At 39.0% G+C, this 71472-nt stretch overlaps 5 protein-coding genes across 8 annotated transcripts; 4 read left to right on the plus strand and 1 right to left on the minus strand.

Moving 5' to 3' along the window:
• The first annotated feature begins 8841 nt into the window (after positions 1-8841).
• On the plus strand, positions 8842-19458 carry LOC134816350 (tectonic-like complex member MKS1). The gene is made up of 9 exons (XM_063825158.1): positions 8842-8990; positions 9156-9309; positions 9596-9740; positions 9940-10038; positions 12339-12801; positions 13224-13360; positions 18310-18526; positions 18706-18842; positions 18970-19458. The coding sequence occupies exons 1-9, from the start codon at positions 8855-8857 to the stop codon at positions 19156-19158; spliced, it is 1677 nt and encodes a 558-aa protein (XP_063681228.1). The 5' UTR covers positions 8842-8854; the 3' UTR covers positions 19159-19458.
• Positions 19459-19573: 115 nt separating this feature from the next.
• Positions 19574-26789, plus strand: LOC134821211 (WD repeat-containing protein 54-like). 2 transcript variants are annotated; one of them, XM_063831916.1, is made up of 9 exons: positions 19574-19736; positions 19850-19920; positions 20155-20284; positions 23731-23859; positions 24167-24299; positions 24992-25151; positions 25309-25359; positions 25486-25548; positions 26440-26789. In XM_063831916.1, exons 1-9 carry the CDS (start codon positions 19592-19594, stop codon positions 26521-26523), a joined length of 966 nt encoding a protein of 321 aa, XP_063687986.1. In that variant the 5' UTR covers positions 19574-19591; the 3' UTR covers positions 26524-26789. The 2 variants fall into 2 exon arrangements, with proteins under 2 accessions (XP_063687986.1, XP_063687980.1); XM_063831910.1 differs by having other exon boundaries at positions 24155-24299; positions 26440-26674.
• A 6216-nt stretch (positions 26790-33005) lies between these two features.
• On the plus strand, positions 33006-36877 carry LOC134820628 (E-selectin-like). The gene is made up of 7 exons (XM_063831133.1): positions 33006-33235; positions 33495-33635; positions 33891-33991; positions 34500-34790; positions 35044-35114; positions 35353-35503; positions 36371-36877. The coding sequence occupies exons 2-7, from the start codon at positions 33516-33518 to the stop codon at positions 36486-36488; spliced, it is 852 nt and encodes a 283-aa protein (XP_063687203.1). The 5' UTR covers positions 33006-33235; positions 33495-33515; the 3' UTR covers positions 36489-36877.
• A 2513-nt stretch (positions 36878-39390) lies between these two features.
• LOC134815452 (uncharacterized) lies at positions 39391-43952 on the plus strand. The gene is made up of 7 exons (XM_063823988.1): positions 39391-39489; positions 39608-39719; positions 39982-41016; positions 41188-41346; positions 41503-41647; positions 41752-41805; positions 41953-43952. Exons 1-7 carry the CDS (start codon positions 39420-39422, stop codon positions 43723-43725), a joined length of 3348 nt encoding a protein of 1115 aa, XP_063680058.1. The 5' UTR covers positions 39391-39419; the 3' UTR covers positions 43726-43952.
• A 4244-nt stretch (positions 43953-48196) lies between these two features.
• Positions 48197-56039, minus strand: LOC134821166 (uncharacterized). 3 transcript variants are annotated; one of them, XM_063831840.1, is made up of 10 exons: positions 55956-56039; positions 54213-54700; positions 53924-54092; positions 53574-53759; positions 52206-52511; positions 51630-52082; positions 51007-51483; positions 49891-50029; positions 49631-49770; positions 48197-49445 (listed from the first exon to the last, which is right to left on the minus strand). In XM_063831840.1, exons 1-10 carry the CDS (start codon positions 55990-55992, stop codon positions 49057-49059), a joined length of 2784 nt encoding a protein of 927 aa, XP_063687910.1. In that variant the 5' UTR covers positions 55993-56039; the 3' UTR covers positions 48197-49056. The 3 variants fall into 3 exon arrangements, with proteins under 3 accessions (XP_063687910.1, XP_063687917.1, XP_063687926.1); XM_063831847.1 differs by having other exon boundaries at positions 48198-49442; XM_063831856.1 differs by lacking the exon at positions 49891-50029 and having other exon boundaries at positions 48228-49445.
• Positions 56040-71472: the final 15433 nt, after the last annotated feature.

Raw genomic sequence — 71472 nt, forward strand, 5'->3', positions numbered from 1 at the left:
ATTATATTTTTTTACCGGAATTACATCCAATTTGATACGTATTATATATATTATATTGTATATAAAATATATTTACAACTTGTAATTGCTTAATTCTGCACTTAACGGGTGATACTTGTAAAATATTTGTTCCAATTATTAGGACCGAGTCCAACTCGGTGCGTGTCTTGGTAGGTTGTAAACTTGTAGCGCGATGCGTTACTGTGCCGCGCCGCGCACTCAATGAGGCTTCTCACAGCGATCTCTAGATCGGCGAGATGCGCTACTGTGCCGCGCCGAGCTGAGATGAATTGACATCGTCAATTAAGTTGTATTAAGCCAATCAGAGTACTGGAATCTGCAAAGTTAAAGTTGCAAACTTTTGAACGGCCAAAATTGACACTTTTCTGGAGATTTGTAGATAACTCCAAATTTACGTTGTTTTAAATGTTCCCCCTGGGGGGGGGGGGGGGGGGGGGGGGGGGGGGGGGGGGGGGGGAAACGTTACTTTTACAAGACGAACATGTTGCAAAAAACCGGAAATCTCTAACTCTTTTACTTTCAAAGTTAGGCCTCATCCAGTAAGGTTTTTTGGGTGCAGCTGAGCGACGCCGAGTAGGGTATTTTGGCCGTTCTAACTTAAGACTTTTAAGAATTAAAGCAGCTGTATTGATCCTCCAAACTTACAACTTTTAAGAACTAGAATTGGTCGTATTTTGCCGTTAAAATACAGCTTATACTGTTTTATTTCATGATTGGGTCGTAATTCAAAAGCCAATTTGACAAGAAGTGGGGCTCCACGGCTCACTTAACATCACTTATCGCTCAGTTGAAGCGACCTTGTCTAGCGACCATGGACAGCAGGTATATGTAAGTAGTGCGCCATCGACAGTGAGCCGCGCGTGCCGACTGTAGGATGGTTTTTTAGCGCTAATTTCGGCCAGCACAATTTTCTTCAAACAAATAAATAGTAAGTATCCTTCCCGACCTCCGATTGCAACAAAAATTGGTAAACTTACTCATAGACTTACGTACAAGGAAGGTGTCCGAAAAGTTTAAAGCATATCCAACCATCAGACATTATGTTACAGCTAAAAGCAGTGTATTTTGCCCCATTTTGATTACTATATCAACTCCGATATCCACCAAATTTTTCGGACAGTTGTAAAAGCCCTATTGGAAGTTCGTCGCCAATTTTCAGAATGATATCATTCAAGGAACTGAAGATATATCTAAATAGTACGACAAAAATCAACGAATTTGGTCAAATTAGGTCAAATTAGGCGACTTTTACAGCTAATTTTGCTCCAAAAGCCGCGCACCATCAAATATGGCACTTGAGCGAAACTCACTGATCTTTCCAAAAAGGTATAACAAATTTGGTATTGTGAAAATTCTCACAGTCTTTATAGAAAACAATGGTACAAAAATTTTTTAAATCCGAGCAAGTTTATTTTATGGTGCACCCCCTAGTATATGATCCGAAATACGAAGTATCCTTGTGTTTGGCATGTAGTAGCCCTAATTGGGTACTTCGTCATCAGCTATGATACCCAGCAAAAGTTACTGGCTGGTGGTGGTACTAGAGGTGGTTTAATTTAAACAGACGGCTAGACCTCGCGCGCGACATTAAGCATGATTTGCACGCGTGGCGCATTCCAATCTTCAAGTAGCCAGCACGTGACACAATTCAGCCAATCAGAGTACTGGAATCTGCAAAGTTAAAGTTGCAAACTTTTGAACGGCCAAAATTGACACTTTTCTGGAGATTTGTAGATAACTCCAAATTTACGTTGTTTTAAATGTTACCCCTGGGGGGGGGGGGGGGGGGGGGGGAAACGTTACTTTTACAAGACGAACATGTTGCAAAAAACCGGAAATCTCTAACTCTTTTACTTTCAAAGTTAGGCCTCATCCAGTAAGGTTTTCTGGGCGTACTGTCCGAAATTGAATGGGGAAATTAAATGGTATGGCATAAGAATGATCGTTTAAGATCAGTTTTGAGATTGCTCTAAACAAAGCCCTTTTATTTCGCTTGCGGTAGCGTGCGACCGCCGAAACAATTACGCGTCACGCGCGCAGTACGCGTAGACGCATGGCTAGGACTATGTAGAGTTTTGAGACACATTGACAAATAAAAAGCTACTACGCGCGCTATTAAATTACACTTTTGATGGAGAAATGAGAAAATTGTGTTTTGAGCCTGTTATTCTCTTTCAAAAGTATTCCGAATGATTTGTTTAACTAGTGTTAAGTCATAAACCTACATAAGGAATATTGAATTGGCTGTGTATAAGATAGGATGATGATTAATAACTATACACTCGACTGTCACGTGACTTTTCCAACCCGTTCTCCAGCTGGCCCTGAACGACTATTCAAAAATCTATTCACCATTTAATCTGATCCAAACCCTAACCAATCTTAACAAAAGCATATACTGAAACCCTAACTCTAACTAAAAATTATACCAACTTTCGTATATACGGTCATATCACGTGATCGAGATATTTTTTCGCCAATATCTTGCCAGCTAGTGGAACATTTTTACCCTTTGTCATGGTGGTGAATTGGAATCAGCGTTCAAAAATAAATCAAGTTGCTTTGAAAAAGTTGCTTAGAAAAATCTCGAAGATCGAGTATTAAGTTAAAAGTAATGTAGCACACTCGTATCAGATACACATGTCGAAAATGCGCTTCTATGTTTCATTATAAAAACTGTATACAAAATACAGTGACAGCATACTATGCGATTGTTTTTAAATACGATTGAGATCGTTCGTTATCAGTAAGGCGCACGTTATACTTATATCTCCGCCAAAAGCACATCCAATTTGATACGTATGACATATGTTATAACTTCATTGGTTGTGCGCTAAGTTGGCGTTTCTAGACCAAAATTGAACGGGGAATCGCTTAAGATCACTTTCGAGGTACCTTGACAAAAGCTTCTCACGCTATTGTGCTTTTTATGGAGAAATACGTCAGTTGCGTTTTTGAGCTTGTTATTCTCTTACAAAAGTATTCCAAGTGATTTGTATAAGTGCATATATTGACTCTGAATACATTACAAAATGATTTTCCTCGATTCATGAAGTTTAAAAGAAGTTACAGCAATGCGTGCAATTTGGGGAGTGTGCTTTTGGCGGAGATATAAACTGCGCCTATCAGTAATAATTCCAAACTTTTACAGTTACTTTGTTTTTTAATGTTTACCAATTTCAACGATATCGGGTAAATGAAATGAGACAGTTACTGCATCTGAAACATATTCTTGACCCTTTAGCGTCACCACACAGCTGAAGTTACATACTGTCATTGAACTTTATATATTATTTACTTTGCATGATTCAATATCGAGTTTATAATTGATTTCTTAATGATTCAACGAATTGGAATTGATTCTTATTACTAATTTCAATTTAAATTGAGTTGATCAGTTTAAATTGAATTGAAAGCATCCATCTGTTAATAATTAAATAATTTGGAAGTGTTCTAACAAGTACTGTAATTCTGTTCAATGCTTCAATAGATTACTTACATGTAGCTACCATCTATCACTTCCTTGCCAAGTCCTAGTTCGAACAAGGATTCTTTGCCTTTGCCTTTCTTACACTTGCCTCTAATACCATTCTCTATTTTACAAATCTGTACATTCAATGAAACTAATAAATCAATGAAACTAATAAATCAATGTTTTAGCTCATTTTACAAAGTCAAATATTTAAAACAATTAAAATTGTATAGTGCTCAATTTGTAAATGACTAGTTGATCTTTGCTATTGGAAGGTTGTCAAGGACTGGCAGCTAGCGGGGCAAGGAATGCACGGGCTTAGGGGCTTTTGTGCACACCAGAACACTAGCTCGGTAGATTTTTGGAAACTAGAAGGACTGAAAACTAAAATTGTTTTTGATGGAGGCTGAGGCATGTTTTTGAGAGGGACGGTATAATAGCTTGTGGTAACAACTGGCCTTTACTTTAATAGGATGAAGTTTTAGTTTTAGGACAGGAAGAAGGCATTAAGAAGATTTGCTCTTTGTTTACAAGGCAGAATATAAGCAATGTTGGTTATAATATGTATCAATATCTAGATCTTCGTTTATCAATTTTCACTAAATGGGTTTAAAATTTTAATAGGGAGGGAAATTCATCAACTTTATTAAGTACCTATCAAAAATAAATCTTATATCAATGTAATATATTAAAAATCATAATCCTAAGTCTAATAATAAATCTGTTAAAAACACTTTCTCACTACACTGCGCTCACACACGTTAGTAAGACAAAGGAAAATGCACACCCAGCTAATTTTCAATTTCAAGATAATCATTTTGGATGTGTGGACCCTAGGGTAGACTTAATGTCAAAATTTAGATTAGAGCATTCGAAATCTTTGTTTGTCCAATCAAGATCAGCATGGTTATGCTGGTTGACGAGCAGTGATTGCTTCATCCTAGACTCCAGGCAGGCCACACTTAGACAGTAGTCACGTATACCAAGCTTAGGCACAATTACGTTCCAAATACGAGTCGTTCTGCTATTGAAGTTGTCAGGGGGGTCTGCTTGGCTTAGTATAAGGGTGGGTTTCCTACTTGAGCAGGTGAAATTTTCATGGAGGGAAATCGGAGCACGGAATTTCATGATTTTATAGAGCTCAAGGAAACAATGGTAAGTGTACAGGTTTTGGACGGCAAGTATTCCGTGTTCCTTGAACAAAGGTTTCGTGTGCTCTTTCAAGAAAAATTTTTTGTTCAGATTTTGGTTGCCAAACGGTCGAGCACGAGCACAGGTCTTAAATTTATCTAGGTATGCCTCCCTGTCGCCAAACAGTACCCTGAGACAATATTTTTGTGCTTTGAATACAGAACTTATACGAGTTTTGGCTGCCCCACCCCAAACCGTGATACAATAGGAGAGGTGTGATTCAAATAGAGTGTAATACAACTGGCGGTGTAAGAAATCTGGGAGGGAGCAGCGTAGGCGGCAGAGAGTTGATGTTGCATGGCTGAGAGAACGCCTAAGTGATTTTATATGTTCTTCCCAGGTTAGCTTTTCATCGATGACGACTCCCAGAAACTTAGCAGATGCAACTTGTTTTATTGGAAAGTTATCAATGGTTAGAGTATATTCAGAATTATTGTCAGTCTGGGAGGACGATGCTGGTTTAAAGTGAATGAAACAGCATTTAGACAAGTTGACATGGAGTTTGTTTGCTCGCATGTAGGAATATAAACTAGCTAAAAGAGAATTACCACGCATATATGCCTCCTTTTTAGATTTCCCAGTCACAAATATATTGGTGTCATCAGCGAAGGTGACAAATGATCCCAAACTGGAGCTGTTGGCGATATCATTAATATATAGGAGAAATAAGAGAGGTCCAAGAATCGAACCCTGAGGGACTCCAAACTGTATTTTCAAGGCGTCAGATTTCTCACCAACAACTTCAGTATATTGTGATCTATTTGTTAAGTAACTTTTTATAAGATCATTTGCCACCCCACGTATCCCATAGCCCTGTAATTTGACAAGTAATGTACCATGATCTATTGTATCAAAAGCTTTGCTAAGGTCTATGAATATGCCTAAGACATGATGCTTAAGTTTTAGAGATTCAGTTATAAGGTTTACTGAGTGATTAACTGCATGTGAAGTAGAGTGTGACTGCCTGAAGCCAAATTGTGTTTTAGATATTATACCCTGTGAGCTAGCAAACGAATATATTCTTGAGTAAATGATCTTTTCAAAGATTTTACCAAATATAGAGAGAGTAGAGATTGGGCGGTAGTTTTCTATCTCTTCAGGGTTTCCCTTCTTAAATACAGGAGTTATTCTACCAGTCTTTAGAACGTCGGGGAACGTGCCATTAGACATTAAGATGTTGATGTATCGACTAAGGATCGGTGTAATTACGTGAGATGATCTTTTGATTACACTAACAGGAATATCACTTGCTTTTCCATTTTCAAATCCTTTTATTATTTCCGTTATCTCATAAGGTGTACAGTCTTCTAACATAATCGATTTTTCATTAGTCTTTCCAAGGAAATCATAGAATGTTTTTATAGGGAGAATTGGTAAACCAGAGGCCTCACTGCTACTAAGTGTTTCATTGAGCTTAGGGGCAATAGAAACAAAGTAAGAGTTGAATCCATTGGCTATGACTCTACGATTCATGATTCGTTCGTTGTTTATGATAAAGGGAGGCTTAGTTTGCTTCTTTTTCTTGCCCCTGAGCTCATTGATTATCTGCCACATTTTTTTGCTGTTTTCTATATTTTTATGGATTTCATTGCAGTAGTACGATCGTTTGGCGACCTTGATAATACTTTTAAGCATTCTTCGGTAGTCACTGAAGACTTTATAGAGCAGTACATTACCCTCAGGGTTTCTATTTGTTACAGGGTTTCTATTTGTTACAGTGCAGTTTCTATTTGTTACAGTTCTTTTTGGTAACCTTCTGCAAGATTTATTGATATCAATATAACAAAGGGGGTGAACTGTTAATAGGATGAAAGTATAGAATTAGTACAACATAGTACATAGTATACAAGCATTCTTAGTTCTTACCGAGTCATCTGTAGTTTTGACTTTGAAATAAATTGTGCATCCTTTTTGGCCTTTCTTGCAAGTAGGACTGACTTCGACTCTGGGAATCACTGGTGTTTCAGCTTCTCCTTTAGTATCACTGATCGAAACTCTGGAAATAGCTGGTGTTTCAACTTCTCCTTTAGTATCAGTGAGCGAAACTCTGGAAATAGCTGGTATTTCAACTTCTCCTTTAGTATCAGTGAGCGAAACTCTGGAAATAGCTGGTGTTTCAACTTCTACTTTAAAGTCTGCAAAATCTGTTTTGCCATTCTTTCCAGCTTGACAGGAATAAGTTCCAGCATCAGATGCATCCGCATCAAGCAATTTTAACACCAACCTGAATAAATAATTGAATGATGTTTGAGCCATGTACTTTTCATAACATAAATAAAATGTCAAAATTGTAAACCGTTATTTATTTCTGGCTGTTCTAACCTGTCCTCTGAAATTCTTGTCCTCATAAATCCCTCTAGAGTTACTGGAACCCCATCTTTTGACCATGTAATATCCTTTTTCAAGAATCCACTCATATCAATTTCACATGCTAAAGTTATAGTTTCTCCTTTTTCAACTGTCACATCAGAATTTGCTGCCTGTTGTTATGTTATTATTGTAACAATAATGTGAGTAATGTTATATAATTGATTTGTAAATCCATTATTTCAATTAATTGATTTACTTGTTTGGGGTTAAATGAGGAAGCAATTCTGGGTCCAAAGATTGAAATTTGGGCAGTTTACTTTGTAGATAAGTTTACAGTTTGAACAAGTAACTATGTTTTTAACCTTGTTTTCAAGTTTGGCAGTCTACCCTTTTCTCAATCTCCAACTTTAAAATTATACGAATTCCCTTGTTGTGCAAGAACATTTTGAAATGCTTGCACTAATTGACCCATTTGTAATGCACTAAAGCAGATGAAGTTTCTCCTAATCGTAGCTTCTCGAAATCGTGCATATATTTATTATTTAAAAATACTTTAAATGTAAAACGATTTAAGAAGATATGTAATTAAAAAGAAGTACTTACACCAAATGTATGTCCTGTTTCTTCAGATTGGCACTCTAAACCTGTAAGAGTTTTCCTTTATTAATTTCTGTGTCTGATGCCCACTTTTATCTAAAATCATAACACATTTTCACTGCTGTCTAGAAGTTAGACTCATTTAATCTGTTTAAATTGACCTTGTCAAAAGGTAAAGTTGCTCATAAAATGTCTACAAAATAAAACACATACCTGTGCCAACTACGCCCCACCATATGTTTGCAGTCCCTCCTTTAGGAGCATCCCAGTAGACAGCTCCCTCTTCAGGATAATACCACATATTAAACTTCCTGTGGTCAGGGAAGTTGACCCAGCCTGTTTGTGGGTACACACTCTCGTTTATCTGTCCGTACGCACTAGGACGGTTATAAGGGGTTGCCAGTCCACCGTTAGTTGCCCGTTGCCCCCCTTGATGATGTTCACCCAGCTTATAGGTTTGAAGGCTTTATCAATTGGTGTTGGGGTATTCAGCCCTGAGATAAGATTGGAATGTTTGACTTGTGATATAGATTGTAAGGACATCAATATTCATCAATTTAAATGTTGAATTGTTTAAGTAGAAAGGATAGTTATTTTTGGGTTTTTCCTCATGTTGATTTAAGGTTAGTGTCTACCTGCTCCATAAAATAACAAAGCGATTAATGCCAATTGCACTGACAATACCAGGATCGTACTGATTAAAATACATAGCGTCTGTGAAGAATCAATAACGACAAAGACCTTCAGCTCGTGGGAAAATAGCTAATCGTGTGGGCTTTTGAATTAGTTTCAAATTCTGCAAGCTTCGATGCATATGGAATGAGATCGGCAATAAACATTGAAACTACAATTTTCTGTTTGTCAGAGCGGCTCTCTCTACCAGATATGAAGTGAATATTAATAACAATACAGTGTAATATGATAGACTATTATAAATGACAATATATAATTGCTTAACTAACATAATCAATGTAATCAAAGAAGAGAGTTAACGTAGCAACTGAAGACATGTATTCTAGATCATTATTCATCAGCAGATTGCAATCAAGTCACTTTAGCTCTGTTGTTGTAACAATGAATATTATATTAATTTATACATGGCCATGGATCATGTATAATACTTCATTTTTGTGTCTATCCTGAGTATCCACTGTACATTATTGTTCCATAATCACTCAACCTAAACCCAAGGACCCCTATTATCATCCCAACAATCCTTAAGAAATCCCCAACCAAAAAATGATTATAACAAACTCTTTTAGGATGGCAATGGTAACGTCACGTCACATTTCCCATGACCCAGTCAGCAATTTGAGGGTAAAAGTACGATTAAAACGAATAACATCGACATCTGTGCTGGGGAACATAGCAGAGACATTTGCTAATCCTGCATCTACCGGTAAATCTGTTACCAAATAAAAGATATCAGTTTTCCTCTACCCAAATTTGTTTGGGCATCTTTACCAATGAAATTTGTACCTCCAAAATGTAATACAGTGTGATTATATGGTGCAAGGTACCTATTGTTTGCACCATAACCCTAATACTACTGTTACTACCTCAGGTCAGGATATAGAACTAATGCCTCGTAACGAAGAAGCAGGTGCCACTGAAGAAGCGACCGTATCCTGGCAGGAGAAGATCTTGAGTCAGAGAGAGATAGAGCTTTATGGAGATGCTATCAACTGTAATACTGTTAGAGAGAGGCACTACCATGAGTACGTAGTTTTGTCACCTTTTAATAAGTTAAAATGTATAATTAGTCCAAGAGTAACAATTCTAACTTTCGCGTGCTGAGCTGAGCTGGGTAAATATCATCGATTGCATTATAATCGCTGATATTGTTTAAAGAATTTTGAAGCTCTCAAATAAACAGATTTTCATAGTAAGCAACCTGGTAAAAACTAACTGCATTCACCTAAAACTTACTTTTAAATCCAAGGTGATGGTTAATAAATAGGTAAAATTGCACTGACAAAATATACTAAATGTGTATTACTTCAGGGTGATTGAAGGGATGAGGGAACGTAACGAGTTCCACCACCGCCGTATCTACACCTGCGTAGAAGAGGACCCGGCTGTTAGTGATAAGGAAAACATACCTCTTACTTCCAGAACCTCCCAGGCTTTATCTTATCTTGAGCACAAGGTCTTTATTGATATTTTCTTTGGTTACTTAATACTAGGTTAAATCTCTATTTACTTAACCTTGATTATTCGGGTATTCAACTTAACAGGCATAATATTTATCCCTCAATTACTGATTTTACTTTGAAAAAACTGTAAATTATGCCTTCATTCGCATATATAATATATATAATAATATGTGAATTTCCGTTTAATACCAGATGAGACAAGCGAGACCAGCGGGTCGGAAACAAAACTACACACCCTTACAGCACCCAGTTCAAGTTCCTTCCAGTGATGTCAACAGGAAATCTAATCATGTAAGTTTAACTACTCAACTTGCTCTTTTAATTTTACTTTAGAAATTAAGTTGCAAGGTTCCTTAAAGTTAACACCAGCAATCTAGTCCCCTTTCTCGTATTATCTAATATGATATAATAGTTATCATCACAGATTATACGTGTAACTTAGTTATCGTATTTTGATAGTTTTCTACTATCGTTCACAAAAATGATAACTCGACTTGACTTAAAAACATTCAAAAATTAAAATAATCCGTATTATAATTCTATTCGATAAAAATTGGAACCCCTTTTCTTTTCTGAAGAATATTTCTTTGGAATGTTATTGTTCACAACGAATATTATATCTAGGATTGTCTACGCAAATTTATCGTCCTCAGAGAAAGGACCGATTCCCCAAACTTGAATCTCACTCACATGCACAAAATCGTTCCGTTCTTGATGCAGCGTCACTGTTTTAGCGTACGTAGGATCATTGTCTGCAACTTTGAAGTCATAAATATTCTCAGCACCTGCAACAACTCCAATCACTTTATCGTCAGCATAGATTTTTACTCCGATGAGACGTTGCAACTGGCCGTGCCTTGCATTCCATATTGTTATGCGGAAGATCCTAAACAGAGCACCGAGATTAATCCAAATCTTTTGGTTATGTCCATTGCTAGTATGGGCAAAGCTTCGAACATGACTGTTGGGTGACCATAAGTTAGATACCAACTGACCATCAACAGCCAGGGCGCTACCATGACCACCCTTACCATGTACAACGAGTTTATTCATTACGTGTGATCAGGTGATTGGTTTACCTAATCACGTGATAAGGTGACCCCGTTAACTACCCGTTAAACATTATGGGAATTGTTTAGGGTACCCAATTAAGTTGGTGTGTCACGCTGTCACATAATCACCCAGTCAATTTTGTTAACGAGATACAGAAAATGCTTGATAACTTTGTCATTTCTAATCTGTTTTGCCTCATGTTTTCAGATCATATGCAACATTTGATAATCTACCGTCTCTGACAAAATTAGGCGTTCAGCATGTTCAGAGAAAACAATATAGGTGTTTTAATATTGAATGGGCGTGGTCTAAAATATTCGAATTTTCAAATTTTGACAACAGACTCCTCGAACCAGTAAGTACAGTATGCCATCTGCAAAGCAACAGCTCTCAAATATAAAACACGGCGGAGCTATTAAGGCCAACGTATGGGTACTGACTTTTGGCCCACCCTGTACATCAACTGAGGTCTGATCTGACATCTTATGGAGTGATATCAGTCTAACTTCGGTCATCATAAGTTCTTGACGAGTCTTGATATTCTCAGTTAACACTCCGTTCGCTTCTACTTTAGTTTGGATACCAGCAATCAAATCCTTGTTCGATTCTATCTTTACTTTGATAGCCTCGATTTCGTCAAGTCGAGCTGTTACGTTGTCTTTGAGATCTTGCCCCAACCATTCTATTTTTCCTTGCAGATCTTCTTTCAGTTCAGCTGATGCGTTCCCAAGAGCTTGCAACCAGACTTGTTCCAGACCTTCTTGCGGTTTGCTAAACTTTACCTTGATTTCGTCAAGTCGAGCTGTGATGTTGTCAAGGGAGATGTTCATCGCCTCAAGACGACTGTTAGTAGAGAAACCTTGGTGCTTCAGTAATGCCAGAGATTCTTTTATGCTAGTTTCCCACTCCATCCTCACATTAAACGCTGCTTCTCTGATTTCCAAAGCCTCTTCTTTTATCACCAAAGCTTCGTGTATCAGATCATAGGCTTGGCCCTTCAACTTTTGTGCTTCCTCCTGCATCTCTATCGTTTTCTCTCGAAGTACGAGCGATTGCATCAATTTGTTTCCAAGTGAACTCAAGCCAGTATCATCCGATAACTGATTTAGTGAAAATATTTCGGTTTCATCTTGAGCTACGATACACTTTACAACTATGAAAATAATTGTTATATACAACATCTTGAATGATGAGTATTAAAACAAAAACGGGTGTATACAACTGAACAGGGCCTGTTTAACATGAAGATTAGTAAAATAATGCTGTTATCGCACCAATATATTAATTACGGTTTAAGGCTTATGAATTTTACAGATGTTTCCCTGAACAATTATTTCGAGGGATTGAATAACAAAATTGCAATTCCACTAGACCTCTCTTGAACGTTCTAGAATACATACCATCACATTGTCACCTGATTATGTTACCGATGATTATTATAACATAATAATCAAAAATACATAATATATTATCTTATTGTTCTAATTATATAATAGAATACAGATTGTCGGGTGGTAACACCAATATCATGTTATCAGGTTCAATTGGTTGCTGCCCAGCGGATGTACATAATGGCAGATATTGGCAGACCCCGAGGTCTGCCCAGAGTGGAGGATGAAGCAGTCCTCTGCGCCGTTACCATGGACACCAACCACGTGCTGAGTGTAACACCGCCCTTGAATAGCGGTGACGCGCACTCAATAGAGAACAGTGACGGAGACGTTTGGGAGTACACAGTGGAGCAGGTGGTTCAGGAGTTTAGTGATAAGGATAAGGTCCGCGAGCACGAGGTGCTGGAGGAGCTGTTCTCCCGCCACGCCTCAATGTTACACAACATGGTGGGAACCAGCTTCACTGACCCGCCTCAAGAGGGCGCAGAGCGCGTGCATGTGTTCGGGGAGATTGCACGTGCAGTAGGGTTTGATGCTGATAATCTGTTTGTTAATTACAGTTTCGATCTGCCGCTTGGTTGGTGTGTGGAGGAGGATGTCGAGATGAGAGGTTACTTATTTTCTACTTTTATATTGTTATTTTAACTTTTTTGGGTTAACAAGTAACACTGTGTACAGTCGATCATAAAGTAGAGAAAATTTATCAAATTCTGGTATTCTTTCTGAGAAAATGGTTTATCAATATCATGCTTTTGGACACGAAGGAAAACACACAACGTAATGCTTGAAATCTTTGTAAAACTACATCATTAGAGCCTGTAAAAACATTTAACTTTAATATAAGCACTCTATCAAGTAAAATTCATATATATAATAATCATCATAATTTATTAACTCAGACGTAAAAATTTTAACAAAGGCAAAATCTATTCAGTCAAATTTCGTAGCATTTAAGCAATTATTTATTATTTATTATTTATATTTATCACTATCATCACAAATATACAATTAATGTAACTTAATAACTCGCAGGGCTAACTCAACGTAGTATCATCAGAGAAACAAAGTCGGGACAGATTGCACACTTCAACCACCCTTTTGAACTGACACTTTTCAATAGCACAAGTAAAGACGAAGAAATGGGCGGGCGACCTAGACTTTTTGTTGAGGTTTGTTCACACTTACACTTTGTTCACAATTTGTTCACACTTTGTTCACACATTGTTCACACTTTGTTCACACGGTTCAAAATATATAAGACTTTTTTTTAGATCGTTAGAGTTTTAAATCGTTTCTGGATAGTGTCACTTTGAACAATCAGCGGTCTTATCTGCCTTGGTAGAGTATCTAGCGGGGGAAACAGGAACTTTAATGTACTGTTCCTCTTTCCAGGAACTAACAATCAGGTACACCCAGTCGTCGTTGTCTTGCACGTGCAGTCGTCCGTTATTCTGCACGTGTTGCTGCGCGGTGCTTTTCACTTGTTCACCCCCTCCCTGCACTTTGATGTAAGCGTACTTTACATTCACAGCCTCGCTGCTCTGCCTGAAATACATAAAGTCGATCAATTTTATGGATTATGGAATGTTGAAATGTACCTGAGAATTATATTATTATACTATTATTATATATATTATATTACTGACAAAGTGGTTTGTTCGAAAATTACTAGCAAGCCTGGATGAAGGTATGAAGGTCGTAAGTCGTATGTAACCTCCCCTTTCTCTTATACGATTCCATTATTACGTTGACTTAGATCTTACTTTAACTTACCCTGGAGCCCTGTGCTCTGCATAAACCAGTTTATCAGTACCAGCCGGGAAGCTACGACGAGGTACAGGTTTCATTTCAGTCTTCATCTGACAAGCCGTTTTAAAACCCAAAACAGTGGCAAACAAAATTGAGAAAAGAAGATTACGACGCTCCTAAGAACCAAAAACTTCTTGATGACGTTACCTTATTAAACTGGGCAGCAAAAAAGAATTGAGAAAATTCAGAGCGTAAAACGGGTTTTAATGTAAACTTTTACTGAAGAAACGTCACTGATTAACAGATGGTTTTGATGTCAATAAGCTGAGTTCTCAACAACCGGGGTACTTCACTGGTTTAGGTTTTCCCCCAGCCCATCTCTGGTTGCAGTATTATACAGTCACGTGATATTTGCAGATATTTCAGAGGACGTCTTGTCTATCTGAAGTTACTTAAACCTTATCGTATAACAACCGAGATAAGCACATCGATCAACTTTAAAACAGACCTAATTAAATTACTGGCTAAAGTAACTGGTACCGAGGTGGTTCCTGAAAAAGAAGAGTAATGTTCCAAATCACTCAAATGTGCACCCTAGCAGTAGCCAGTAACGGTACCCTTAGCGGTCCCTGACCTAGGGTGCCGTTAGGATTGCACAAGGGTACCGCAGTGTCGTATCGTTGCCTGTTGGCGCCGGACCTAATTTACCGATTGTTTAAATTCGGCATCTAGCGTCATCTAGCGTCATCTAGCGTCATCTAGCGTCATCTAGCGTCATCTAGCGTCATCTAGCGTCATCTAGCGTCATCTAGCGTCATCTAGATGACGCTAGATGACGCTAAATGACGTTATATGACGCTATCTAGCGTCATTTAACGCTAGTTACGCGACAATGTCGCCAGGCGACAGCTAGCGCTATTTGCATAGAATTTCTGGCCTTTTTGTAGGCGACATCTAGCGCTATATTTCGTCACGACATCAGACAACATCTGACGACATCTGACGTGGCGACATTTAGCGCTAGATAGCGCTAAATGTCGGTTTGCGACAGTTCACGCTAAATGTCTCGGCGCTGGCTTTTAATAATTTGACATTGGTTTTCATGGTATTGGTGTTTGCAGCCGAACAAAACGGTTTTACAAAACCCCTAATATTAACCCTAACCCTAACAGTAGCAGTAACATTAATCCCGAAACTATCCAATCCATATTATGCCCTTACCCTTACTCTAACTCTCTAACAAGCTACTTGTTTATGTTACTGAAGGAAGTTGGGACAAACTCTAAAGAGGAACTGTGAACCCTGATGCGGGACAGGGATATATGGAGGGCGTTATCTGGCGTAGATCGGACTTAGTTCCGACATAGTAGTAGTAATAGTAGTAACTCTCTAACCCTATTATACCTGAAAAGTTTCAAGAAAATCGTACGGTAGGATCCGCCATAAACTATTGCTAGCGCTATCTAGCGCTATATGTCGCGAGGTATAATAGGGTTAGAGAGTTACTATTAGAGTTTGATTGGGCGACATCTGTCCGACAGCGACATCTGTCGGACTCAGAAAATAGGTTATTCGGATAATAGTTTATGTCGGATCCTACCTTACGATTTTCTTGAAACTTTCTATAAAGTATGGTGGTTATAGGACGGATAATCTGTGTAAGTTTGAGCGAATTTCTATGTGCCAAATTTGAGATATCACCTTAAACACACAAATATCTCCAATTCGGTGCTTTGCAGTGGTTCCAAGGCATATATCTGGAGATCCAACGATACGATTTTCTTGAAACTTTCTAGATCTTGGGTGAATTTCTATGTGCCAAATTTGAGATATCACTTCAAACACAAGAAAATAGTGCTGTCGGACAGATGTCGCTGTCGGACAGATGTCGTGTTACCGTCGCCCACAAAAAGGCCAGAAATTCTGTGCAAATAGCGCTAGCAGTAGCTGTCATAACTAGCGTTAAACTAGCGTCATATAGCGTCATCTAGCGTCATCTAGCGTCATCTAGCGTCATCTAGCGATATCTAGTGCTAGATGGCTACATTGGGAAGGTGCCACGCAATTAGCGATGACGCTAGATGACGCTAGATGACGCTAGATGACGCTAGATGACGATCTAGATGACGCTAGATGACGCTAGATGTCGAATTTCAACTATCGGTAAAGGTCCTTGGCGCCTCCCCCCCCCTGCTGAAAAAGTGCCCCCCTGTTGGCGCCCCCTCCCCTTTTCGCCCCTCCCTAAAATTGAACAAATTAGATGATTTAGAGGATACGCCGGTAAAATCTCTAAAAAAGTGTGTTTCTAGAGCAAAACGCACAGTTTTGCTAGCACCGTAGTTAAGTTTTTCGAAATTGTCCCACATTCAAACGACGATTTGGTGCGCCCCTAAAGCCCTAAGATTTGACGCGCTCCTAAGACTCTAAAATTGCAATTTTTACAAGACTGAGGTACTCACCGTGTGGGTCTGACTGAAAGAAAAAAGTGTTGCGACGTGTCTAACCATTGCAGTCAAAACAAGAGAGATGAATACTGGAGCTGGAAGTAGACCGTGGAACTCTGGTAGTGCAGTTCCCTGTTGCAAAACTCTACTGTTAAGCAATGATGCTCGAGATAAGACAGCTGCGAAGGACATGATCTACTCACTGAGAAAATTAAATCGCTTAAAAGATTACATCATTTGTCTCTGGAATAATGATTAAATACGAATATTAAGAAGATATGCAAAATCCGGATTGGAATATTGTTTATGAATCGCATAGTTTCGAAATGTTTTCTTAGGTAAATTTCTATTGATCCCGTTTGATGCGACAAGGAAAAGGCTCTTATCAGGAAAGGAATTATTCAACGTTTCCATGTGACAACATCGTATTCATGATCTAAAAATATTTCTATCAAAAATTCAAAACATAAAAATCATAAATTTGAGGCAAAATTAGTGCACAATTATTTTTAATTCAATAAACTTTTATTTATCCAAAAATGCGATACAAAAAGTCATAAAAAAATTATTTGATACGACGACAAACTTTTATAGCAATAACGTACACTCCTAGAAATACTACAAGACTAAATATACTACACATGATTACAAAAGCGTAGAATGCTACAACGGTGAACAAGGTAGATGATGTGAAGTGTGTAGGTATGTATCTAGTGTGACGCGAAATGGCGGGAATGGCATTGACCAATGAGAAGTGCGAAACGTGGGAGCCAAATATGGTTTGATTGAGGAGTAGAGGTAGTGTGTTAAATGCGAGGCGGAAGTGTGCGTGTTTGAGAGGTGGCCCCAGTACTGAATAAAGTAATCAAACCTATAAATGTCACTGAATATCACTACATGTGTAGACGCTCCCCTGTCTGCAAAGTATAAATTATGTTGCACCCAGTTATTATATACTTTTAACTAAAAAACTTTTAATGGTTTCTAACTCATCCCTCTTGTTAATGCTGGGTTTGAGCTTCAAATCAGCATTGCCTCTGCAATCTTTCTTCTAGCTGTGTGCTTTCCGTTTTCAAGATCTCAAATTCTCAATTGGATTCTGACCCCTAGAATCCATTTGGCGAGAAAGTGGGCGTTCCTAACTATGACAGTCTACACTCACTAGTATTAAACGATCGGGAATTGTGTCCTGATATCAAGAACAGAAAAGGAGAGAAGTGTGTCTCTACAATTTGGTTCTATCAGAAGTGTGTCTGATAAATAGGCTGCCGAAGTGCGTGACTCATTCTGTATTCACGCGTGACTACAGAAAATTCTTGCCATCCGCACACTTACACGCACTGCAGCTGTAAGATAAGTGTTGTAAAGATAAGTGCAACTAAAATTTAAATGAATGTAACCTGCGTCCTGCACTAAAAGGGCTCTAAAAGATGCTGCAATACAAAAGCTACGAAATTACTTTAACCTTACGGACTACTAAGAATTAACTATTTAACTTATGATAAACTGTAATAAAAACCTAACTTAACACTAGACCCTAATAAATAGACCCTAGTCCTACTTGACTACAATTGTAATGAATCGCAAAAGCTTGACTAATATTGGAAGGAGTAAGAGAAAATTTAGCATATCTTAGGTGCTCTCATGAGACGGTCTAAAATATTGAATAAATGTTCTCTTTCCTGAGGTCCTGAAGAGATCTGTCCGCTTTTCTGTAGAGGTTTATCACGGTGTTAGTCTTCACAGATTCCGGATGGCAGGAGATCTTGTGAAGTGTGATGTCCTTCTGCTATGGCTTACCGATCTCATCCTCAACAACCTGTGAATATACTGTCACTGAGAGGGTAATGTTGCTAACCCCAGCATTGATCCCATCAAACTGTAACGATACTAATCTAGTATAAACTAAGACAGGACCCCGGCAGGTACGCAGCGTGGACAGCTGGGACCGGGTCAGACTGGAAGGGTACGGGTACCTGACCCTGCCCAACACCACCGGGTGCCACACCCACACTCTCAACACCTGGAGACCGGAGGGACCAGACAACACCACAAAACTCCGGAGGTTCTTTGTTGGAGGCACTCCGGAGCTGAGTGATGTGAGATACACTCACGTTCCTAGCAACTACAACTCTCATCCCGGTCAGTTGCAGAGGTAGTCACGTGGCTTTCACGTGGTCATATCTCCAGAGCCTTGGTATTTGGTTCAGTCTTTGTTATACCTTGCCATGGCTGTTTTTATCGTTTGTGTTTTAATTCATAATTATAATTATAATTATCTGTTACAGGAAAGTTACTTTAAAACACCAATCATTTCTCAGATCAGAGTACATTGCTGGGAAAGTTTGGATTTAAGACGGTCAGTAGTGGCACTGTGGAAGTAAGGGTGAACATCGTCAAACAAACCATGCCTTCCTTCACTGAGGACAATCAGAAATACAAACGTGTCGCGCTCAAGGTTTGTTTAAAATACATTTTACATACTTGTCAGCTTCATTGAACTCAACCTGTTACTTACAAAAGATTGGAGGATTGACGTCATAATGATTTCTTTTTGGTAATTTTAAACTTCAAACAATACCCAGGATAAATACGGTCGACCAGGGGTTCAAATGGCTCTACTGGATGCTATTGAGACATTCTCTAAAGCCAGAAAGCGTCTAGAGTCGATGAGAACGACGCTGGAACCCTCACTGTCTCGATTAGCTAGCAATATATCCACTGAACAGAGCATCATCAAGCGATGGAGTAAACTAACCTTCAGTAAAGAATGATGTTCAGTGCAGTGGATTTACAGACTGTTTATATTTTGGAGCTATGACTAAAGCTTTAAATTCATATTTTGCGCGAGAGCATGAGTGTATTGACTCGGGAATGTTTTAATCTGATATCAGAGGTTACTTTAAATATTTTGACAGAATTTGACTGGGTATTTGACCACAAAGTGAGAATTGTAACCGATCGGCAATCTGTAAATAGCTAATATTGATCTGTGTACATATTGTACTATACATATTGTACTATCATAAGGTATCTCACCATCATGTCGTAGAAATAAAATATTTTATTTACCAAGTTCAGTCGTTTTATTGAAATAAGTACTTACTTTACCCGACTTTAAACATACTTGCTTAAATCTTAGTAATTAGTCTTGTAAAACAACGATAACAATATAATCCAAACAGCCTGACAATTACAGCCTTAGCCATGGAGGAGGAGCCCTACATACCAGATGTACCCATAACAATGAAGGAAAGTACATCCCTGTTCCCCAACAATCTCTCAGCGTGGGGTCACAGTGGTACCATGCACTATGTTGTAACTTCTAGAGGCCTCGTCAACATTATCGTGGGTAAGTACTTAGTAGTTGTTCCTCTATTTGCACGTCATGTTTTTATTTTTTCAACAGCCTAAGTTACTGAAGTTTTGGTTTTGTATTTTTTCCATTTTATTTCATAATTGCAGCTAAATCTGGTGGGACGATGCAGAAACAGATGCAGGGAAAGGAATGCTCCCACGCCAAACCTATTATACAGGTCTTAATTTAAACACTTTTATCAGCTATCTTGTAATGATTCAGTCAACAGAAATAGTTATCTTTTAGGAACAAATTGATTCATTCTACATACTTAAAAAATATCATAACAGTATAGAACTTATAATCTTGAAAAATCATCACGTTTCATTAGTACATCTTCTCTATAAAATCCAATCTCACAGCTCTAAACCCTAACCACTAAATTCTAACCACTACTTCCCCAAACGCACAGGCAAAGTTTGTGGCTCTGTCTGGTAACCTGTACCTCATACTCTGCACATTCCACGGTATACAAATACACAACGCTACTGATCAGAGGCTGCTTCTGTTCCACCCTCTTCCCGCTGACCCTTCAAAACCAGGTCAGCTTAGTAAATCAGTTATTTTAATAAAATGCTATTATTATAGCAGTGTTTTGTAAATAAGTGTCATTATAATCTGAAGAAGTTTCATTATTGCAATGAGAGCTACCTTAGTCAATAATGTAAGAGCTATAGACATTAGACAACGACAACAAATCCATAAAATCATCTGTGATGATGATCATACTTTTACATGCATGTATAGCATAATTTCTCAGCTCTGAAAATTACATTTTACGTACAGCTGTTCAAGCACACGGTTAATATAGATTAATGTTGGTATAGGTGGATTATGGAAGCTGGAGTATTTTAGTTTCTTGAGAATGCTCCCTTTTTAGTTTGTTGCTCTGCTCTTGTTCTGTCTGTTTTACTACATCCACCAAGATCCTTCTTCAATCGCTCCCAAAATCGAACCTGTAGCGTAATAAGTTAAAAGCACGTCCCGATAACCACAAAATGTATTAAAATACCTAATATTATCCAAATAAAAGTGGAAAATACTATTTACCATTCGAGGGGGGTCGAGCCAGTGTATGACAGTCCAGTGGGGAGTAATCCCTTCCCCTGACTGATTACAGAACTCTTGCCAGATGGGGTAGACCCCCGTAAGGGGGGTTATCTGAACCCCCAGCTGCCCCACAACCTCCCCCATATACACATCCTCTGCACTAGTTAGATCCACGTGCGAAGAGTACGTTAGAACACGTGGTACCAGGTCTATTCCTAGGATGTATCCCGCTCCCGGGGTGAACTCTCTGTATTCCTGGTGTGGGTGTATTGGTTTTACTTAAATAAACCAAATAACATGTAAGTTTTAAAGAAATTGAATCGGACTAGGGTATCAAGTGGTATAAGCTCAATACATTTCCAGTGCACCACACCACACCTATAGACAAACTAACCTCACTGTTACCCTCATGATACTGTGCTACCCACTCCTTCTCCTTATCACTTCCTGGTCGTCTGTGTTTGTAGATCCTACCTCCGAAAATATCACGTGACTTACCTTCAAGCTGCTTTATTACCTGACGTTTATTAATATAAAATATTTTAGTTGAATCTAAATGCCAGCTTAATCTGATTTTTGTTCATTTCCCAACAGTATGCCTCAAACTTGTTTCCTTACCTCATCCACATTAATGATCGAGTCATCATCTGTCTTGAGGATGTAATCGTACGTGAACTGAGAGTGCACCCAGTCCAATGCTGTGAGAGTCAGTATTGGTAACTGAGAATACTTGTCTTGGTCTGAAAAGATAACAATGTCTCCATACTGCTCCGCCTCTAACCTCAGATCATCCTTCACACGGTTCGTCTTCGGAGTGAAACATATAAAGAAATGTATTGCTCTGGCTTGATCAAAATCTCGGTTTAAATTCCAAGACTTGAGACGAGTGAGCCATGATGAGCGAACAGCACTGCGCCGCTTGTAGTACGCTGCTGCAGACAGGGACACTACAACCAGCTTATAGTGAGGTTTGTTGGGTAGTGGAGGTTGGTAAACCACATCTGAAGTGAAGTTAGAGAGCTTGACGAAGTCTCGCGGCTCTTCTGAGAAGCTGGTTTTAGGATGGTTTTTAGTGAGGAGGAGAGTGCGGTACTCCAACCACAAACAGAGAGTTGTTAGACACAGGAACAGGAGAGTGGCTAACAGATACAGTCTGTACTGAAACTTCATCTCATCAGTTAGTAGGTTCCACGTGGTTCTTTAACAGGAAACGGAACTTAAGTATAAGAACTAAGCTAAACTATTAGTCATAACACAAGTATGTTCTAGGTAAACTGTTATGTCAGGCATGTACAAAGTGTGCAACACGGTGATGTATAACAAGACAAAACAATCAATGTATGTGTGCTTCACAAACACATGACATAGTGTATAATATGACGGCCTATATCCTGGTCAAGGTTTAAATCAACTGTTGCTCTTAATACCGGACAATTAATTAGAATCGAGTTTATAGTTACTGCTCGTAGCAGCTTTAGTTCCTTCAGTTAAAGAAATACAAATAATTTGTTATTGTTTAAACCATTATCTTTATATTACATTATTTGAATCATAGTAGTAGTATAAAGTAAACCGAAAAAAGGAAGAAATATTGTTTTATCTAAAACACTGCGACTCCCACTGTTTGTCTTATAATTACACAAGCTCTTTTCGCACATGTATCTCTCGCATGGTTTCATGAACGGTTCACACAGGTGCAATCGCCCGCTTGTAGTGTTCCAAGTGCAGCCTTTATCCACCAAATACCGTTCACTAAGATCCTCTCTGTTACTGACGTGGTGATAGGTTCTACTGAAACACACCTGCGAAGTAGAACGAGTGTTTTTATACTTTCCAAAATCTTATAAAATGTTGATGCAAATTTACAAATCTGTAGAAAAATCCAGAACATCTCACGAACCTGGCCTGAAAGACATCTCAATTTAATCTGGCACTCCGACTCATATTCTGCAGTATCACAAGAGTAACATTCCACCGTCTCATTTGAAGGATCGTAGTCGATTTTATCACAGATCAAATATTGGGGAAAGAGCAGGAATAAAACGTAACCGATCATCTCAAACAATAAATTAAAAGATTATTTTAGTCAAATCACGGAAGATGGCGCAAAGAATTACAGCTGCGGGTTGTGGAAATACCATTGCTTCCGGGGATTGCTGTTGTAGTTGTGGCTTAGATTTACCGGTGTTAATTGTTTTTGGAAATCTGCAATTTTGGGCTAAGAATAATATTATTAAACTGGGAACGGATGAAAACTTTAAGTAGTCGAAATTTATCCTCGAATGTATAATCACAAATTAGATGATCACTACATATTTACATAGTAATATTCTACGATTTGGATTCTCAACGTTAACCGGAGCACAGTTAGATATTATTTTTCCTCAAATTTTTAAACATTGGAGGTTGGAACTCAGACTGCAATAGTTGGTTCTTTTATCAACCGACGGGCTACTTTCAATTGCCACGCTTTGTCACAACCCTAAATAACATTGTAGGAACGCGCGAATTGTTTATTATAACTAAAAAGCATTTTTCTGCAGCCAGTATAAAATTGCGCGGCTTTATTTACCCAATCTTTGTGGCACGCAATGCCGTTTCGCTGGCTGTATGGTCTCGTCCTAGCTTCCGGATAATCTTGTTGAGATGAATCATGATCAATATTAATATGAATCATCTATTATTGAAGTTCAGATGTCATATAGTCGAACAAATTATTTCCTTGAAGTTAGAGCATGGCACCCGCCACTATGAGTACGAGTACGAATACGAGTACGCTGTACGAGTCCCTCCATTTTTCATCCATTCTGAACACATGAAAATAACTTGGGCACATTTTGGGCTCAAAAATCCCTTCGGGTAGATTCGGTGCAAGCACATTTCTGATAAAGTTAACTGTCATGTTACCCCAACAACTAATAACAATGTACACCCACAGGTGAAGAAGTGTTTGCCCAAGGTGCCAGCTCTATCGGTAACGACATGGTCGCAGTCGGGGCTTCTTCTGGCAGGATACTTATCTTCAAAAAAGACTCCGGGACTTTCTCCTGGGCAGATACACTCCAAGGTAATTGTGAAACTTTGCCTTTTTTCGGTATCAAGTCAGAATAGAGGTCATCAACATCGTAATCAGTGAAATCATCGTAATCATCGGCTTTCAGGTATCATACAGCTGATAAAGTATTTTTGAAATTACTAAAGTTGATACTTTGATATCTTTTTAATCTCATACTTTTGTTTTTATACTTGAAATTAAAGAAGCAATGCACCCATACCAACCAACTTTTATGAACCCAGGTTGATTGTTGAATTTGGTATTTGTCATTGCTGAGAAAGTAAGCTATAAAATAGTTTTAGTTTAGCCACTTTTTCAGGGCACAGCAACCCTATTTGTGACATACAGTACAACGGTAAACGTCTCTTCACAAGTGACGATAACGGCTGTGTTCTTGTCTGGTCTCAAAACGGCGACTCTTGGGACTTACTAAAGACATTCGAGGGGGCAGGGTGAGTACAGTGTACACATATAACTCCACTTTTGACCTCTTAGACTGCCACTTATTATTTTCATAATTGCACCGGTTTTTTCCAGGGAGTGCGATTACAAAACTAATTGCACTGTTTTGAGAGAAACTGAAAACATATTCGGTGCGATTACAAAACTAATCGCACTGATTTTCTGATAGATACTGTGATATATTAATAGCTTTCAGAGGTGATTTAACGGGTGATACTTGGGTGGTCTGAAAATCCACAGCAGGCAAGCAAATCGTTCAAACAATCATCACAACTGCAGATAATAGAGTAATAGGGATCCTGGGCCGATTCTTGGTCCATCCCATCCTAGCGGCCAATAGCAATCAATAGAGCAACTAACAACACAGTCCGTGCGATTATAAACTAATCGCACCGATTATATAACACCAGAAGCGTGGAGTTATACGCGAATCTAACTGCGAATCTAACTGCACCAGTTATTGCACTCGGCTGCGCCTCGTGAAATAACTGCAATAATCGAACTCGGATTCGCCTCGTGCAATTAATAGTGTAATCGCATTATACGCAGTTAGATTAGCGTATATAATAATACAACACAACTTTATAAGGACTCTCACTACTAATCCCATTCTGACAGCCTATTCTTTATGAAGGATACTAAACGAGTAGCTAATACTAAGTGTTAACTCTAAATCTCGCAGATCACCCTGTTCTACAATGTGTGTCTACAAGGACTATATTGTCGGGGGTTACGGGTCAGGTCACATAAGAATATTTAACCACCAAGAAGGGTCACTGGTAGCGGAGATAACCGCACACGCACGCTGGATCAATGCCCTGGACGTTAATCCTAGTGGATTGGTAAGAACTTAAGAAAATATCCTTTTTATGATTTTAGACCAAACATAATGTTCCTGGTCATTTACTATTAACCTAGCGGGAACATGGACCCAGGTTCAATAACGTTTTACTGTTGTGAATTGATGCCGATTTCAAATAAAGACCATCATCATTTCAGATGGCATCGGTTTCAGAAGACACTGTTGTAAATCTTTGGGACTTGAATGAGGTAAGAATATTCGCCATTTTATTTAAAACAAAGTATGAACTGTTTTTTATTTTGATACTCAATCAATAATTACTGGTATACTAATTTTTAACGATCCGTAATTAAAATAATTAAAATTTTGCTCAGATATGTCTACAGCACACTTTCTCCATTCCCAACGTCCAGCTGTGCGGTGTCCAATTCCTGCAGGTATTTAACACTTAATAGTTAATACATTTTCTCAAGATGCAAATTTTTGAAATTGTTTGACACGATTGCTACCTGAAGGAATTTATGATATAACACATATTCGTGAAACATCGGATATAATGATCTTATGTCAATGCTTGAAAGGGGAAATAATACAAATATATTATAATAACATCTATAAACAAAAGAGCACCTAAAGAGGCTCAGCAAAGTGCTGGCCTATTTACGCTTACGAAGACTCATTCGTTCAATATGTCTCAAAGTAAATAAACTCCTCCATCCTACTCTATCTCTTGCTAAGTTCACTACGTTGGTAAAATCATCTTCATTTTTCAAATAAATTTGTCTCTTAAATAGGTCCTTTTTCACAATAATATCATACAAATTAGTCCTGTGTCTACCCACTCGTCCCTTTAGCGTTTGACATCCTAGTGTAGCAAATAACAGAGACTGGTAGGCAGGCGTGTCGTTGTCACTGCGTAGAACATGACGTAGCATTGTCCACCGTGCCTTTTCCACTCTCTCGGAAAGAGGCCTGGTCTGGGTACGAGCGTAGAGGGCCTTGTTAGATATTGAGCTAGGCCAATAGATGTGTAGGATGCGCTTGAGGTGCTTCCTCTGAACAACATCTACAGACTCTAGAACATGCTGAGGTACGGCCCAGCAGCAGCAGTTGTACAGGAGCACTGATACTACTAGTGAGTCGTAGAGTTTGATCTTTCTCTTCTCAGTTATCTGACTCCTCTCTGATCCCTGGCACCACAGCTTGTCAAATGAATGGAAAATTAATGAGTGAAATTTTCATAATTCTGTTTACATCTTGTTTCCATAAATAATGAGATGATTTTTCCGATCGATGGATCAATTGTAATTGAAATTGAATTGTTTCAGGGCTCGAATGACTTTGCTGTGACTGGTTACGACATGAAGGACATTCTTATCTTTAAGGAAAATGCCAATTTCAAAAAACTTTGAACTCTTGGATAATTGTCACCCGCCTTTTGATAATAATAATTGATATGGGGTATATCGTGATTGTAAATAAATAATATAAGTTTTTGCTGCTCATATTGCTTTTAAGCTTTTAGAGATAAAGTGCGCATTCGGGAAATGCAACTGAAAACTATTCATTTTTTGTTGGTTAACAGTCGTATTAATGACTTTGTCTGCTCATTGATATATTTATTTAATTCGTTGCTGTGTTCGAACATTGTTATTTCTGCTTTACTCAGATTCCAAAAGTGCGTATCGTTATTGTGTTAAGAAAAGGATTTAATGAAGGCTAATTTAAGTACTCCGCATAATTGATACTAAAATTAAGTTGGCATCAAACACAACTCTCTTCGATAACGACAATCGTTCGACGACTCAAATTGTGAATTGAAAACATATTTTCATCGAGTAATGGCATGCAAACTAATCACTACATAATATAATCCCGCTAACAGTTATTTCAAATTTTCAACCGTCAGATGCAGACGACAGTTGAATTAGTGGATCCTCTTGCTATGTGGTGCTCACGTAGGTAACTATGAGTTACCGTGAGCTACTTTTGGTTTCCTTGAGGACCCGAACAAATCAGAATGCTACTCATCACTTCAGCTACATGTCTCCAGGTACCTATATACCTATATACCTATGGATATCTTTATACATATCATTCAATTAGCTGTCCAATTCATCACACGATTTTTGTTGATATCACAGTGAGATGCGAATCTACACCTCACATAATATTATACAAATAGGTTATAATGTTATTGTGGGGTGTCAAACTCCTCAGCCCGACATACCAACAGACCGACAAAGGAAGTAGTAGCTTTGTAACAGGATCTTTTTTCCTCAGAAATGAGAAATATTAATATAGAAATGAGAAATATTGTGACTCCAAATTATGTCAAACGTTTGACAATAAAACTTCATCCGTCCGGCATAATATGATGATACAGGACGACAATGTTAGTAATTTCGGTCCACATGGCAGAACTAACATACAAACTGATCTCTGACTAATGTCAGAGGGTTAGCTCCTCCCCTATTTGTGGCAGAATCTAAACTTCACGAACTTAGTACCGTAACAGTTTCCTAATGATCTTGATCAGATATCGTGCATATGAATACAGTTAGTATAGTAGGCAATAGAACGACAAGTATTTGAAGTTTATGTCCACGAACGTAATTTTGATCTATATAGGTAGATTGTAGATTGTAGAATGTAGATGTTAATTTTGGTTACAACCCAAAAAACGTTTAAAAAATCACTCCTAAAAAACAATCGTAAGATTGGGTTAGTTTTTAGTTTGTTTATATTTGGTTTGCATCCCCGCCGTTATCTGCTAATTCTAATTGCTATTTGTTATTATTATTATTTATTTCTTTAAAGATGCAACCTGCCATGCAGCTCATGAAGCTCTGGTTATGATAGGAGTCCCGTATTTGCCACTTGCTTTCTTGTAGAAGGCCAGCGGTCGCCACTTATTGAGGTGACAACCTTACGTTGTGTGTTTCCCTTCGTGTCCAAAAGCATTATATTGTAATTATAATTACTCTTTACACAATTAATTCAATATTTGTTGTTTAATTAATATTGCCTGCAGTCGGCCAGCGGTGAGGTTGCAGAAAACACTGTTGCAGGATTAGCACTCCGCCGCAGAAGTATTGAGAGGCCATGATCTGATCACATACGAACTTTTGATTAAATTAAAAAGCTAAATACAAGAATACAGTTATTGAGGACGTTACAGAAGGAATTAATTTAATGTAGTTTAAGGAGTCCTATAATTATGAACTCTCATCACATCCGAAAATGGTGTTTCTCTTGTCGCGAATATGATACTCTTAAGGGGAGATACACCAAAAACGTTTTTGCTCCGAACATCGATTTTATTTTATATTATGGTTAAATAGACAAAAAGAATAAGATTGCCCACCTTCAATATTTTCTAAAAATATTCCCTCATCGAGAAAAAAAATATTTTTCTTTTTCGAAAATTTTTAAAATTTGGAGAAGTCTGTCACTGTAATACCGATAGTTCGGCCATTTTAAAAGTGTTTTGGCTGTTTTTTTACTGAACATTACTTACACTCCGTACAAGACAACCCTATAAAAGGATTATATAATTGAACAATAAATGACCAAGTTACAGACCGAACAAGGTGGAAAAAGAAAAATTGGGATTTTTGCCTACCACCAAAGTTGTACATTTTACCACTCGCCCAGGTCATCAGATATCGCTTCAAAAATTCTTGTGAGTGTAGTTGATGATCATGGAAAGCTTTTTGGAACAGGATTTCTCTCAATTTTGAGTTTTAAGCTATAAAATGTGGCCTAAACGACTTAGTAAAATTCATCGTAAAAAAGGGCCAAACATGGCAGATTTAAGGCTTAAAATGCTTATTACTCAAAAAGTATCAGTTTTTTTGAAATAATTTTTACAGAATCGTAATCAGCTTGGTAAGACGAATCTTTTAGTACCAAATTTATAATAGTTAAAGACACAAAATTTGTAAAAAAATGTGTACAATTTGTACAAAATTTATACAAGGGGGGACCCTTGTGTTCGAGCTAGAAAATTATTTAAGACAATTTGTCTTCTAAAATCACCTATTTGGTACTAAAAGATTCGTCTGATCAAGCTGATTACGATTCTGTAAAAATTATTTCAAAAAAACTGATACTTTTTGAGTAATAAGCATTTTAAGCCTTAAATCTGCCATGTTTGGCCCTTTTTTACGATGAATTTTACTAAGTCGTTTAGGCCACATTTCATAGCTTAAAACTCAAAATTGAGAGAAATCCTGTTCCAAAAGCTTTCCATGATCATCAACTACACTCACAAGAATTTTTGAAGCGATATCTGATGACCTGGGCGAGTGGTAAAATGTACAACTTTGGTGGTAGGCAAAAATCCCAATTTTTCTTTTTCCACCTTGTTCGGTCTGTAACTTGGTCATTTATTGTTCAATTATATAATCCTTTTATAGGGTTGTCTTGTACGGAGTGTAAGTAATGTTCAGTAAAAAAAACAGCCAAAACACTTTTAAAATGGCCGAACTATCGGTATTACAGTGACAGACTTCTCCAAATTTTAAAAATTTTCGAAAAAGAAAAATATTTTTTTTTCTCGATGAGGGAATATTTTTAGAAAATATTGAAGGTGGGCAATTTTATTCTTTTTGTCTATTTAACCATAATATAAAATAAAATCGATGTTCTGAATAAAAACGTTTTTGGTGTATCTCCCCTTAAGTCCTCCCTGATCGGAATGCGGATATGTTGCAACTTTGCTTTCTGTAGGTAATATTAATGAACTAATTAATTGCCGGCACGGCTCTTCATTATCTTATTACAGGTCGTCGAGATTAACGGAATATTACGCACTGCCACGTATCTGCTCACAGTCACCATCAAACCAAATGTTATCAAATAACAATATGACTATGAGTCCACAGCCTTCTACGATGTTCACAAGTTATTTGATTAATAGGGAAGGTGGTAAAAAGTGGCCTCAAGACACGTGGAAAAGTTAGGAAAAGTTGGTCAGGCACAAAGAACACCTAGTGGGACTCAAAAATGTCAAAAATCCTTTGAATAAGCTCGTTGTTCCGGTAGTTTGATTTTTAGACGGATATGTCTACATACTATTGCTTTAAGTTATACTTGTAGACCCGGGTTCTTATTCCAATTGCTATTTTTGTATTACATCGAGAGACCTAAGCTAATTTCGCGGTGGACAGCTCCCTCTTCACGGCACCACGTGGCACGTGAGTAGCAGTGGCCCCGCACTCTGTTATGACAGGCCTCTCATAGTAGACTAAGACAACATAATTCTACAATCTGCATAATTCATGTAGTACGAGAGAATTCGCCTTTCAACGTACGTAAGCATGGACCATTGAAGTTTAGTTCAAATCAAATTTCAGAATAATTTAAACTTTCGAAACAATCGCGGGCTATTTAATAGCTCGCATATAAGTGATGGAAGCTGCGACGTGCTAAATTCCAAAAGTCGCACGAATGTTAAAATGAAGAGTCTAGTATCAATAGTTTTCAGTCTCAAGTATCTTAATATCACTGATTCTCTTATAAAAATGAACTAAAGTGAATGTTAAGCACGTGAATAACGTGATGTAGATTGGAGTAGATATATACTGAAACTTGAATTTGTATATGCGCCATAAAAGTTAGCAGCACTTTGTTATAATGTGGACAGTCCCTCACTTTGTTAATGTTGGACAGTTGCTGTGATACGAGCAGCAGTTGCTCGTTAAATCATGTTCCTTCATTTTGTTATAGTACGTGATTTGTGGTCACTGTTTAGCCCCTTGCACAATGCATGAACGAAATACTTGCACTTTACTGTGTATCTCGCTTCACTTCTGTGTTCCGTACGTTGTAAACTTGTAACTGTACTACGTTTTAAGATCGAAATGCGATTCTACGTTGATTCTGAAAATTTCACGAAAATTATTGAAAGTACCCTATGGGCGATTTTGTTAATTTTTTACAATTATTTGAATACAGAATCCACAGTTAGGTAGATATTGAGCTGATAATCATAGAGAATGTGTAGTTTAGGCTTACCTGTTATATAAAGTTGGTTTCAATATTCAAAAATATTGATATTTGACCAATTTATGGGCCAAAATCGATCGAATTTGGTGATTATGCCCAAATATGGACATATAGTTTTTAACTCATAACTCAGTCATTTTTTTCCCAATCTTAATGAAGATTCATATACGAGTTTAGGGGATCACTATCTACAAGTATAGCACTTAAAACCTGGGGTTTAGGCATGTTCAGGATATTCGGCTAAATTGGGCCTAATTTGGACCAAATATGGGCGTGGCTGCCCCGCAGACACCGGCCACCGTTTGGTGGTTGGGGTCCGGGACTCCCTCAAAAGTTCGGTCACCGGTCCTAGTTTGTTGGTCAACTGCTATCTCGAAATTAAGTTTTAACAAAAAATCAGGGTGATTTTTGTGTTTGTAACTACGAATTATAGTGATGCAGGCGACACACCTGGGACTGGTTGAAAATCTAATTATTATAGGCCACAATGGTTATCACAAGCATTGAATAAACCAGGAAACTCAGGTTCCAATGTATTGCATCAGGTGTGATTATCAGGTATTTGATTGTCAATTACGATGTCATCGGTAATTGGCAGAGTCAATTATAACATTATATCAGCTTTCGTGCTGCTATAATTGTCTTGGCACTGTGCTCGAATCATTTCACCAGAAATAGAAAGCCGATTTGTCAATTTCCTATCTAGGAGATTCCAGTGCACGATTTGAACTCTTATTAGAGCAATTATTTGAATTAATGAATACCACGTGCTAATTTGTTGCTTGTAATTATATTATTAGTAATAAACATATACGACTGGTCTCCTTGTTCATGGACACTCATTATATTACGTGCATCAATTTATGTTCGATTATAGTCATACTACTATCATGATATACGGTAACTGTATGTCAATATAACATACATACATGCCACATGAAGAGGTCTCCTCCTAGTCGTTGGAGTGGCCTGCATCACACACATCTCTTCTACGGAGTAATATGGTCCTCCATTCCACTCGTTTTAGAGCTAACTGTTTTACTGCGTCTCTGCTGATGTTATCGACATCTGTAAAGTCAGCCGCCTCCTCGAGTACACAGGCCATCCAGCCTTTGCGGGGTCGTCCTCTCAGTCTCTTTCCATAGTTTGGTTTCCAATCCTGTAAAAAATTGGGAAACCGTGTCTCTGGCATTCTGACAACGTGTCTGTTTAACCACCTTAGTCTAGCCGAACCGATGAAAGTTTCAATAGACTTAATCCCAGCACACCTGAAAACTTTTTCAATGGTAACATTCAATAATAATAAAATATTACATTGTATTATAGCTTTTGATCCATAATAAGATTGCAGTTGAAACTGCATGAAAAATTTGGAGAAAGTACTCTTGCCACATTTGAAGTTTTGCGAATCTCACATGGCATCTAGAGGGTTGCAAAAACTAGATGTGGTCATGAAACGGATTAACCTCTAATTATCTCCAAGTGTGACATATTTCGAGCTCATGTTGCAGGCCCCGGACCGCGCTATTTCTTGATTTCTTGTGTAATTTTGTTCTGTAATTTTTAAAATATCTCATTTGTTTGGCACTCCTGAGCATACATACAATAAAAATCTTGCATAGCTGTTCGGCAAATTCCTTTAAAATTAAATTCTTTAACAGCTCGCACTTTCGAATCGGTTTATTGAAGCGCAGAAATATGTTTCTCGTTAATCAATCTATACTTATAGTATTATTATAAATCTTGACGAAAATATGTATTTTATTTTTTCTACCCAAGCACTCACAATGACGTATATCATATCAGCATTTCTAGGTTTATAGATATAATCATCACGATTAACGCTTTGATTTTTCTTCCTTTACTTTGCTGTCCCACCCACCGAACTGTTTAGTTTTGTTGTTACTGTGATAGGCGCAGCTGCACATTCCTTTAACCTGATTTACTCCATTTCATAACCCCCTTCACATCTGTTAGCAGTCTGCTTCCTGGTTCCCGTTTACACTGCTGTAATTAACGAGAAATCAACAAGCCGTTATACTGTCATGCTTCACCACATCTTTCCCTCTGAACCTCGGCAGAAGCAGGCTTGATTCTGAGCTGCAGTCACAGGTTAGCTATTTATTTGTATTAATTGGTAAATATTTTTACTGTCAAATGTTAGTTATTAAGAAGAAGCCAGAGTCGTAGAGTTTGGCGTGTTGTGAGTTAAAATTCGATAGGTTTTCTTTGATCGGCTAAGATCGGTTGACCACGCACAATTTTACAAAAACTATACATAATTTGATTCTGCTTGCAAACCTATTTTAGTGATCACGTCACACATCAAAATACCAAATTATTTTTCTTCTGTAAGTATGTTAACTTCCAGAGTACCGAAAGTTTTATTTGAATGAGTACTCTTCTTCTTGTCACCCTTGGCTTCATCTTTCTCCTCTTACCTGGAGACTTGTTAGCCCAGTTCAGTTTCACAGAGAACGTACCAGTCTACCATCTAGGTTATCACCAGCAGGTTTGACATCTTCCTTTATAATTCAGTTTCATATTTGGGTTTCTATATCGCGTGACATGAATGGAACTTTATCATCGAGTTTGTCTGGTATTGAAATACCAATTTGTCCCTATTAACAATGAAACATCGTCTCGAAATATTTGATTGGATAAGTAAGAAAATCCACTTTGTTTGAGTTTCAAACCTGACATCGATTCAAACTTTCCTACAAACTAACCTAATAACAGTACAACCAGTAATTTGCAAATGTTTCAGCCAAGTTTCAACTACCAGTACCACTCTTGTAGCTTCGCGACTAGTGGCTGGTCGGAGTGGATGCCGAAAAGTTGCAACAGATGTGGACAATCTCGACACCGGTGTCTTAATATTTCTTTATATGCCACTTTAATTTGTTATATAAATAATTATATATTATGTTATTTTACATTACCTTGTTTATTACATGTTCACTGGCTCCGTGCATATTTTACCGCCAAATTTCTTATAAAATGCCACATATGGAACACATTAAACATCGCCATTACCGCGTCGCAACTGTAACTTCTAATTTGTGTCCGAGTTAATTCAGTTGAAATGACAGATTAATTTCACATTTATTCAGTCTTGGAGTAATTATTGAATTCTATTTTCGACTGATAATATTTTAATTTAGGCGCTGGGCCAATGGCCATCAATGTCTATATTAATAAATTATATTAACCCGTTGAGGCTGGAGCTTTTCAATTCTGCGGGCAAATTATAATATAAATATTCATTATAAATAAATTCTTAATTACATTCTATTAATCAGCTCAATTAACAGCCAATTCGTAAATTATCGCTCAATTAACAGCTATAATATCCACATTACCTACCCTCCCTCAGATATTGTCTAGGTGCTTACAACGGTTGCGGTGAGTGGTACTGTATTGGTAACAAATTGGATTACTGCCAGATTCCCTGCCCCAGACTCCGAACAACGGACCCACGTGTTAAAGTAGACCCCCCGCGTCATAGCAAGGCGTGTGGAGCACGTGTAACATTTTTGTGTCCGGAATGTTACTCTCCATCAGGAGGGAGTGTGTCGAGTGAATGTCTACCGAACAGCACGTGGTCACATTCAGACCCTACTTGTTCTCCTGTGTCCTGCTCCAAACCTTTCCAGATTAATAACGGGTAGGTAAAAGATCTATCAGTTTCATCTGATGACAGATACAGTAAAACACTAATTTACCATGCGAACCCAAATTTGCTGCGGCTTTCCAAAAACGGGGTTTACTGTATTTATAAATCGTACGAGAATCTACATTCTACATTCTTTTTCTGTACCGACCACCGACGGGCAGGGGCATATTCTTGATTCTGACCTTTTTCTATTTTAAAAAGAAGCACCGGCCGACTTTTAATTCCCTTACAATCTCTTTTACAGGTATGTTAGGTGGGGAGCAAACTGTGGAGATACCGCAGTTTATAAATGTTATTACGGCTACGAACTTATAGGTAAGGAAATCGCTTAACTAATTGGAAGATTGGAGAAGAGTTAATTACAACGAATTGTATCTCTTCGTTTTAAACACTATTATCAACCTGGAGGGGATTATTTAAAACATATAAGTGATTCGAAAATTATTATCAACTGTGGTACTTTGATGAGGTTTGGCCATGGTTATCCCACATCAATTAGACCGCCCTACTTATACTGTAGATTCCAATGTAATAATATCCAACACTCCGTCAGGGGTAGCAGAGTTAAGGTGTAGTGATAGAGGATATTGGGACCCCCCAGATGCACCTATGTGTATCCCAGTGAAGTGTCCTCACCTCACCAGACCTGAGAATGGGATTATAATCATGCTGATCCGATCTTTCAGAGCTAGAGCTTACTTCAGGTACCTGCCTTATACGAGTTATCTGTCAAGTTAACTGAGCGATTTCCTCTAAAAACTTCCTTTTTTGTTTATAGTTTGGTCAATTATGGAGAATATGAGCCAATCACCTGCATTTCATAGTAGAGGCTGCACATTTTTTGGGGACTCTAAAAGTTATATAGATATTATAGAACTGAATAAAATTCGGAGCCCAATATAATAATTCAGACTAGGAAAATAAAATTGGCCAAGCCCTTTTGTGTGATGTTCTTAATATAAAACTTTTATTTCAGCCTCAAATTTTTGTGAAACTTGATTCTGGCATAGCAGTGCAGCAGCGCCCATATTTGAGCCCGATTTGGCCGAGTTTGGCTAAATCACCTTAACATCCACAAAACCCATATGTCCATTATGAATTTTCATCCAGATTGGACAAAAAATGACTAAGTTATGAGCCAAAAACCATATGCCCATATTTGGGCATACGCACCAAATTTTTGACACTTTCAACTGCACTACTTACTTTCAACACTACTATATAACAAATAATTTGAGATCATGAATACGATGTTGCTTAATATTTATAGAAATGTGGAAATTACGACCAAAAGACCACTAAAATGAAGAAAACTGCCCATATCTCAGTTTGCGATTTTCGCGAAAGGGACTTCATCAAAAAGCCTGAGGCTTTTTCATTTTTCAACACGTAGAAATCCTAAAATCTGGGTTTTGGTCGGTTGGGGTCCGGGACCCCCTCAAAAGTTTGGTCACAGGTCCTAATTCGTTGGCCAACTGCTATGTCAGAATCAAGTTTCACAAAAAATGTCAGGCTGAACCCCCCTTAACTGACATAGACTATAACCAATTGTAAACGCCTCGGTTTTGCAGGTGTAGAATGGGCTACGAACTACACGGACCTCGCTCCATCAGATGCAGTGCCTCTGGTTCCTGGTCTCCGGCCCCACCTGCATGTATCAGGACTTATTCTAGTAACTCACCGGGATAACATCTTGGCTGTTAGGTTTTCAAAATGTTGGCATTGGACTTAATTTTTTGTAAATAACTAAAAACTATAAACATTTCTAACCTAGTTAAAATGAAGTATGAATGTAACGAATTGGCGGATTACATGGCGTTAAAATGATGAATGTAAATAAGTGTGAAATTGAAGGGAACAAACTGATTTTATCGTCATCGAAGCAGAATATTTTATTTTTAAATAATTGAATTCGATAAATTTAAAACCACGAAGTACACTAGTCGGGGGTTGAGAAAACTATTTTAAATTTATATACTATATATAGCCGATCTGTTTTATCTTAAGTTTAAGTTATTTGATAGTGATGTTGTTATTTCAGTGATTAAAATAAAGAATGCGTACTTCAACAATTCATATACTTTGCGTTTTAATTGTGAGCATCTAACAACCAACTTATCACGATTGAAACCCGTAATTTACTGCCCTATAAGATTACAAGATCAAACCAAGCAGTGGTGTAACGAAGGGCCCCGCCGTGCGGGGGAGGGGGCGCAATCTTAGGGGGGGGGGGGGGGGGGGGGGCGCCAAATTGTCGTTTGAATGTGGGACAATTTGGAAAAACTTTACTATGGTACTAGCAAAACTGCGTGTTTAGCTCTAGAAACACACTTTTTTAGAGATTTTACCGGCGTATCCTGTAAAATCATCTAATTCGTTAAATTTTAGGGAGGGGCGCCAACACTAACAGGGGAGGGGGCGCTTTTTCAGCGGGGGGCGCCAACACTAACAGCAACGTTACGCCACTGAAACCAAGCCAAGTATCTTTATTTTGTCTTAGCGGCACAATGTATATAGTTAAACCTGCGCCAATTCTGATGTGAAGTACTGACGGTAACAATTCATCAATTAGTAGTTACCAGTGATCTCCACCGTCTAATGTACACTCTCCCTTTTCCTCAGTCTAATATCCTCGGTTCCGTACAACTACACTGCCTTTATTTGTGGCATATTGGACACTTTTCACAAGTTTCAGGAGTATTAACTGGTGCCTAAACACTATTTGTAATCGGTTTTCCGTCCTTCTTTACTTTAATCCGATCCCTCCCTTCTCTCCTTCTTTACTTTTCTCCGATCCCTCCTTCTCTCCTTCTTAATCTTTACTTTTCTCCGATCCCTCCTTCTCTCTTTCTTTACTTTGCTCCGATCCCACCTTCTCTCTTTCTTTACTTTTCTCCGATCCCTCCTTCTCTCCTTCATTACATTTCTCCGATCCCTCCTTCTCTCCTTCTTTACTTTTCTCCGATCCCTCCTTCTCTCCTTCTTTACTTTTCTCCGATCCCTCCTTCTCTTTTTCTTTACTTTTCTCCGATCCCTCCTTCTCTCTTTCTTTACTTTGTTCCGATCCCTCCTTCTCTCCTCCTTTACTTTTCTCCGATCCCTCCCTTCTCTTTCTTTACTTTTCTCCGATCCTTCCATTCTCTCTTTCTTTACTTTTCTCCGATCCCTCCTTCTCTGATCCCTATTTTCTTGCCTTGCTTGATTTTGTACAATACCTTACTCGGGATTATTATAACCGGGATAAAGTGGTGGGTTTTGGAAGATTCCGCCATATTTTTCCCGGTCAAAAATTTTACCAGTCATAAAAAAACCCGCCGACTCAGATTATGGGGTTCCAAGGGGGTGGTGATCATCATATTTTACCTGAAGTCTCATATGTGCTAGAGAAGACTTTTGAAGCAGTGGATGGAGGGCTGTAACTTTATTGGCGGTTGCTACCATAATTTCGTTATAAAATTCACAATTTGGTTATAGAAATCAGATTTCAGGGTGGACCGTGATTCTCACTTTTCTTGCCCATAAAGTGAGTAGACTGTGCCACTATTTCATGGTCCACGGTGGATTGATTACTGGAGCAGTTGAAGATGCAAAGCCAAGACGTTCCCCAATACCAAGCGGTGGGCAGGAAATTAAGCTCCGGCTGACCTTCAGAGCAGTAGCCCCATTAGCGGACAAAATGAAAGTCTTGTTAAAACAACAATACAACTTCGAATTTGACGGTCAGCAGCAGGGGGATATCAATAATGATAATGGAGGGGACATTAGCGATAATGAGAATGAGAATACGCTTTAATGAAGATTTGACTTATTATTGCTATAGATTTATTTTCCTTTAAATACTAGACGTGTCTTTTTTTCTATTTCTGAGTAATATCAGTAACTGTAAATTGAAATAACAGAAATTTCGGTTGAAAATTTGTTGACCTCTGAAAAAAAACTTGAAAGGTCGGCCACCGGTAAATACATGACCGGGATAATTTGGCGGGTTTTGGGAAATTCCGCCATATTTTTACCGGTTATTAATTTTCCCAGTCATAAATTAACCCGCTATAATATTCCCGAGTAAGGTATGCAGTTAAGATTTAAGTTCGTTACATATAGCTAAGGAGGTAAACTCTGCGTGTTATATCAATTATATGCTGTTGCTTGATTAGCTTAGGTTTTGGAAAGTTGTTAACGCTCGCACACTCATTTAGAAATTTAAATATTATAATAACAATTACCAGGCATTATTAACTAGAATTGAATCATTTTTATTCGCTAGGCTAGCACTTTTTGTTAAACGATGATTTGAACATTAAACGTTTAATTCATATTATCTTGCCAATGTTATTCTGGTGCCGCTCCATGTGCCGCATTCAGTGTGCAGATTGACGGTATTGTGCATTATCCTGATGTCGACATTTGTTCATGTTGTGGATCATGATTCGTGGAATACATTTTCTTCCTCTCGAAAAACATGTATTCATATGTATTGTCTCCAATTAGCTTTATTTTAAGTCCTTCTACTTCAATAAATACGCCGTTTGAAGATATCAGTAAAATAGTTTTTCTTGGATTTGTTTTATAAGTAAAAGTATAAAAGGTATTCTTCAAGATTTAACTGAAGGATATGACTGTATGGCCTCGCCCTGGGGCAAACCAAGAAGGTGGGACTTAGGCTCTCAGAACTTAATTCATCGAGGAACAGGTATATTGTATAAAATGATTTGCAAACTATAAACTTATAAAACACATTTCTTTTGCATTAGCTATCCTCGGTTTTTTGCGGCTAATTATTGCATAACTTATTTTACTAATTTGTTAAGGAATTTCATCATTCATCGGGAAGGGTTCTGGTTTACGGAACACTGAGATAAAGAAGATTCCCAGATATGGACCTGCTGACTGGAAGAAGTCTTCCTCTTCCTCGCCATCATCGTACGTGTTTTAACATCATTACAACTGCGATACAGTGATCATTAGCCACAATGTAATGATAGGTTTCAATTTGCTAGATTCTCAGCCTTCCATAAAAATGCATATCAATAATTATTTAGATCGAAATACATTTGTTTTCATTAGTTTTATATCAAAATAATTTTAGTGTAACTTTGGGTGGCTAAAATGTAACGCTTGATTTTCGTAAATGATAATCAATTGAGTGTTCAAATACGATTGATTGAAATGGTGTAATTTTCAGGCACTATGGCACCCTGCCGCGGGTCAGCAGAAGAGCCTCTGTTATGGCACCTGGAACCAGGGCTATTCTTGCTCGTTCAAATAGTTCCAACAGTACAGACAACATCTCCAGATCCAAAAGTTTCGCTGCTAACTCTCACAGGGAATTACCAAGATCCAGCTCTACTACGTTAACTCCAGGCAGTGTTGAGAAGAGTCCAATGACATCTCAGGGTTCATTCAGGAAAAAAAGTATTAGGAAGTCATACAGTACGGCTACATTGCCAAGAAATGCGAGGTTATCTCGTAATGAACCAGCAAATTCTGCTGTTAGGTACACGGATTCCCGGGAGAAAAGATCAAATTCACTGAAACGATCTTCTTCCAATGACTTTTCTTTGCGATTATCACCAGTGTCCAGTAGATCTCCATCCAGAGAATCCAAACATGAAATATCAAATGCTACAATAAGACGATCTATGGAGACCCGGGAAAAGCATCGAGATAGACCAGACAACGTCCTTCAGACCAGAAAAGGTCCTCCGATATCCAAACGAAACATGAACGTTCGTGCAAATCAAGTTATAAGATCCAGCTCACAATCTGCAATATCAAAATCTGGGGGAAGAAAAGTGAGTCGCTCTAAATCTATGGGAGTTATAAGTGGAAATCACGGACCTCACTCTCAGGGAAAAGATAAGACACAACTACATCGACTGAGTGATAGCGATAATGAAACACAGAACTCCTTACAGAACCACGGTCATCAGAGTCCAAATGGACGAAACAAATCAAAGTACTCTCTTCGGAGACAAAGTGAAAGCGACAGTTGTAGCGAACCTTCGGTATTATTTACGAGACATGACTATCTGAGAAAATCTGCTAGAGGACGATTACAAGCTCAAGAAAATTCACGAAATCTGAAGAAATCTCCAGATATCAAAGTTGAACGGACTCGTGGGAAGGAAAATATAAAGAGTGTTGTACCATATCAGGAGAGAAACTCGCCCATGCGGAGGGGCAGGGAGCCAAATAATTTCCAGAACATTAGTCACAGGTTAGTCTTACTTAGATGAGATTCTTATCTCAATATCAAATGACTTACGCAGTGATTATGTACTTGTAACTTGACATAGTTAAATTCTAAATGTATTACGTATACACTATTAGTGTATAAGTTGAAGCTTGTTATCAAGTTCCATATCTCTAAGAAAACTTTAAAAATCAGGTACAAAATAGATAGTGAGGATGGTGCTGATGATACCTTATTCGATTGTACACAGATCAGTTCCGAATCAGCTCTGATCAGTTCTGAATCAGAGTTTGAGGTCATGAGACCCGAAAAGAATATTGTCATAACTGAGAAGCCCTCATTTCGGGAAATAAGGTATGGAGTATTTAAAAAGAATCAAGACTAATTCTCAGTGGTGTTGGTAATATTATCCATCACCCTTACCTGCTTATAATACACTTTATAATACACATTACAATGCCCCGTAATATCGGGCCATAGCACCATTTTTAACCAGTTTTAAATTTTCAGGAATCGAATTAGGTCACGAGATCCTAGAGATATAAAATTTCCTCGAGCAAGATCAATAAGTCCGGGTCGAAGACATTGTCTAGTTCAACTTCACCAGATAACTTTCAACCTGGAGAGACCACCAACTTGCATGGAATTAGCGGACGTAAGTTACAATTATTCATTATGTTTTGATATCAGTAATATTCACCTTCAATACAATACAGTTTAGTTCTTATGCGGCTAACTTTCTAACCGATGTTTTTGCAGTTCTATAAAAATCCTGTGATGACTCCGAAGTTCAAAAATAAGCTAAAATCTTCAGTAAGTAACCTCGTAATAAAAATGGGTTCAGCTTCAATGCTTCAATAATTGGATCGGATACTTTCAGAGATTTGTTTATGTACTTTTTCACTGGGAGATGCGATGATAGAATACATAATATGGCTAAAATAATGTTGTTAATTTCAGTGGCATTCTCCGAAGTTGAAAACGAACACAAAGAAAGGAAATCGTAAAAAAACAAGTAACAAATACTCATCTTCTGGTCGGCATCGTATTTCCTCATCAAGTGATGAAGCAAGCATGATATCCTTCAGGGAGTATGAAAGAAGGGTAACAACAAATCGAACATCAGATTCAGATATGGAGTCAAATACGATCGGGATCAATCCTGGTTATCGTGCGAAATTGCCAAAAAAATGTATCTTTGCTTCAAAGTATCAAACTAAGACAACTGTTTCTTCTGAATCTGGTTCACAAAATGATACTCAGTCCAATACAGAGTCAAAGTCATCACTTGGTGCTGATTCTATGGCTAAGATTCCAGAAATGGTTTATTGTGATGCTGATCTAGGAAATCGCAACGAATTTATTGAAGAAAACTCTGAGATACAAACGAAGGAAAGACCAGGGACTTCTAATAATAAGCTACAAACGAACATAGATGCACCAGAACCTTTTAAAGGTGGCCTTAATGAGGAGGAAGTGATTGCTGAGCTACAATTTATTATTGAGCAGGAAGAGATTGATCTAGAAAACACTACATCATCAATCAGTATGAGCTCTATAAAAGAGGAGCCCTTAGACCTCAAACAATTTGAGTCTCACGAGAAATTGTTGTCTGATAAAGATCTGAACAGTGAAATCAAACTTCTTACTAATTCTTTAAGTGAGGATTCAGACCCACTAAAGATTGACGATGATGCTCTATTCTCGCGAACAAAATCGTTTAGTTTCATGTCTTCCACTCGTCAAGAAGACGAAAGTGTTGAGCATGCTGTAGATAAGGTATGTCTTTCATCAGAAAAAGAAACAAACGAATCTTGTGGAGTAGCTGTTGTTGACAAATTTTCGGGATTTTCCCGCGAATTAATAAAAGAGAAGCCTCATGTTGGTATCAAAACAAAAAACATTCCCTCAAAGTCTGAAAAAGTTAAATTCGAATCGACTGTGTTGAATTCTGAGGGGAACAAACTTTCTAAAAATAACAATTCTGTCTTTGCTACTACCGATACAGCTAAGAACCCAGCGTTCGTAGAAGAATTGGAACTTCCAAAACATGGTCCACTTCTGGAGTCAGAGAAAGTTGTATCTGAGTCAGATGTAATTAACTCTGAGGAAAAAGAGATTTTTGAAAACAACAGTTCTATTTCAACTTCTTCCGACAAAACTGACAGTTCAATGAACGAAGAAGAAACCCCAGAACCTGTTCGAACGTTCACACCGCGACCTAGATCACCTCTTGGTTTCATCAGGCCAATCAGAACCAGCTTCTCTGCAAACACCCTTGCCTACCTTCAAAATAAAAAAGTAAATATAACCTCTCCAACCGATGGACTTAATGCAAAGATAGGAGCCATATTCGAGAGGTCAAGGCCCTTTGATTTTTTTAGTTACGTCACAGATTCAGAAACATCCCCAACAGATTCAGAAGCCGACGTGAGTAACACTGTGCAACCAAGCACAAACATATCTCCACTTTATGATGGCCCTAACATATTTACCTTAACTAATTTGTCTACGGATAATGTGTTAGAACCTCAAGACTCACTAGTTGACTCACCTGAGGTAGTGGATACCTCTGGGCTGCTCCCGGATCAGAGGCCATATTACAAGACTGTTGTGATAGACCCTCTGTCACCTGATACTTCTGCTACTGGATCCTCCTCTGAGGACACCTCGAACTCGTCTCAATCAGAGAGTTTCACTGTTTCGAATACCAGTGAGTCATTTCATCAGTGAATTATTTCTGTTTTTAGTAAAAGAATTGTGATCTAGCCTTATCAATCCTTCAATCTGTATTTACGTTTGGTATGTGATGTTTAATTACTGTTTTTTGAAAAATGAATATCTAGAACAGCATTTATGCTGTGGTGATAACCACCGTGGTATTAATTTTGTAAATGAAATGTTGAAACCTACGATGACTATAACTATCAGTTTGATTAAAATTTAACTTTAATATATACAATTTAACAGTTGTTCTTTGTTGATATCTGGGTTAAAGGAAAATTTAGGATAAATGCTTATATAACCGTACCCCGGTTTATCGTACCTCGTGTCTATATATTGTAGTTTTATATCACGCGACGCGTGTTTTATTTTATGCAACCCGCATTTCACAAACTTGCCGATTTGACATATTTGATGAACCAGCTTAACCGTTTGGCTGCATATTTCCGAGGAGGGTTACATAGAGATCACTCCTAGTTCCTGAATGTCTATATACTTCTCCGGGAGCCGTCTGGATAGTGACTGTGTAAACTGAAATGGAACCCAGTTTATATCGTTACTAAGTTAAGGTCATGTTGTCGATAATTCCCTTGTAAAAGTGAGATTTGGAGATGTGACTTTACCGACTAAGTCGTCCACTCTATTACTATAGTCGACACATGTTGCGAAACTTCGATCTAGCAGTCACGATCTGAGGATTGAGAAAGGTCGCTACATGCACTGGAGATCGCTACAACACAGCACTGAAAACATGTCGCTTTTGCTGCTCCTCAGACACCGTCGTCATGCGGTTCTTCGAAGAACTACCATTCTTTGAAACACCTATCCTTGAAACCGAGGACCACGTCATAAATGAATGCCCCAGCTACAACTCCATCCGGTCCAACCTCTCAGACAACCTTAAAAGCCTCATAATGCTCAAAGAATATGTAGCCATCATGAACTCATTCCATGCAACAGAATTTGGAAAGTACCTCACAGAATCCTTTCACCTTCGACATCCTCCTGAAAAGAAGTCCTAGTAATTACCTCCCGTCTCCTACTCATCGTCATTAACTCATCTCCATGACTTTTTTACTCGTATTTTAATTATTATATTCGATTTTTCTTTCGTGAAATTGTAACGCGGTTAATTTTTAAGAATTTATTTTTATAGCATTCTCTCAATCCAGCAGCTTTGAGTATGGATAGATTGTTACCCCAATGATTTCTGATGTCATTTTATTGAATGATGATGCAGACAACTCATTAATTAAAAAGTACTTACAGTATCAATACGAGGATAAGGGTCACACTCTGCGGCCTCGTCTGACCCGTCTAATGTAAAGTTGACACCACATCTCCAATCATCTCTCCATTTCTTATCTCTTCCAGCTGCTGGTCTCCCTAAGGTGCCGCCCTCCCGCATAGCGGGGGTAGCGGGGGTGGCGGTCGTTTCGCCACTGAGTCCTGGCAATTGCAAATAATCAATTTGTTAATGTATATTCGCGCTCACCGTACTGATTTTTGATCATTTTTGTGAATTTGAACTGCAATTTTTATTTTTATTTATTTTATTTTTATTTATTTGGCTGAATTGCAAAACAAAACTAAAAACTAAATATAATGCTTACCGGAGACTGCGAAATTTCCAAAAAGAAGATTTCCAAGTATGATGAGTATTATTGACCGGACCATTTATTCAACTAATTTCCATTTATAATTTCAAATTTGATAGTTGGGAACGAAGTGAGACTCTCCACTCAGTGTTTAGTTTGTTTTAAACAGTAAGTGCAGACTCTCACTTCGTCCCCAACTATATCAAATTATATGATCGACCCACTCATAAGAGCGAAAAGAGATTACTATTAATTTCAATTTATAACTATTTAATCTAAAAGACGTTTCACTCAATCCAACTTCAGCATTCAATAAACTAGTTTGGAACAGAGGTCATTGTGTTAGTTTATGGCAAATCGAGGAAAAATGCCTAGACTGGGACTCGTTATATGTCTTTAAAAAAAGAAAAAAAAGCGATTAGAAAAGTAAAATCGAATAAAGAGTCGTTCACATATTATTACGCAATCAATTTTGGACAATTTTTAACCGCCACCCTCCGTAATCAGATTTACACATAGCTATCGTGTCAAATTACACTAGCGGAATAATTTGGAAACCCCCCTGATCCCCTCGGCTGATTACTGCTATTTTGTACACTTCGCAAGGAATGTGACAAACAATATGAATAATTTATAGAGGTCCTTATCACCATAATTTCAATATTTAAGAATTGGATCAGTTTGGCATCTGGTATTCAATTGACAATGACTAAATTACCGATTCTAGTTCTTTGTCAATAAAAATTAAAATGAGCAACGCATTTGGCAAACGAAGAGGTTGTCTTTACCGTGATTAGCTGAATTGAGTAGGCCAGAGAAACGACTCACAAGAATTATAATAATAGAGGTCCTTACTACCATAATTTCAATGTCAAGGATCAATTGGCCCAGCTTGGCAACTGACAATGGCTAGATTGCCTAGTTGTCGTGTCAATTAGTTCTTTGTCAATAAAATGAGCACCGTATTTGGCAGACGAAGAGGCAATCTCTACCGCTACGGTAATTAGCTGAATTGAGTGGGACCTGATCATGATAATAGTGGTCTACTTTACAGGTCTGATCCGTCAAATCTGAAGTAGGCCGGATGACGTTGTGTTTTGTGACTCGTCTGATCAAAGACGTTATTGAAAGTGTTACGGAAACTCGAATGTATGAAATGATGTACTTAGTACATGGTACAGCTTCTGAGCTTCAGCAGATCACTCGACCAACTGCAATATGCCGCATCACAATTCACAGCTAACAGTGATAGGTATGCAAAAATATGTGAAACCTGAGCTTCAATTACAATTCTGAGTATTGGTCATAGTTCCCACGTGACCTTCCACTAGGAATATTTTGTCTTTTGCCTAATATATAATGCCTTAGGTTATATAAATGTTCTCAAGACATTATGATAGCTTAGTTTACTTTACTCTTTCCTATTTTTGTTTGTGAAGCTATCAGGAATGTTTTTCGCAGCTCAACCACTCATCACCGACATTGTTAACTCTACCGGTCACTCTACCCTGGAGACCTCGACCAACATATTTCTTCAGTACTTCCTTCCAACAATAACCGCCATAAACATCCCTCTGAGTCTAACCAACCTCTTCGTCTTCCTCAAGACTGGCTTCCTCAATTCTCCCTCCGCCCTCATCTACTTCAACATTGTCATCGTGGACCTATTGAACGCTGCAGTCGGTATAAAGATCTCGGTAAACTTGTGGAACGACACGGATCATCGTTCCGTTGAATTTTGGGGGAAGAATGGGCATGAGTTTGGGAGATATGTTAACAACTTCACCTTTGACGCAAACATTGTGCTGGTTTTTGGTCTTTGTCTGATGACGATCTTGTGGATTGAGCTGTCTGCTCTGCATGTGCTAAGGAAACTCAAGTTAGTTTCCCGGGTGATTGTGACCTTGGCTTATTTCTACGGAGGACTTTCTGTTCTCTACAGGTACCTTCTTGGAAAACATTCAGAACCTAGGCGGCTTTTTCAAGCTACTGGGGTCGAAGCTAAGGACATATTTGAGTGTTTATTGATCTTTTCAATTCTTTGCCTGTCCATTTACTCCCAAGCTAGAATCTGGCTAAACAAATATAAGATTAACTTCCCAATATTCTTAGCTGCAAGTAGAGCCTGCCTCATTATCACATTAAACGTGGTAATTTCTTACTCTTATTTTGTTGTGACAGTTGCCACGAGAGTGTACTTCGAGGGTCCCTGGAATAATACATTCACATGCCCTGGAAGTGGAGATGAGATCGGAGAAGACAGAGAAGATGAACATTGGACTTTTACTAACCTCCTTCTTTGTGATGAACTGTATCTCAGCACTACATTCATGTGTTTGCAGTGCACTGTAAACAGCTGCATTCTTCTCTTTCAGAGAAACACCAGGACTTTTTTGAGGTTGAAAGTTAAAACGTTCGTGATGGATGTGAAGATATTTTGGGGGGAGTTTCGTGGTGAAGATCCGGAGTATGAGTATCTGTGGACATAGATAAACACGGGGGGGGGGGGGGGGGGGGGGGTTACAAACCATAGATAAAGTTCGTGCAAACCATTTCAGTTCGTGACACAAGTTTCTTACATTGTATGACTGTATGTACTATTTATAAATATATTTGGTAACGGAATGGTTTTTTTTTGAAGATTGAGTTTGATTAATTTTGATGATATGACATTATTTTTTGTGTAAAATATATTTGATTTCTGTAAAAATTGATATCATTTTCAACTTATCACTTTCAACTTCTTCAAATTTTTGTCAACTCTACAGTATTATATAATTGATATTTTGGGACAAAGTGAGAGACTCTCACTTTGTCCCAAAACGTCAATTATATGATCGACCCACTCAAAAGAGCGAAAACAAATGATAATCTACAGTATTACGATAAAAATAAAACACGATTAAATTAATAAATGCATTAAATGCTGCAAAAGAAAAGAAAGGGAAAAAAGCAATTATAAATAGAACTTATACATTATAAAAGCCAGAAGTCCGAGAAAGTTTGCTATAAATTCTCCTTTTACTAAATACCCGTCGATTAAATAAACCCTGTCCATTATCAATTACCATTAATATTTTAGTATACTCGATAATCAATTGTGTGGTATTGATTATCAATATTAAAAATGTGACCATTCCTATAGACCTGTATTTGGGTTTGGTGTAAGTATAGTTCAGTTGTTGATGGTAAATTCCTGCTAACAGGGAAACGGTGTAAATTTAAGTGATCACCGCAATTGATGATTCAGGCGATCTGTGTCACAGTTACAGAAGATAACGGTAAGTTAATATGAACCAAGTCATCAACCTAATAAATGGATAGCCCGTATGTGTGATATGCACACATCTGACATCACACATACGGGTATAAGTTGGTATATTGTCCCTGTAATTACCTGTGGACCGATATCTGAGTTAATGAGTTAATGAGTGACAATGATTTATATCTGTATTATAAACATAAAACGTTGTAATCATTGTAATCATTGTCATCATATTGCAGTTATTTTGATCATTGCAATCATATAACATTGACAACAGCTGAACAGCCATGCATTATATAAAGATACAAAATATATGAGTTGGTTATGATAAAGAATGTTAGGTATTTAGAGTGTGTGTTTAGAGACCTGGAAGGAATGAGAGTGTGATCTGTAACAAACGTTGTGTAATAATAACCATCTCCATGTGTACTTTTTGTAAAACACATCTCAGACGCATAAGCCATTGAGCCGTCAAACTTAAATTACTAAACCGAACCTTGTGGCTGTGAGTGAATCACAATACCTGTTATTTAATGTTATAGTGTAATCTGGCAAAAGTACTACAGGGTGGAAAAGATCAATACCTGTTATAACTGATATCAGTGTCATAGTGCTGGGAGGGGATCTTTTTGGTATTACCAGGGTCGCTATCCCATCTTCGTACCTCAGCTCATGATAAAAACCGTTAAAGGTGGTACCCAGGATTATGCCATTGTCTCTGAGTCCCCAACTACCGTGTCTGTCACCATTGTTCCACTTTACAGCCCCGTCACCAAGCAACTCAAGGACCCCGTTATTAGTTCTACCATCATGAGCCCAGTTCCATGTACTTGTACTGTTTTCCTTTATTGGAAATGGGGATCCTACTAGGTAAGCTGTTAATAGTCGATTAAATGAAATATTCTCCAACACAGAAATTATTATATTATTGTAAGCGAATAATGACCAAAAATGAAGTGAATTGTTATGAGGGTGAAACCGAGTGTAACTTCCTTTTTTAAACCGGAAAGTAATCAAAAGTGTGTTAATATCTAGCTAAAATCTATCTTACTATTGACCGCAGCACAGTTAGATATTCCACAATATTTCCATCTTGGTTCTTTCCCTTGTGAGTTGTAACACCATGGCCCGCCTTTCTCATGGTCTGGGTTCCTACAGAAGTTGTGATCTCCCAGCCCAGCGTCGGGGTGACTGAGTGAGCAATCAGTAGAAAATATGAGGATAATCATTAAATTTAATGAATATAATGAATATTATCAATCAACTGGTCTAAGTTAGTAGTTAAATAAATTCCCTGAACAGTAAGGTTACTTTTGTGGAGTCCTAGTATGTGAATTTGGTGTCTGCAAGGTCCACTTCTGGCAGACAAGCCCACTTTCCGTTGTGTTCCTGAACCCTCTGTATTCGAGACCCTGGGGATCCTCCTTCCAGTTGAAACAATTTATGTTTTCTGCGAAGATACACATTATCCCTTATTAAGTTATTTGGCCAGTGATAATGAAATCGGTCGCTCGCTTAACTTTTCCCATTCATTTACAATTGTAATAGTTTAAGAAGAAATACCCGAAGGCAGCTGTATTCGGCAATAGAGATTCAATACACATCAGCTAATTGGACACTAACTACCACCCTTATCCCGAAATACTAGGTATCGACCCAAAAGCAACCCAAAGAGATGTTTACAGCATGTGATTAATGTAATTAATCGAAACTTATTATAATTCGTAAGCCGTGAATGAATGGGAAAAGCGAGCGACCGATTTCATTATCGGAATCATTTTGAATTTGCTGACGGTTATTCAAATTAATATCATTTCCTTTTGTTTGGGAAAGAGAAACACTGGCAGTGTTTCACTCTACCCATGATTATGGGTTTTGGTCAAATTACTATATTAGCTTATTAGTATACTAGGAAAAATATTATCACTCCTCAGTCACATTCTAGGGTCCAGAAAAAGAGTAGAACACTGATTAAGAAATCACAACAATTTTTCAGACTTTCTTGGAAATTTTTGGGCGGTCATGAGCGTAAATAATTATGTCCGTGAAAAATTTGATTTGATTTGTTAATTTTATAATTGCATTTTAACAATGTTGCTATACTCTCCTTCTCCTCCAGTTCAGTTGCTATCTGATATCTGAGTTAATCTTATCTTGATAGGAGGCACATGCTGAACAGCTATATAACAAATAACTTTCAAATCAAAACATGCACACATATACATATTATACAATGTATTGCAGATACCTTGAACTTGAACGTGAAAGGAATGCGGAAATAAGATATTATGATTTATACATGATGTAATGTTTTTTTCAAAACAGTGCTACTATTGAAACTCAAAACGTGGCTGAATATTGAAGAATGTACAACGGATACAGTGACTGATAGCTTGTGAGATATCTTACCATAGCTAAATAGCTTACCTATATCATCTGTTGATTGAGTTGGATCCTCTTGGTCCACCTCTCCAGGGATCTCCACTAAGCGATACTTCTCAGTAACTGTATCGGCGTGAAACTTAAAGCTCGCAAAATCAACATCCCACATGTTTGTACAAACGGTTGAGTCATCAACCGGGGCTTTAGAAAACTCAAAGTGCAACAGCGTAACTCCGTCACATGCCATTTTCAGATATGACTTCTGTATGATAAACTCCCATAGACCACTCTCACACTTGCCATCAACCAATGGCTGGTTGTCTTCAGTGCAGCCCCAGATCCAGTAGGTCATGGTGGTTGTGGTGACCTTGAACTCGGCTGTAGTTTGAGTCACCGAGTTAGTCAGCAGGACATCGATATTCCCCCCGGTGTCCGAGGACAGGACTTGCAGGTAGTGAGTGGTCAGGGGTGTTTTAGTTAATGTTACAGTATAGGTAACCTTATCTTGGACCACATTCCAGTCTGGAAATATGGAGAATTAGCTTTTTGAGCATAAACATTATTTGTGGTTGCTGTTTTTTGGTGAAAATAACTTTTTGAACCATGGAATTGAAATTTTAGATGGGCTGGTGGGGAATCAAACCGGAAATGGGAAAACATCATTGTACCTGCAGGGCTCCACGAAGTGTAAAACCAAGACTCCTTGTTAAATTCAGGTCCCATCATAATTAGCTTTATTTTGCTCAAATCTGTGTCTGAAGCCCACGTATTTTTGCACGAAATATCGTCGTCATTATTATCATCATCCGCCTCAAAATCCCAACGTACTTGCGGGATACCTTCCCGAGCGAGTACAAGAAAATCCTTGGTAACCGACAGTGTCCATTCGTGAGCCAATGTGTACCAATTACTTTCAACATTAATTTCTTTTTTCTTGCACTCAGAGAGTTTGCTGGTACCTTCACTCCATTCCACTCTACCCACTTTATTATCCCCATCAATGAACCTAATCTTTCTTGTCGTGTTGGTCCCCTTGAGTGGGGTGAATCGAAACTGTAGTGGCTGATCCTTGATGCCGTAAGGTGTACTTTTCTTAGTTGGAATTCTTTGCCAAAAATACCCTGAAATAGATTGCTTTCATAAAAGTTTAAGGCTGCGAAGCAACAGAGTGTGACTAGGCTTCATATATGTCATAAATAATACTGTATAATATTTTACCCCTCAGATCACGTTAAAAATATTACCTGCTCGGGGATAGGTAAGACACTGGTGTTCGACATACAACTGTTTCTGGACTCCAAGATCACAAGGGTCTCCAAGATCTTTAACAGTAGCCTCTATCTCACAACTCGTTTTGTCTGAGCACAAAGAGTGTATCTTTGTTTGAGCAGTTTGTGTCTCTGAGCAAACTTGTTCTGATGTGGAAGTCTTACTGCAAACCCCCTCTGTGCTAGCTCCCCAGGTTACTTTGTGTACTCTGATCATTTGTCCGGTAGGACAAGCTATAGATCCCCTTCTCCCTTCACATATCACAGTTTTTGTGTATGTTCCTGTTGAGAGATGTTGTTGAGTGATAAAACAATTGGATCGGGAAGTTGGTCGTTTAGCTCCGGACAGTCTATGCAACGTCTATCCAACGTCCGTGCAACAACAAAAGAACCGTCTATGCAACGTCTATGCAACGTCCCTGCACAATGAACACTCTATGCACACTCCCTGCACGGTCAGTCTATGCAACGTCTATGCAACGTCTATGCAACGTCCCTGCACAGTACCATATGAACACCGGCTACTAGCCGGCTACTAGCCGGCTAGTAGCCACTTTTGTAATAACAGCTCCTCAACTTCACATTAACAACCGGCTACTAACCGGCACTTGAAAAGTGGTCACTAGCCGGCTACTAACCGGCTACTAGCCGGCTAGTGACCACAAAGTGGCTACTAACCGGCTACTAAGCGGTCACTAGCCGGCTATTAGCCGAGCTCTAAAGCAGACCTATTAGTAGCCGGTTAGTAGCCACTTGGTGGTTACTAGCCGGTTAGTAGCCGGTTAGTAGCCGGCTAGTGACCGCTTTATAAGTGCCGGCTAGTAGCCGGTTTGGAACCGGCTACTAATAGGTCTGCTTTAGAGCTCGGCTAATAGCCGGCTAGTGACCGCTTAGTAGCCGGTTAGTAGCCACTTTGTGGTCACTAGCCGGCTAGTAGCCGGTTAGTAGCCGGCTAGTGACCACTTTTCAAGTGCCGGTTAGTAGCCGGTTGGTAATGTGAAGTTGAGGAGCTGTTATTACAAAAGTAGCCGGTGTTCATATGGTACTGTGCAGGGACGTTGCATAGACGTTGCATAGACGTTGCATAGACGTTGCATAGACTGACCGTGCAGGGAGTGTGCATAGAGTGTTCATTGTGCAGGGACGTTGCATAGACGTTGCATAGACGGTTCTTTTGTTGTTGCATGGACGTTGCATAGACGTTGCATAGACTGTCCGGAGCTAAACGACCAAGTTGCCATTGGATCAAATGATTTATTACTTTTGTAATGTAAGGTTTTTTTGCTGAAAGTGTGTGTTGCACGAGTGTTTCAAAATATGATCAAACATTGAAAGCCAAATTACCTAAACAAGTAGGGTTCCCGAAAACAGTAAAGGATGGATGATGACAGGAAAAGTAGAACATGTCCGCTCCCCCGCTCAGAACCCCCGGTTGACATGTTACAGTGACCCGGGAGTAGGCTGCTACTACAGTTCCACTAGATGGTATTACTGCTGTAGCTCCTGACACTGTTGGTATCGTGCAGACCTCTGAATTATCACGATGTTAATTTAATAGAAATACATTTAAAGCTTTAAGAACTGTTAATTGGAGAAGCCTACGTCTGAGATAAGACCTTCTGAGATAAGAACATCTATTATCGCATATAAACGTCTTAACCCTGAAGATGATCATGCTAAAAAGCTAAACCCACCTATACAGTCTGTCTGTGAGTCAGATCCAGTGGAAATAGTAGTTGTTTCATCACTGCAATCTGTGCAGGTCTCTGAGTTGGTTGTTGTGGAGTACTGGCCTACAGGGCAGGGTTTACACACCTCCCCCAAAATGTGAGTTCCGGTCGGACACCACAGTTCTGGAACCAACTGAAGACATTTGGATTTATTTGAAAGATCACGAAAAATTGCTTAAAACACGTAATAGCGGTGTTGAATGGGGTCTTTTATATAAGATGTGAGTATAATCGCTTCCGAGTAAAGATTTACCTGAACTATGAGCGTTTGGGGAATGGGATTGAATGATATCCCTACATCACTAACACTGTCATCCCAACCCTTTATCTCGGCTGCTAGGCTAGAGTCGGCAATTTCTATAACCTCGACTCCCATGATCTGAACTTTCAGGCCGTCCTCTGAGAAGAACAAGTCGACCGTATACAAACCATCTGAATCTGGAGATGGTATAGTCACGTCGGGTTTAAATGCTATTTTATGGTTGTTAGCAATGCTGTTGAACCCACTATTCTTCCAGTTTGTTCCATCCGTTTTAATAACGAATTGTGCTTCAAAATTTCCTCCCCACGGCGACTGCAATTTAAAGAATTTGAAAGAAAAATCTTGTATATCTTTCGTTGCAGGACTCATGACAAGTCTAATGTCGAAAGGGTAGTCTCCAGGTTTGTAACGATCATGTGTACTCGTCACTGTAGCTGGTGTAGTTGTCAACTCGTACCTTTCCTCGCTTACACTTACACCTGACATGGTTCTTTACAGAGGCACATATTAGGTGCGGTAAAAAAATCGAAATTATGCGGTACCGCACCCGACTATAAAGGTAAAATGTGCGGTAAGTTGCGGTAAATTTTTACCAATTATGCGGCAAATGTGCGGCGATTTTTTCGAAATTTGTGCGGGAATTGTGCGGTTTTCTTTTGCATTTTCTCAAGAACTTTGGAAATTCTAAACGTATAACCGCCGCTCTTATCAAAAATAGGTCTGTTTAAGTGTTACTGAGGGTGTAGTTCTTTACTAAGACCATGATTGAACCTATATTGAGATTCAGTTATCTGAGAACAGTGACTTAGAGTAATCAGATGATGTGGTGAAGTTACGAATGATAACTGATAAACTATAATCAAAGTATGGTAACGACGAGGGTTTCATAACGGCCTGGGTCACGGTCCCGAAAGGGCCTGGGTCACGGTCTTAAGGGCCTGGATCACGGTCCCGAAATGGCCTGGGTAACGGTCCCGAAAGGGCCTGGGTCACGGTCCCAAAAGGGCCTGGGTAACGGTCCCGAAAGGGCCTGGGTCACGGTCCCGAAAGGGCCTGGGTCACGGTCCCGAAAGGGCCTGTGTCACGTGGTAACTGGGTCACGTGGCCTAGGCATGAGTTCCAAAAGGGCCTGGGTCACGGTCCCGAAAGGGCCTGGGTCAGGGTCCCGAAAGGGCCTGTGTCACGTGGTAACTGGGTCACGTGGCCTAGGTATGAGTTCCAAAAGGGCCTGGGTCACGGTCCCGAAAGGGCCTGAATCACGGTCCTAAAAGGGCCTGGGTCAGGGTCCCGAAAGGGCCTGAGTCACGGTCCTAAAAGGGCCTGGGTCAGGGTCCCGAAAGAGCCTGAGTCACGGTCCTAAAAGGGCCCGACTATAACATATTTTGGTTTTTACACTCGAAAATCTTAACGCGAAAATTTCAAAATTATGCGAAATTACGCGGAAAATGCTAGATTATGCGGAAATATGCAGAAAATTACAAAATGTGCGGACATGTGCGGAAAACAATAAATTATGCGGACATGTGCGGAAAACGGTAAATTGTGCGATCCCGCACCCATCGCACCTAATATGTGCCTCTGGTTCTTTACAGTTCACAGTGCATTTTAGCTTATTCAAACTTAATTCGATTTACTCACTTACTGCAAGAAGTTAGAATGCAATATGAATTTACAGCAATTGTACCAAATATAATTTACAGCAATCATAAACATAAATGTGAATTGTGAACTCACCAAAAAACAATGATATCAGCAGCACTACCGCCCTCATATGCTAAATTGTCAAGCGATGAACAGTGACAATAATCACCCTCTGCTATGGACAGATTAAGTGTTACAATTCAGTTCTCTGAATTTAAAAACTAATAATACCAAGAGACACCAAGAATACGAAAAGACCCTAAACATTTTGTTGAGAATAAAATATTGTTGTGTAAAAGGCTTAAAAGCATCATCAAGCATTAAAAGCATCACCAAGCATCTTCATCAAGCAACAAGCAAACAGTTTTGTAGATGGGATATGATTCAACAACCAAGAGAAAATAGCACCTTGTAACCACGAGTGTACCAAATATAAATTGCTCTTACAACAAAATGAACAACTTCTTTCAAAGGGCTGTTTATTCTTTTCTATTGTCAGTCAAACAACCAGACTAAACAAACAATGCAACAAAAGAGCCCGTTAACAAAAGGGTCTCAACTAGGGTCATCATGAATTTCCAATACTACATGGTATAGCCCCCTTTCTTTGTCCACCCTAAGTTTTATACCCGTGTAAGGATATAGTGTTGTGATAAAGTAGTGTACAATTTCAACTGCGAGGGTGACAGTCAGGTGAACCTGCTAACTGTTACCCAAGGCTTCCTTAAACCAAGTCTTACATAAACAAACTTGTTTACACTGCACTGATACAATTTGCAGCCGTCAGCTAATGTTTTAATGTAGCCTTCCGATGGAACCCTCTAGAACGTAATGTAGAACAGCAACTCAAGGTAGGCATTAAATCGTACTGATTGAGTATGTATGCCAAATTGCATATGTAATTGCTGTATGCTCATTATATTGGCCTTGGCGACTAATATTGCTCGATGAAGTTAGAGTTGAAATTCAATTCCTACTTACATATCCAGTATCCACTCCTTTTGTCAATAACCCCCATTATCTGGTTAGAGGCCACATAGCGTTCAAGTCTCGAGTGGCAGGATGCTCACGTTTAGAAACTACATCTGTTCCGTTAACTAAATCAGAGTTTACCACGTGCATTTAGATCTGAATGCATATTATATATCCTTTAACTTTTCAAGGTGGCATGAAGTGTTGTGATTAGCTGTGTGATCTGGAAATATTGTACGAGTATATTTATATAAATTAATGACTAAAAATGAAGTGTTACAAGAATATTAACAAACAATCGTTTTAGGGCGAGTTAAAATGTTACACTTTTACAGTACCTGCCTGGACCAAATTTATGATAACGCCTATGATATTGATCTAAATTGTTTAGTTATAGCTAACACCTGCAGTGCAATCTAAATACTACAGTAGTATCATATTAAAATGGAACTTATAAGTCCTAGATTCAGTCAAGTGAAATTTGTGTGATCTGGAAACATAGCACGAGTATTTGAATGATAATGACTTAATTAAAGTTAAAAATGAGGACCGCTATAATGGTGCAAGAATATTCACAAACAATCACTCAAATTTGTACCTCTTAAACATCTTCAGATTGAAATATAAAACATAGTCGTGGCCGCGACAAATGTCGCATGTTTGCATCTGTCACTAATTCAGAAGGTTCGTCATAGGTCAGAAGATGAGCTGATGCAGCTGACCACTCTTCTTTTCTTCTTTGTAAGTTTAAAACAGTCTAGACTGAGTAAACTGAAAAATGGTAATCTTACATTTATGTTTCAGGAGTAAGGACCCGCAAGATGTTTTAGTGTTAAGCGATCTTCACTCAGGTGGACGTACGTTGAAGCACCTTTCTGGCAATTATTAAATAATTTCAATGGTTGTAGTATGAACGAGGGAGGTTTTTTGTGAAGCAAACACTAGATCAGTTGATTGATCTGTTAATCGATCACTAGTTTATTGATTTGGATAGTGACAGAGAGGTGAACAAGATTAGTTTTATCAAGTGAAAATGATAATTTGTTTTGATGGGTCAATACTGGGAGCTGATTGGTTAATAATTGGGCTCGCCTTCCCACTAGTTTTCAGATCTATCGCTAATTGGATACTTAATAAGCTTGGTGTTCGATTTCAGTAACAAGGACGAGCTTGCCTTGTTTATTTTGATCTCAGAAAGGATTGCAGCTGTTTATTGAGTTTCTAGAGATGTTGTTGACGTAATTGTTAGAGAAGTTTTAGCGGGAGAGTACTCACTGCCCGACAACTCACTTGAAGTTGTCCTGGATATTCTCAACAAACTTCTCTCACTGACTCAGAAACTGTTAGTTTTTACTCCTCTCAAGCGCGACTGTAATTTTCTTTCCTACTTTATATACATATTTCAAGAATTTAAAGTAAAAGACTGAATCAGGTTTTTTAGAAGATAATTATACAATCTGATAATACATTTGACCCAAAATAAATAATAATAGGCTATTTTCTATTTATTAAACAATAGCTTCATTCACGAAGTAATAAACTTTTTCAAACTATTCCAAAGCAAGCCTTTATGTGTTTAAACACATAGACTTTAACATAGGCTGAGGGGTGGCTGGAGTTCTGGACTCTCTTCTGAAGGATCTACTAAGTGCACGAGGAAGTTCCTCCTGTTTAATCCGGTGGACTGCGCTATTTTCAGGCGACATAGTTTTACCCAGTTCTCATTTGAGTGATTATTCCTAATGTTCATAATTTTCAGTTCAGCCGCTTCGACACCAGCGGATTGTTTCTCCTCACCATATCCAGATATCACAGCATTCTTACGAACCGTTGTCCCCTCTTTATCAAGATCAATAGTTGTCACCTCCTTTTTGGAGTTATAATCAACAATTGTCCGCGCATTTTTCTTAAAATAAACAGTTGGCGCATTTTTCTTAGAATCAGCAGAAATTTGAACTGTTTCGATGTTCTCGTTATCTTTCAGGACTGATACATCGCCACAAGCGGTTGTCCTCTCCTGATCATCAAAGTCATCAGCGGTCATGTTCTCCGTATCTTCATAAGTTACATCCTCCTCATGATCATACGCGTTTATCATAAAGTACGTTGACAGATCAAAAAGCATGACTCTTTAATCTTCAGTCTATTGCTGAATGGACTATGGAGTGATCGAAACGTCAAAATATGGGGTGTGAGACTAAACTTTAAGGCTTCCTTATATCTATTGAATATCCACGACCATAACGCCCGTCAGTTTCACATAAAATCCAGTCTGAAATGAAGCTTAGAGGTCATGCAAGTAAGTTTTTTCCAACAATGAACAAAGTGATTAAAAGAATAGATTATAATAAATATAATGGAGATAACATTAATACCAATATAGCTGCACCTTCATTGTTGCTTTACATTATAACTTCTATGTATATGAGTACAACTTCTAAACAATAAACTGATTTACTAATCTTCTATAGTTATAGATTCTTCCTCATAAATTAACGGGAAAATTTGTTATCTCAACATTTTTGATTAAACTCAAAGTTGTATTTCCAAAGAAAGCATTCATAAACGGAAAATCATCAAAATATAAAAATAGATTTTGGAAGATTTTTGAAGATTTTTGAAGAGGAGCTTTTCTGCCGACCCCTTGACCGAAATTTTGCGGTTTTGACTGAAATTTTGACCAGTGACTAATCAATGAGGTCGATGAGAGACACAAATCGCAATCAAGGTACTGGAAGCAATATATCCGGAGAAAACTTTGATGCAATGAAAATTTTGAATATGTCCTATCGGTAATGCAAATGGTATAAATTTAAAGACATATTGATATTCGAATTTTAGCTTTCCGCGACCAAAATTTGCTATGGTGTTCATGTTGCTTTATATTATGTACTGCTTATATATGTATATATTATGTGCAGCTTAAAATAAATAATTGTTTTAATTAAATAATTGTTTTACTTAAACAGTGCTTAGGCAAAAAAATACGTGAAAAAAACAAACATTTAATTTCGTCTCAAATCTAAACTTACAGAGAGCAGTTAAACTTAAGCCGCTGTATGGCTCTGTCATGATGAGTGGTGAGTGGTGATACAGCTACAAGTACAATATTGTTGCATGATAAATTCAAAATCAATAGATGTGGATACTGGCGGGGAGGTGATAATTGTTTGTTTACATTAATAGTGAGCACATGTTAAGCAGGCTGAGGAGGTGATCATTGTTTGTTTACATTTTAGGTCGAGCACATGTTAAGCAGGCTGATGAGGTGATACATATTTTGTAACACTTGTAACGCCTTCTTGTTACCCCCCTTTGAGGGCCCCGAATTATTTTCTGAACGAAAGCTCAAAAATAACCGAGAAATCAACCTTCTTATTAACTCATTTTGATGACCGTTTCTAACCTAAAATTGCACGAAAAATCGATTTAGCTAGGTTTCAGAACCTATAAACACTTCCTTATCCCTCAAAATTGATGTTTTATAGTTTAGAATGCGAGCAACAAGCAACATATATTTTGATCCTTCGGTTCTACTGCAGCTCTTGACCTAGGGCTGAAACCGAAAGATCGAGGCAATCCTCACCTTAACTGATCGAACTTGAGCGAAGTTGGTTTTATATTACAGCCCAATAACGCTTCCCTATTCCTAAAATTTTTGTGTTACTCAAACAAATAACATGATGATTCTGCAACGAAAGAACAAGGAGATCATCTCGTTAACAACTTGAACAGGTTCTATCACAATTTTCAGAGCAGAGCACGATAGCAAAGTCAAAAGAAACAAAATAAAGGTAGGTAACCAACACAATGATATAACAATCATAATAGCAACTGAATTAAATTTATTCGGACGACGGGCAGCCCTGATGTGCTCCGTGATCCCGACCAATTGTAATAGATGTGTTCTGTCACGTGACGCAGATCCGTCCAATCACAAACAGGAAGAGTGAGCAGAGGGACATTATATCGTATGTTTACCTTTCTTATCTGTTCACTCGAAATATGAGATTTTTCTGAACGGGCCCCTAACACTAACAGTTAAAACCAACTTAAATCGTAGTATTTATATTTTTGTATGCTGATTGTGAATCACCCAACTGATGCTCCTCTGGCGAGATAACATGCTATGACCTATGATTTCTAATTTCTCGTTAAGGTTTCAGCATATGCTTAAGTTAGAAATCGGGTTTGTGTTAGGGTTAGGGTCATAATTGTGGGTGGTTAAGGTTTCAGAGCCATCTAGAGAACGTGTTGAAACGTCACGTATCAGTTGAGTGTAGAGTGATTAATCATCGTCCGGTTAGTTAAGAATAAGCGGAATAAAAAGCGAATTAAATTTCAGGAGTTACACTTAACATCCCAGCGGGGATGTGGGGCAAGACTCAGTTCACGCCGGAAGAAGTAGCAGCCAGCAGAAAAGTCAGCATCGCCCGCATCCACGTGGAACGCTCCATTGGCTATCTGAAGCGGTACAAGATTTTGGGAAACAAAGTTGTGGCGAAGATGTTGCCTTATCTCAGCGACATCGCATTCGTGTGTGCCCAACTTGTCAATTTGAACCCTGTTTTTTTAAGGGAGGTGGACAGTGATTTTTAAAAAATGACCAGGTCTACTTAAATAACTACAAAATTATGTTAATGTTCTGTTCTGACTGGACAATTTAAAGCACTACAGTCAGTTGGGGGAGAGACCAACACACTATCAAGATTGTTTGACTATCGTAAACAACCCCCACCCTACCCCCCCGTCTGCTGACTATTCCTGTTTGTGATTGGACGGATCTGCGTCACGTGACATAGCACCTCTTTTACAATTGGTCAGGATCACGGAGCACATCAGGGCTGCCCGTCGTCCGAATAAATTTAATTCAGTTGTTATTGTGATTGTTATATCATTGTGTTGGTTACCTACCTTTATTTTGTTTCTTTTGACTTTGCTATCGTGCTCTGCTCTGAAAATTGTGATAGAACCTGTTCAAGTTGTTAACGAGATGATCTCCTTGTTCTTTCGTTGCAGAATCATCATGTTCTTTGTTTGAGTAACACAAAAATTTTAGGAATAGGGAAGCGTTATTGGGCTGTAAAACCAACTTAAATCGATTTCTCGTGCAACGTTGTACAGGTGAGGAACAGTCACCAAAATGACTTACCTGCTGTGTTTTGTCGTACTCTGCTCTTCGCTCAAGTTCGATCAGTTAAGGTGAGGATTGCCTCGATCTTTCGGTTTCAGCCCTAGGTCAAGAGCTGCAGTAGAACCGAAGGATCAAAATATATGTTGCTTGTTGCTCGCATTCTAAACTATAAAACATCGATTTTGAGGGATAAGGAAGTGTTTATAGGTTCTGAAACCTAGCTAAATCGATTTTTCGTGCAATTTTAGGTTAGAAACGGTCATCAAAATGAGTTAATAAGAAGGTCGATTTCTCGGTTATTTTTGAGCTTTCGTTCAGAAAATAATTTGGGGCCCTCAAAGGGGGGTAACAAGAAGGCGTTACAAGTGTTACAAGCCTTCTATAATACAAAATATGTATCACCTCATCAGCCTGCTTAACATGTGCTCGACCTAAAATGTAAACAAACAATGATCACCTCCTCAGCCTGCTTAACATGTGCTCACTATTAATGTAAACAAACAATTATCACCTCCCCGCCAGTATCCACATCTATAGTATCGCGAATAAACTTACAAGTTATAGCAGGTGTAAATTTAATTTCTTATGATTTTATGTATTCTGCCATTCTTGGGTTCAATCTCCACGACGCAAACATCATCTGCCAGTTACCAGTCGACTAAAATAGCTATTATCTGAATAATTGGGCGGAAAAGGGCCGTCCAGGCCTGTAACTGCGGTAACTTTTTTTGGTGATTCTTGACAAGTTTCTGCAAATTCAGCCTATGCCTTTCATTTTGTAGGTTTATATTTATAAATATAACCTACCAGGACGCGCACCGAGTTGGACTTTTACCATTTACAAATATTTTACGAGTATCACCCGTTAACTTTCATTTTGATTCAATCTTATTGCAACAAAAGCGAACACGCAAAAAATAAGCTAAGGGTAAAGGTACTGCGTTCAAATTTAAAACAATGACATTCGATATATAATTTGATGTGTTGATATTCATATACATTTCTACAATGTGTCTTCAATTCAATGTCCTTTGTATTATATTTTTTGTTCTTCTCTTAAACTCAAATGAACACAATATATTTGAATGTTATATATTTGCAGTACAACATTTTATAATTTAGCTTATTATATAACTATAAGGTAGTTCAAAAGATTCAACAAAGAAGCCAATGTTTGAAGAGGTACCCAGGTAAAATCTAATAATAATCTTACAGTGGTTGTTTTCAATTTTCATTTGATCGCGCTGATTGAAAAATGAATTGTCGCTTGTTGGACACAATTTATATGCCACCTTCTAAAACATTATTTATATTTAACAAGAAAGAAGAAACAACCGGTTGAATATCTGGCAAAAATCTTAGAAACCGGACTGGAACCGGAACTGGATATTCGACCGGAACCGGATTCAGCTTACTGGGCGGCGCTCATGGCCTGTCATTCCGCCGAATCTTTATTCCTGTCATTCCGTTGAATCTTTATTCTTTATGAACATAATAGCCTGGGGTCCCCAGGTAAGATTCAGCAGGATATCCACTAATTCCAGTCGGTTCCTAGGCCGTATAGAGTTCAAACATAATCTCCCAATTTCCCATTTTGTATAATCTTTAGACCAATCTTGGTAAAAATTAACTTTTTGGAATAAAAATGACTTTAAGGAATAAAAATAAAAATGACATACTTGCCGACACCTGGTCCTGAACATTCGATTTGTATAACTTTTTACCATTATGGCAAATTTGAATTGGGGACATTTCTCATAAAGGGAGCCTCAGATTAATGAACGTTGCACGTTATAATAGGGGTGGGCACGAAAATGCAAATTTTCCAAATTTTTAAACGGCCCTGTTTTTTGGGTAAAGGGACCTCCAAAATGAAAAAATAACTTGGTTTGGGGTCAAAAAAGCCCAAAAAAATATTTCCCGCCCCGTTTTCGGTTAGCGGGAGGGTCATTTTTGACGTTTTTGACTAAAATTGGCGGCAAGTTTCCATAAACGATATTTTATGATCGGCGCCGATAATCGCTTATTGAGCGCTTTCTCGGCGCTTTTTTTTAAACCGTTTATAATCGCTTTTTTTACGATTATAAACGGTTCAAAAAAAATCGCTTATAATCGACTATAATTGGTGTCATAATTCAAAAAAGCTCTTTTTTGAATTTTAAAGCGCTTATAAGCGCTTTTAAGCGCTTACTAGCGTCGCTGAGCGATTTGAAAGCGGTTTTCCAGTGGGATTGGCGCCAAAAACGGGTGGATAAGCGGTTGGCCGGATAAGCGATTCGTAGGCGCTTTTTTGAACCATTTATAAGCGATTATAAGCGCTTATAAATGGGGTGCAATTTAGCTGTTTGTAAAGCGCAAATAAAGCGCTTATAAGCGCTTTTAAAATTGAGTCAGGAAAACGCTATATTACATCTTATAACCGCTTATAATCGATTATAAGCGTTTTTTTAGAAATCGCTTATTACGGCTAATTCATCGCTATTTCACCGCTTTTACCGCTTTTCCTATCATCCATGGCCAGGTGAGCAGGAATTAAAAAGCGCTTATAAGCGCTTTTTCGATGCTGCCTCTAGCCTGGTCGGAACGGGGTAGTGCCCGGAATTTAAAAGCGCTTATAAGCGATTTCTCAATTCCCCTTAACCTGGTTGGAACTTGCATGTGCTTTTCTGAGCAACCTGGGGTGCACCGGCAGAGTCAGGATTTAAAAGCGCTTATAGGCGCTTATGATCGCTTTTCTACCACTTTTCCTATCACACATGGCATGGGTTGGCAAGAATTATAAAGCGCTTATAAGCGTTTTTCAATGCCGCCCCTAACCTGGTCGGAACGGGGTGGTGCCCGGAATTTAAAAGCGCCTATAAGCGATTTCTCAATTCCCCTTAACCTGGTCGGAACTGGAGAGTGCCCACTTGCATGTGCTTTTCTGAGCAACCTGGGGTGCACCGGCAGAGTCAGGATTCAAAAGCGCTTATAGGCGCTTATGATCGCTTTTCTACCGCTTTTTCTATCACCCATGGCCTGGTTGGCAAGAATTATAAAGCGCTTATAAGCGTTTTTTCAATGCTGCCCCAACCTGTTCGGAACGGGGGTGTGCCCGGAATTAAAAAGCGCTTATAAGCGCTTTTTCAATGCTGCCACTAACCTGGTCGGAACGGGGGAGTGCCCGGAATTAAAAAGCGCTCTTAAGCGCTTTTTAAATGCTGCCCCTAACCTGGTCGGAACTGAAAATCAGAGTGCCCGCTTATAAGCGCTTTTCTGAGCAACCTGGGGTACACTGCAGAGTCAGGATTTAAAAGCGCTTATGATCGCTTTTCTACCGCTTTTCCTATCACCCATGGCCTGATTGGCAGGAATTAGAAAGCGCTTATAAGCGCTTTTTCAATGCCGCCCCTAACCTGGTCGGAACGGGGTGGTGCCCGGAATTTAAAAGCGCCTATAAGCGATTTCTCAATTCCCCTTAACCTGGTCGGAACTGGAGAGTGCCCACTTGCATGTGCTTTTCTGAGCAACCTGGGGTGCACCGGCAGAGTCAGGATTCAAAAGCGCTTATAGGCGCTTATGATCGCTTTTCTACCGCTTTTTCTATCACCCATGGCCTGGTTGGCAAGAATTATAAAGTGCTTATAAGCGCTTTTTCAATGCTGCCACTAACCTGGTCGGAACGGGGGAGTGCCCGGAATTAAAAAGCGCTCTTAAGCGCTTTTTAAATGCTGCCCCTAACCTGGTCGGAACTGAAAATCAGAGTGCCCGCTTATAAGCGCTTTTCTGAGCAACCTGGGGTACACTGCAGAGTCAGGATTTAAAAGCGCTTATGATCGCTTTTCTACCGCTTTTCCTATCACCCATGGCCTGATTGGCAGGAATTAGAAAGCGCTTATAAGCGCTTTTTCAATGCCGCCCCTAACCTGGTCGGAACGGGGTGGTGCCCGGAATTTAAAAGCGCCTATAAGCGATTTCTCAATTCCCCTTAACCTGGTCGGAACTGGAGAGTGCCCACTTGCATGTGCTTTTCTGAGCAACCTGGGGTGCACCGGCAGAGTCAGGATTCAAAAGCGCTTATAGGCGCTTATGATCGCTTTTCTACCGCTTTTTCTATCACCCATGGCCTGGTTGGCAAGAATTATAAAGTGCTTATAAGCGCTTTTTCAATGCTGCCACTAACCTGGTCGGAACGGGGGAGTGCCCGGAATTAAAAAGCGCTCATTAGCGCTTTTTAAATGCTGCGCTTATAAGCGATTTCTCAATTCCCCTTAACCTGGTCAGAACTGGAAATCAGTGTGCCCGCTTATAGTTATAAGTGCTTTTCTGTGCAACCTGGGGTCATGACTGATGACCGGCAGAATCAGGATTTAAAAGCGCTTATAGGCGCTTATGATCGCTTTTCTCATAAGTCATGCGAATCGATACTTATACATAAAACCAATACAAAGTTTAAAGACTTTCGGTTTCATTTTTAAAAGCATCCACTTTGACAAAGCATAACTCGCCATCAACCCCCCCCCCCTCCCCCCTCCCCCCTTTGCAGCTTCTCGGCTATCTTATACCCAGCAGACCTTACTGGTTAGCGATATTACTACAGGGTGATCGCCTTTTCACAGCTTGTTGAGCTCCGCGCGCGCTCGTGAGTTCATTGCATTTGCACGCTTCAAACATTCCAAAGATGCAATTGTACCGCGTACCACGTGATACGATTCAGCCAATCAGAGAACAACAATCTGCAAAGTTAAAGCTGTGCAGTTTTATATGACCTAAAATATGACTTTTCGCGATAATTCAAAATCTACGTTGTTTTTAATTTTCCCACTGGGGGGGGGGGGGGGGGGGGAACGTTATTTTTACAAGGCGAACATTTTATTGAAAACCAGACGTTTCTATCTCTTTTACTTTCAAAGTTAGGCTCCAGCCAGTAAGGTTTCCTGGGGATAAAATAAACTTGCTCAGATTTTAAAATTTTTTGTAACGCTGTTTTCTAGAGACTGTGAGAATTTTCACAATACCAAATTTGTCATACCTTTTTGGAAAGATCAGTGAGTTTCGCCTCACTAGCTGGGTGCCATTTGCTCTATCCAGAGCCCTTGCGCTTGCAGTAGCGCGCGCCCACTCACTTCTTGACGTACTTGTGAAACAAGCAACAAGCGCGCCCGAAGTGGCGCGAAAGCACATGGTTAGGTGAAGGGTGCCATATTTGATGGTGCGCGGCTTTTGGAGCAAAAGTAGATGTAAAAGTCGCGTAATTTGACCAAATTCGTTGATTTTTGTCGTATTATTTCGGACACTTTCCTCGTAAGTCTATGAGTACAGAGTGAGCTCACCAATTTTTGTTGCAATCGGAGGTCGGGAAGGATACTCAATATCTATTTGTTTGAAGAAAATTGTTCTGGCCGAAATTAGCGCTAAAAAACTATCCTACTAAGCTATACAGTCGGCACGCGCGGCTCACTGTTGATGGCGCACTACCTATCTGAATAAAGCAACGGCAGCACGAAGGCACATGGTTAAGTTAGGTGCAAAATAATCGAACATGCAGAAACTCTTAGCTTTATTGCATTGTATATCATGTGTACGCTTATTTTTGTATAAAAACCGCGACCGGCTCTTGCTAATTCGCTCGCCCAAAAATTTCACGTGACCTTGGTTTTTATGGTTTTGCAGCCGTACAAAACAATTTTACATAAACCCTAATCCCAACCATAACCCCGAAGCTATCCATAACCCGCGTACCTTAACCCAAACCCGAACATGAGCCCTATACAATCGAAATCATGTTTTACCAGCCTGTCACGTGACTAAAACGGTTTTTGCCCATGTAACTCTCCGATCCAGGGAAATATTTTTACCCTGTCCCTACGTCATGGCGGGTGATTCGGGATCAGCGTCCAAAAAATACACCGATTTAGATCAATGTCATACCCAAAGGCCTTTTCACAAGAATTTTCTTAAAATTTGGGCGAGCGATTTCGTAGGACTAGGAGCGATTCAAACGCGCAAGCTGGCGCGGTTTATTTGTTGCAGTTTTACTATCTAATAACCAAATTTTACAAGCTATCTCAGCACGCCTGCACGCGCACGGCTTTACTAGCGTATATATACATTACTTTTTTCCTATTGGTACTCAGCGTGCACTTGTTTTTATGTCCACGATTGATTATGAACAAGTACGTGAATGCTGGTCACGCACACACTAACTTTCAATGAGCACCGCACTTTTTTCAGACGTCGTCATTCGCTCAGCCCGACTAGAGATTCCTTGGAATGACATAAACAGGCCTGTCATACTCGTTGACAGACTGAGCGTGGCCCAGCGCAATAATTTAATTTCATATACTATATTTTTCTTTTGCAAGTTCTGAATGTGAAGTGTGTATGACTGATGACGCAGCGCGCATCGACCGCCACCAGGACAACCACCACCATTAACAACATATAAATAAGCGCTTTCTAATTCCTGCCAACCAGCCCATGGGTGATGGGAAAAGCGGTAGATAAGCGATCATAAGCGCCTATAAGCGCTTTTAAATCCTGACTCTGCCGGTGCACCCCAGTTTGCTCAGAAAAGCACATACGAGTGGGCACTCTCCAGTTCCGACCAGGTTGAAGGGAATTGAGGAATCGCTTATAACTATAAGCGCTTTTAAATTCCGGGCACTCCCCCGTTCCGACCAGGTTAGGGGCAGCATTGAAAAAGTGCTTATAAGCGCCTTTTAATTCCGGGCACTCCCCCGTTGCGACCAGGTTAGTGGCAGCATTGAAAAAGCGCTTATAAGCGCTTTCTAATTCCTGCCAACCAGGCCATGGGCGATAGGAAAAGCGGTAGAAAAGCTATCATAAGCGCCTATAAGCGATTTTAAATCCTGACTCTGCCGGTGCACCCCAGGTTGCACAGAAAAGCACTTATAAGCGGGCACTCTGATTTCTAGTTCCGACCAGGTTAAGGGGAATTGAGAAATCGCTTATAAGCGCTTATTAATTCCAGGCACTCCCCCGTTCCGACCAGGTTAGGGGCAGCATTGAAAAAACGCTTATAAGCGCTTTATAATTCTTGCCAACCAGGCCATGGGTGATGGGAAAAGCGGTAGAAAAGCAATCATAAGCGCCTATAAGCGCTTTTAAATCCTGACTCTGCCGGTGCACCCCAGGTTGCTCAGAAAAGCACATGCAAGTGGGCACTCTCCAGTTCCGACCAGGTTGAAGAGAATTGAGAAATCGTTTATAAGCGCTTTTTAATTCCGGGCACACCCCCGTTCCGAACAGGTTAGGGGCAGCATTGAAAAAACGCTTATAAGCGCTTTCTAATTCCTGCCAACCAGGCCATGGGTGATAGGAAAAGCGGTAGAAAAGCGATCATAAGCGCTTTTTAATCCTGACTCTGCCGGTGCACCCCAGGTTGCTCAGAAAAGCACTTATAAGCGGGCACTCTGATTTCCAGTTCCGACCAGGTTAGGGGCAGCATTTAAAAAGCGCTTATGAGCGCTTTTTTATTCCGGGCACTCCCCCGTTCCGACCAGGTAAGGGGCAGCATTGAAAAACGCTTATAAGCACTTTATAATTCTTGCCAACCAGGCCATGGGTGATAGGAAAAGTGGTTGAAAAGCGATCATAAGCGCCTATAAGCGCTTTTAAATCCTGACTCTGCCGGTGCACCCCAGGTTGCTCAGAAAAGCACATGCAAGTTCCAACCAGGTTAAGGGGAATTGAGAAATCGCTTATAAGCGCTTTTAAATTCCGGGCACTACCCCGTTCCGACCAGGCTAGAGGCAGCATCGAAAAAGCGCTTATAAGCGCTTTTTAATTCCTGCTCACCTGGCCATGGATGATAGGAAAAGCGGTAAAAGCGGTGAAATAGCGATGAATTAGCCGTAATAAGCGATTTCTAAAAAAACGCTTATAATCGATTATAAGCGGTTATAAGATGTAATATAGCGTTTTCCTGACTCAATTTTAAAAGCGCTTATAAGCGCTTTATTTGCGCTTTACAAACAGCTAAATTGCACCCCATTTATAAGCGCTTATAATCGCTTATAAATGGTTCAAAAAAGCGCCTACGAATCGCTTATCCGGCCAACCGCTTATCCACCCGTTTTTGGCGCCAATCCTACTGGAAAACCGCTTTCAAATCGCTCAGCGACGCTAGTAAGCGCTTAAAAGCGCTTATAAGCGCTTTTAAATTCAAAAAAGCGCTTTTTTGAATTATGACACCAATTATAGTCGATTATAAGCGATTTTTTTGGAACCGTTTATAATCGTAAAAAAAGCGATTATAAACGGGTTTTTTTTAAAAAGCGCCGAGAAAGCGCTCAATGAGCGATTATCGGCGCCGATCATAAAATATCGTTTATGGAAACTTGCCAAATTGGCTTTATTTAATTCATTTTCACCTTTTACACCTCATTGTTACCCATGATTGTGAATCATTATTGACAAACCAGGTAGAGTGAATGATATATAATGATTATAACTTATAAATTCCCTACCCTCGCACAAGATTATTCTCAATTTTCTTGTTGTGTCCACAACTATACCGTTGATCAGAGTCACATCTGATGACTTCAGTGAAAGGGCTGATGACTTCAGTGAAAGAGCTGGTGACCTAGTGAAAGTGCTGGTGACGATGAGAAAGACCATAAACCAGGGATTCCTTCGGGAGCATGTAAGATTATATCCAAAGTTTGTTCGCCAATGGGGTGTGTCTGGGTGTCAAAGATCTTCAAGGTGGGTGCTACTTGTGATGAACTCTAGAAGGATGGGATGGTAATACTCGGTCTGGCCGTCTGGAAGCCCATAGAATTCCAGTTCAGAAACCGAGTAAGGAGGTGCGGCTACTGATGAGAAGCCTCCTTAAAGTTTATTTGGGTTAGAAACGACATCTGGGTCCCTACCCTCGCACAAGATTATTCTCAATTTTCTTGTTGTGTCCACAACTATACCGTTGATCAGAGTCACATCTGATGACTTCAGTGAAAGGGCTGATGACTTCAGTGAAAGAGCTGGTGACCTAGTGAAAGTGCTGGTGACGATGAGAAAGACCATAAACCAGGGATTCCTTCGGGAGCATGTAAGATTATATCCAAAGTTTGTTCGCCAATGGGGTGTGTCTGGGTGTCAAAGATCTTCAAGGTGGGTGCTACTTGTGATGAACTCTAGAAGGATGGGATGGTAATACTCGGTCTGGCCGTCTGGAAGCCCATAGAATTCCAGTTCAGAAACCGAGTAAGGAGGTGCGGCTACTGATGAGAAGCCTCCTTAAAGTTTATTTGGGTTAGAAACGACATCTGGGTCCCTACCCTCGCACAAGATTATTCTCAATTTTCTTGTTGTGTCCACAACTATACCGTTGATCAGAGTCACATCTGATGACTTCAGTGAAAGGGCTGATGACTTCAGTGAAAGAGCTGGTGACCTAGTGAAAGTGCTGGTGACGATGAGAAAGACCATAAACCAGGGATTCCTTCGGGAGCATGTAAGATTATATCCAAAGTTTGTTCGCCAATGGGGTGTGTCTGGGTG

Source organism: Bolinopsis microptera, chromosome 1 (genome assembly GCF_026151205.1).
Source record: "Bolinopsis microptera isolate Bmic1 chromosome 1, MBARI_Bmic_1.0, whole genome shotgun sequence".
In the NCBI taxonomy this organism is placed as follows: domain Eukaryota; kingdom Metazoa; phylum Ctenophora; class Tentaculata; order Lobata; family Bolinopsidae; genus Bolinopsis; species Bolinopsis microptera.

Excerpts from the sequence above, each read along its gene's own strand:
- LOC134816350 (XM_063825158.1), top strand. The coding sequence starts at position 8,855 with ATGGCAATGGTAACGTCACGTCACATTTCCCATGACCCAGTCAGCAAT. Across the intron at positions 10,039-12,338 it reads TCAACAGGAAATCTAATCAT|GTTCAATTGGTTGCTGCCCA; the intron begins GTAAGTTTAACT and ends TCATGTTATCAG. Across the intron at positions 18,843-18,969 it reads ACAAACGTGTCGCGCTCAAG|GATAAATACGGTCGACCAGG; the intron begins GTTTGTTTAAAA and ends AACAATACCCAG.
- LOC134821211 (XM_063831910.1), top strand. The coding sequence starts at position 19,592 with ATGGAGGAGGAGCCCTACATACCAGATGTACCCATAACAATGAAGGAA. Across the intron at positions 19,921-20,154 it reads ACGCCAAACCTATTATACAG|GCAAAGTTTGTGGCTCTGTC; the intron begins GTCTTAATTTAA and ends CCAAACGCACAG. Across the intron at positions 25,549-26,439 it reads GCGGTGTCCAATTCCTGCAG|GGCTCGAATGACTTTGCTGT; the intron begins GTATTTAACACT and ends GAATTGTTTCAG.
- LOC134820628 (XM_063831133.1), top strand. The coding sequence starts at position 33,516 with ATGAGTACTCTTCTTCTTGTCACCCTTGGCTTCATCTTTCTCCTCTTA. Across the intron at positions 35,115-35,352 it reads TTACGGCTACGAACTTATAG|GGGTAGCAGAGTTAAGGTGT; the intron begins GTAAGGAAATCG and ends ACACTCCGTCAG. Across the intron at positions 35,504-36,370 it reads AGAGCTAGAGCTTACTTCAG|GTGTAGAATGGGCTACGAAC; the intron begins GTACCTGCCTTA and ends TCGGTTTTGCAG.
- LOC134815452 (XM_063823988.1), top strand. The coding sequence starts at position 39,420 with ATGGCCTCGCCCTGGGGCAAACCAAGAAGGTGGGACTTAGGCTCTCAG. Across the intron at positions 41,017-41,187 it reads TTCCAGAACATTAGTCACAG|GTACAAAATAGATAGTGAGG; the intron begins GTTAGTCTTACT and ends TTTAAAAATCAG. Across the intron at positions 41,806-41,952 it reads AAAATAAGCTAAAATCTTCA|TGGCATTCTCCGAAGTTGAA; the intron begins GTAAGTAACCTC and ends TGTTAATTTCAG.
- LOC134821166 (XM_063831840.1), bottom strand. The coding sequence starts at position 55,992 with ATGAGGGCGGTAGTGCTGCTGATATCATTGTTTTTTG. Across the intron at positions 52,083-52,205 it reads TCTTACCTATCCCCGAGCAG|GGTATTTTTGGCAAAGAATT; the intron begins GTAATATTTTTA and ends AATCTATTTCAG. Across the intron at positions 50,030-51,006 it reads TCAATCAACAGATGATATAG|AAAACATAAATTGTTTCAAC; the intron begins GTAAGCTATTTA and ends GTATCTTCGCAG.